Here is a 72,089-nt window from a genome sequence, read left to right as displayed (position 1 = left end):
GTCATTAGTGACATTTAAGCGACTGCTGGACATGCACATGGACAGCAGTGAATTGAGGGGAATGTAGGTTAGGTTATTTTACTTTTGGATTAGGGTTATTCCACGGCACAACATCATGGGCCGAAGGGCCTGTACTGAACTATAGTTTTTCTATCTACCTATCTAAAAACATGATACCAAATAGATACTGCGATTGTATCCAAGTTTAGTCATTTTCAACCTTAATAATAATACATTGCCTTTTGCTCCTCAATATTAATCATTTGTTGTAGTGATAGATCCAAGCTAAAGCATTGTAAACCTCATTAAATGTACCATTAACAGCACAAATGGATTACTCTAACTTGTAGTAGTGTCCAGTATCCTATCCAGAAGCAGAGGGTGTGTAAAGTGGGGAGAAAGTGAGAAATAATGGTTAAAATCAGAATACCTGACTGCTCAAGCAATTTGACAAGCCCCATCTCACCATCACAGTGCTCATCAGTTAATCATAGATTTAGTGGCAGCCCCAACAAATATCATTCACATATAGTGGACAACCAGTGATCTGTAATACACTTCTCAATTTGTTATAGCTAATTTCCAAATTTAACGACAGACTGCTTGCTGATAGTCAGCAAAATCATTCGTGATAAAAGATCATTGACCTGAAATATAAAATCTTCTTTTCTCTCTACTAATGCTTCCTAAACTTCTGAGTATTTCCAGAATTTTGTTTTTATTTGAGATAAAATCAGTTGGTTTAAGCCAATAGTCAGTGCTGATTTTTGATTGGTGGAGTTGGTTTTTTTCTGTTGTAGAGATCACGCTATTTGATTATTGACATTATTGATCATAAATTCATGCATCTTGCTTTCAACCTGGGGAATGAGGAAGACTTGCTGCTATTGGGCTGGTGTGGGAGAGGCGATGCCAGCGGCAAACTCACATCATGTTGTTGATGTGAATCTTTGTTATTTAAATGTTGGACTTCTTCATTCATGATGACAAGTTCCCATCTGAGCCCGCCAGAGATTACCGAGCGGCAAATGGGCGGCTGAAGGATGTTGTGCAGTCATATCAAGTGGCATGTCAGTGAATGATTAGTCAGGCTTTCAGTTAAAATCAGCCCTTGGCCCTTGATATGAAACAGTCTTATTGTACATGCAATGCTTCACTTGCACCTTACCACAGTATTAAGTCAAAATTGTGCTGTCTTAAATAATCTTTCCTGCACGTTAGCCCTCAGTGCCAAAAAAATCATCACGCAGAACATTCAAACAAAAATATAACCAATTCATTGCCATTCCCCACACTTGTATCTCTGCATTAATGTTTATTTCCCTTAGACACAGTGTAAAAAGTATGTCAATTAACTCAGATCGTGTGTTCCTCCCAAGTGTTTCTCAATAAAAGGAACAAGCGAGGTGATTAACTTCTACTCCACAGGGACTCTTGTTTCTTACCTGTGATTAATGCCTTCCTCATGCTGCTTGATGAGATAGCTCCCTGTTCCTTAACATTTGTATTGGCTAACTGCCTCAATCGGGTGTACGCAGGCTCACTTCAGTTGTCTAAGTGGCCTGGCTGACAGAGGCAATTAGGTTTCAAACTTTCATTCATCTCTCTTCATTCCATCCCTTAATGTGCAATCAGAGACCATGAGAGAATAAATCTTTCATGCTCCTAAAGAGCAAGAAACATGTTGTTCTGAAGCCAAGTTTCAAGAATTTCCTGAATTTCCTGAATCCTCAACAGTGGAGTAATGGAAAGCCAGAGAAATCAAACATTTACGAGGTTAACAATTGATAGCGAATGTATTGAACTCAACTCAGTCCAAAGGTCAATATGAGGGTCTTCCAGTAGGAGGCAACTTGGCAGATGATTTGAGGTCGTCTCATCTGAAGCCTACGAAATGCCACAGGATACTTGCAAACAAACTGAGGGCTTGCAAAATTTCTCCTTATTCAAAGAGCATGAGGTGGAATTTTCTTCCATTGTGTGGGAAAATAAATGACTAGTCTGGTGACAAAAGAGATTGGCATTGACATCAAGAAACATTTTCCTAATTTTCCACACAAGCCTTAAATGATGACTTCAGAATCTCACTGAAAGAACTGCAGATGCTGTAAATCAGGAACAAAAACAAAATTGCTGGAAAAGCTCAGCAGGTCTAGCAGCATCTGTGAAGTCAAACACAAAGTTTATGGTTCCAGATGTTCTGAGGAAGGGTCACGGGACCCGAAGCATTCACTCTGTTTTTCCTTCACAGATGCTGCCAGACCTGCTGAGCTTTTCCGGCAACTTTGTTTTTGTTCAGAATCTCACCTTTGGTGACTACATTAGTTTTATACATTTGCAAATATTAAAGCCACTAGTCACCCTATTCCCAGTCTGCTTCCCATTCTCTCATCACCAAGAAACCAGACAGCACAAATTCCTGATAGGTTGTCCCAGCCAACATGCAACTGCTTCTTCTGCATAATCTCCCTGCATGCTCCCCAGCCACCATCTTCATCGACACTTCATTGAGGCAGCACTGCTCCAGCAATCCATCAGCATCAACACAGGCCATCATGCCATTCTCAGACCCATGCAGATCCCACTTCAGGGATTCAAGCTGATAGATGCGAGCAGGCAGTATTGCGAGCAGGGCAGCTTGTATGTCATGCATCTGTTCTGGATGTATTTGTGCTGACATGAGCATGCATATCTTATGGTTTTTAGTTTACATTCTTAGTGCTCACTCACTACAGCACTTACTTGGTGACTGCCAGCTTCGGTTTGCTCCACGTTGTTTGCTTGGCACAAGTTGAAAGAGTTCCAGGCTATCAAGCTTTACAGTTTATCTTTGTATCAGTGGAACTGTGGAAGCAGACAGCTTGTGATAATAGGAAACAATGAAACGGTCAAACTTCCAGTCAGACAAAGAGTCAACCTGTCACTGTATGTCAGGGTGTTACATAAACATTACAGTTTTGGTTTAGGGTTAAAGTTGGGGTTAGGTTTAGAGTTAGGACTAGAGATAACCCTAGAGTTTACACAACAGACTCACTGCCATCTCTTTCATGCAGATGGCAAGTTATGAAAGTCAAAGGAGAGAGTCCTTAATGGGGTAACGGGGAACTATGATTCATCATGGGGTACTGCCACACTGAGTCCAGGGACTCAGCTGTTTACACTACAGCAGGTTGCTGACTGTCTGTTCCTGAAAGTCAAATGCAAGCTGTCAAGGGATTACAGGTCAGTCAATCTTAGTTCTGTTAAGGCATCATTCCAGAAGATTGACCAGTTTCTCCAGCAATGTATTGTAAGTAATGAAAAGGGTTGCAAGAGCAGTTAGTGGTGATGCATGCAGAGGACATGTTGTGAATTGTCCGCAGTGACTGAATGAAAAGCATAAAGAGCAGGATTAGTGGTTTGGGAGGTGAGTCAGAGACTTTGAGAGGATATGATGAATGTAATAATAAGGGTTAGAGTGAGGGTGTGTACCTTGGTCGGATGCATGTGCAGTGGCAGAATGAGACTGTATGCTGAGAGTGGGAGGTAGTGAACAGAAGATGATGGCACTTACCTTTAAAAAGTGCTAGAGATCATTGAAATTCTTGAGACATTTCATGGCATCAATTTCCATGTGAGACGCTGCACTGACATTTCCTGCAAATTCTGAGCAAGCTGGTTGTCTGGTGGCATGACCTCCTTTAACAATTTCAGGATAAAGAATCACAGTTTATGAGGTAGCTTCCAGCTTGCAGGTCTGAAGCCACCGGCAGCTGCACTTTAAATATGGCAAGAGGCAGGTAAGCAGGAAGATCCAAGCAATGGTGTGCACCTCAAACCCTCTGGTGGCCACACAGTTTCCTAGGAAAGGTATCCAACTGTTTGGTTTCATAATTAATAAAGTGGAAAGTTGCGTGATAAAATTAACCTTGGTGCATGGAAAACCAGATGCCATGAAATGGATCTGCGAATGGGAAATCATATTTGACATCATTTTTATGTTTTTATTTAAGACATTACTAACAAAAGAGATCTGATGGACATAGTTGATAAAGACTCTCACAGGAAGCTCGAACAGTTCATCCACTTCACCAACATCTTCCACCCCAACCTTCAGTTCACCTGGGCCATCTCCAGCACATCCCTCACCTTCTTGGACCTCTCAATCTCCATCTCAAGCAACCAGCTTGTAACTGATGTCCATTTCAAGCCCACCAACTCCCACAGCTACATAGAATACACCTCCTCCCACCCACCCTCCTGCAAAAATTCCATCCCCTATTCCCAATTCCTCCGCCTCCACCGCATCTGCTCCCACAACAAGACATTCCACTCCCGCACATCCCAGATGTCCAAGTTCTTCAAGGACCGCAACTTTCCCTCCACAGTGATCGAGAACGCCCTTGACCACGTCTCCCACATTTCCCGCAACACATCCCTCACACCCCGCCCCCACCACAACTGCCAAAAGAGGATCCCCCTCGTTCTCACACACCACCCCACCAACCTACGGATACAACGCATCATCTTCTGACACTTCCGCAATCTACAATCCGACCCCACCACCCAAGACATTTTTCCATCCCCACCCCTGTCTGCTTTCCGGAGAGACCAATCTCTCCGTGACTCCCTTGTTCGCTCCACACTGCCCTCCAACCCCACCACACCCGGCACCTTCCCCTGTAACCGCAGGAAATGCTACACTTGCCCCCACACCTCCTCCCTCACCCCTATCCCAGGCCCCAAGATGACATTCCACATTAAGCAGAGGTTCACCTGCACATCTGCCAATGTGGTATACTGCATCCACTGTACCCGGTGTGGCTCCCTCTACATTGGGGAAACCAAGCGGAGGCTTGGGGACCGCTTTGCAGAACACCCCCGCTCAGTTCACAACAAACAACTGCACCTCCCAGTCGCAAACCATTTCCACTCCCCCTCCCATTCTTTATATGACATGTCCTTCATGGGCCTCCTGCAGTGCCACAATGATGCCACCCAAAGGTTGCAGGAGCAGCAACTCATATTCCGCCTGGGAACCCTGCAGCCTAATGGTATCAATGTGGACTTCACCAGTTTCAAAATCTCCCCTTCCCCAACTGCATCCCTAAACCAGCCCAGTTCGTCCCCTCCCCCCACTGCACCACACAACCAGCCCAGCTCTTCCCCTCCACCAACTGCATCCCAAAACCAGTCCAACCTGTCTCTGCCTCCCTAACCTGTTCTTCCTCTCACCCATCCCTTCCTCCCACCCCAAGCCGCATCCCCATCTACCTACTAACCTCATCCCACCTCCTTGACCTGTCCGTCTTCCCTGGACTGACCTATCCCCTCCCTATCTCCCCACCTATACTCTCTCCACCTATCTTCTTTTCTCTCCACCTTCGGTCCACCTCCCCCTCTCTCCCTATTTATTCCAGAACCCTCACCCCATCCCCCTCTCTGATGAAGGGTCTAGGCCCGAAACGTCAGCTTTTGTGCTCCTGAGATGCTGCTTGGCCTGCTGTGTTCATCCAGCCTCACATTTTATTATCTTGGATTCTCCAGCATCTGCAGTTCCCATTATCTCTAGAAAAATTCATGCGCAAGGTTTAGGAAGTAAAGTATTGGAATGGATTAATGATTAGCTAACATACAGAAAATAAGAGTTGGGAGAAATTGGTCATTCTTCTGTTAGCAGACTGAGACTAGGAGAGTATTGGAAGGATCTGCCCTTGGAGCCCCAGCAGTTCAAAATATATATCATGTTTTGAAGGCTGGCTGTCTCTTGTGGCTTGTTTACCTCTGCACCAAGATATCTGGGTTCAAATCCCACCTGCTCCAAAAGTGTGTAATAACATCTCTGAGCATGTTGATTAGAAGGAGGGACCAAATCTAATATTTCCAAATTTGCAGATGATTCAGAGCTCAGTGGGAAGTGAATGAGGAAGCTTCAAAACTTCAGGAGAATTTGGACAGGCCAACTGAATGGGCAAGAGCATGGCAGAGGAATATAATGTGGAAAAACATGAGGATACCCACTTTAGTAAGGAGGAACAGATGGGCAGACCATTTCTTAAGTGGTAAGAGGTCGGAAAGCACAGATGTACAAAGAGACCTAGGTATCCTTGTCAATAGTTACAAAAGGCTTACATACAAGGGCAGCAAGCTATTAGCAAGGCTAACGAAATGTGAACTTTTGTTGCAAAAGGATTTGAGTACTGCTGTCGTGAGGTCTTGCTTCAGTTGTGTGTGAGTTTGATTAGACGTGGGAATAATGCACACAGCTTTGATCTTATTATCTCAGAAAATAGCCATAAACAGAGTGCAACAAAAGTCACCAGACATGGTCCTAGAATGGTGGAAGTATCCTCTGAAGATGAATTGGCCAACTGGGCCTGCATTCTCTTGAGTTTCAAAGAATGAGAAAGGATCTCATTGAAACTTACAAAATGCTTAAAGGAATAAACAGAGTAGATACTAGGAAGATCTTTCCCCTGGTCGGAGAGTCTAAAAACAAGAGAGCACAATTTAAAATAAGGGGATACCACTTAGATCCAAGATGAGGAGAATTTTCTTTATTCAGAGAATTGCTTATACAAAATTTTTGGAATTTTCTATTACAGAGGGTTTGAAGCTCAGTCTTTGAGTGTATTTAAAATCAAGAATGATGGGTTTCTGAAAACATGTGGTGTACATGGTCACAAAACACATTCAACACCACATTTAAACTGCAAGTGGGGAAATTCAGCCCAGGGTTGGGCTGTAACATATACATTGTTAAAAGGTGCCCTATCTTCACTCATTTATCATTTGGGGAGTATAGGTCTGAGGCATCTGCTGATTTTCATCATGGGAGAGCAGAACACTCTGCACTGCAACTACACCAGTTACTGATTTTCGACCAAGCTTTGGGAATATCACCAAACCCAGGGACCCCAAACACCCTTTTCATCACTCACTTGCATGGATGAGTACGTTGTGGCTAAAACATAGAAACTGGGAGCAGGAGTAGGCAATTCGACCCTTCAAGCTTGCTCTGCCATTCAACATGTTCACAGCCGATCCTCCAACTCAGTACCCTGTTTCCATTTCTGCCCCATACCCTTTATCTCTGTAACCCTAAGAGACATATTTATTTCTTGCTTGAAAATGTTCAATGTTTTGACCTCAACTACTTTCTGTGGTGATGAATTCCATCGGCACACTACTCTCTGGGTGAAGAAATTGTCTTTATCTCACACCTAATTGGCTCATTCCGTACACTTAAACTGTGACTGTTGGCTCTGGACTCCCCAGTCATTATGAACAATCTTCCTGTGTTTACCCACCTAGTCTTGTTAGAATTTTATAGGTTTCTGTGACAGCAACCACTCCCCCCCACTCCGCCACTTCCCTGATTCTTGTAAATTCTAGTGAATATAATCATAACCGAGCCAGTCTGTCTTCACACTTCAGGCCTGTCATCCTGGAGATTAGGCTGAGTTTGCAACCCATTCAGCCATTGCCCATTGGTTTTACTGGAGAGCTCAATGGGAATCCAGTCTATGCAGGGTGTGTCAGGAAAGAAAGTGTGTCAACATTTGCATTTCCTGTCCTTGTGATCCATTTCATGGTTATTCTACGATCAATAAGTAAATTAATGAAGAGTATCAGTTGTCAGTGAATAAAAGGAAATCTTTGGCAGTCACTTAGGAAGATGAAGATGTGAGAACGAGGATCAGTGCTTTCTAGACTGAATCACAGATGTAGTAACACACTGAATGTTTGTAGTCTACATGAACCAATCATCCTCTTTCTTTGAATAGAAACTACGTCAGGTTTCTTTACCTTACTCCTCTTCATTAATGTGGAGAATAATTTGCAGCAAGCTTCCAAAAGTGATGTATAGCTGAAATTTACTTATAATTGGCCACTGCACAGTAGCTCTGTTTAAAGGGATTCCCATTCCATTCTGCACCATTATGTGGTCACTTTACTGAACATCAGCTTCTTGAGCAGAGTTGTCATATACTTGTTTTTACAGCTTCTTTCAGAATCTTTACCCCACTGACAGACTTCAATGAAACAAGGCCTATTTAAGTAATATGATTTGGTCAAAGTTAGAAGCTTCTCAAGCTTCTCTGTACAAGCTAATTTTCTCAAACCACAGCCCATATATTAACAATAATATGGCCAGGCTACTAAAAAGGTCACAAAGTGTGGAGCTGGATGAACACAGCAGGCCAAGCAGCATCTCAAGAGCACAAAAGCTGATGTTTTGGGCCTAGACCCTTCATCAGAGAGGTCAATCATATTTGATGAAGATGAAGACAGTGTCAAAATGCAAACTATGTTTGGGATAAAACTTTCACTTCTAATCCTTTATTTAAATTCACAACATACTTTCTAATTTAGTTTAATTCATATAAGATGATAAAATATGATGACGGTTTAATGACATCAAAAAGTCTTCCAGGAACCTAAAGTAACATTTAGAAACTGATGAATTTGGCTACCCACCACATTTTTGGCACAACATCGTCAGAATTTTTTCTCAAATTGGAAGAGCTTTGCAATATGACACAGACATTGGAATGAATGACTGGAAGAATCATATTTTGAATTTGGATTTTGTGTTACCTGAAATTCAGACCATTCCAGATCAGAATCTGAGGTCTGCAGAAGTCTGGCAGGAAGACAAACTCCCCAGATGATTAGATTCCCACCCTGAGACTACAAGGGAAGTCAGCCACATCCTTCCATAGTGGCCACAAAGACAATAGAAGGTATCCCCACACTGTTTTATGAAGAAAGCTGGAGCTATTCTTTTCACCATTGCCATTATTACACAACATGGACCAGTCAACTTGGATTCCATTACCAGGAAACTGATTCATGCAAAAGCAAAGCTCGAATACATACTGCCTCTCATCAGCAACCAATGCATACACGTTAGACTGATTAGATAATCAGCAAACACAGATGGAAATTTTCAAATGGAATAGAAAGAATATAATAGAAAACAGCCTTTTTATATCCTGTTTACTATTACTGTCTTCCAAGCACCATTGATAACAGCCCACAAAAATTTGGTGGGACCTCCGAGTGAAGATGGGACACAGACAGTTTTCTGACATTGTGTGACTGAAGGTCTTTTGAAGAGTAAAAGACATTTCCAATCTAAATTCAGACAAAATTCAGACTTCTGTTGCTAGGTTTATTTTAGTCCTATTTCAGCCTATTTTAATTCAGTATTTATGATCAGAATTATTCCAAACCAGTCTTTTTTTTACATCTTAAATTACAGTTTGCGTATAGTTATACGTTTTAACCCATTTCTCTGAAAACTGCCCAAGTTGTCATTGGTATTTGGGTAGATGAGTGAAATAGGGCAAGAAATTTGTTACACCAGATTCCTGCACATTTTATCGTAATCTACTGTTTCTTCCAAGATTCCAAAGGACAACAGTAACACCCAGTCTGAAATGTTGAAATGACATGATAAACTTGAGTTTTTTTTTTAAGATTGATGCCCTTTAATACAATGCTGTAATCAGGCTCAATGCAATGGGTTTTGAAAGATTAACTATAAGTTAAGTTTTTAACTTTCTGAATGAATGCCTTTGGGCCCATTTTAAGATGTTGAATAGTTTGGCATCCTGATCTCCCTTCCCTTTGCCAGCAATATTTGTCCGAAGGTAAAAGAAAGAGAGATTAGGGTGGTTCTTCACAAATGTTGATCGGAAATTTTGTAGTGTACCGACAAAGGAGGCTGTAGAAGTAGGCAGAGAAGGAAGAAAATCAAAGGATACCTTAATTATTCAATACTCCAGAGAATCAATGTTCGATTTACTCAGTCTCTCATCATAGGGCAAGTCTTGCATTCCAGGAATCAATCCAGCTCATTTGGCTTTGCTGTAATGTCTCCAAAACACGCATATCCTTCCTTAAAGATGGGGACCAAAACATGATATATAGCTCCCAATACTTTCTCACAAAAGCCCTGTAAAAATTATAGCAAGACTTCCTTATTCCTCCTTTACACAAATTCCCTTGTAATTAAGCCTAATATACCATTGACCTTCCTAATTGCATGCTGTACTGGCATTCTACTTTTCCAAGACCATTCAACAAGCACACCCAAATCTCCCTGAACATCAACATTGGCAAGTTCCACACATTTTTAAAAATCTGATACTGTAATTTTTTGACTGATGTAAATAACCTCACTCTTCCGCAATAAACTCTATCCACCACCTTGGTGGCTACCCATTAAATTGGAATAAACCACTTTGCAGTAACCTATCATTCTCCTTCCATTTTACATTGTCACTTGGCCTTATATCTAAGCTTACTAATGATACCTCACTCACCCAAATCATTATAGATTGTAAATTGTTGAGTTCCCAGCAATGATCTTTAAAACATTCCACTCGCCATAACCTGAAAATTTGAGAATGTCCTATAAATTCCTAGTCTTTGCTCTCTATCTATTAGCCAACCCTTGAACTGTGCTAATGTATTAGCCCTTGGCTCCATATATTCCTACTTATGTATTAACCTTTTGCGTGGCAGCTTATCAAATGTCCTTTCAAAATCCAGCTATACTACATTTACTGGTTCCCCTTTATCCATCATACTAGTTACTTTAGCAAAATACACCAATTAACTTGTCAACAGGATTTTCTTTTTCCAAAGCAAGACCAAATTTCTGTGATTGTAATTTATCATAGAACACCCACAGTGCAGAAAGAGGCCATTCCAGCCATCATTAACCCTCAGAACAGTGTCACCCAGACCCAGACTCCTACCCTATTAACCCAACATTTCCCATGGCCAATCCACCTAGTCTGCATGTCCCTAAAGCCTACAAGCAATTTAGCATGGTCAATCCAGCTAACTTGCACAACTTTGGATTGCGGAAGCAAAGCAGAACACTCAGCGAAAACCCAGAAAGACATAGGGACAATGTGCAAACTCCATACAGATAACCACCCAAGGCTAGAATTGATCTTTGGTCTCTGGTGCTGTGAGATGCCAGTGCTATCCATCAAGCTACCATGCTACTGATGAATTATGCTTTTCTAAACGTACTGTTAAGACATCCTTGTAATAGATTCTTGAACCTACCCAGCTATTGAAGCAGATTGGCAATTCAGAACTCCCTGATTTCTCTCTTTCCCTTTATTAAATAGCAGACATACATTTAGTAATTGCCAATCTGCTTGAATATTTCTAAATCTAAGGAATTTTGGGGGAGAAAAGCCAGCATATCTATTATCTCCGTAACTGCTGCTAAAGAACCCTGAGATGAAGGCCATCTGTTCCAGGATATTTGTCTATGCTGGTTCCTTAATTTCTTCCAATATTTGGCTTTTTGCTGCTGTTAATAATCTAGATTTCTTCACTCATTTTAGCACCTGGGATGATCCTGTATTTCTGGTAATGCAGTTTGACTCTTCCATTGTGAAGAGAGACTGTTCAATGTTTCTGACACTTACTTATTCCTAAACATATTTCCTCAGTATACTTTTCAAAAGGATATATGATTATTTTAGTTCCTCTCTTCCCTTTTACATACATGTAAATATTGAATTATGTATTCCATTTTAAAAAAAAATGTATCAATGATTTTGTAACCCTTTGCTGGATTCCACAACATTTCCAATCTTTACACATGTTTCTGTTCTTTACAGTGCAATAAACCTTATCTTTTAATCTAATTTTACCTTTACCTACCTGAGAAAGCCATAGAGAATTTGTCCTTCAATGACATTTACTTTGCTGATCATTTTAAATTATTTCTTTGAATGTTTTCCATTGTTGCTTTACAGCCATATGTTTTAGCCTGTTTACTTATCAATCTCAATCAATTCTTCCCTCACATCTATTTAATTGGCTTTAAAAGTCATGTTTGCGATTGGAGCATGTTCCTTTTGAACTTTTCACTTGTATTATAAACCTTAGTGCTTTTTTTTACTGATCTATTACTCGTTAACCGTGTCTCATTGCATACTGTCACGGATATAAATTATGTTTTCCTTTTTGACTGATCTGTATTCTTGGATATGAACGGAATGTTTTCTTATCCTTTGGGAAATAGTCTCAATTAGAGCATTCCAGCAACAAGCATTGTGTGAATATTTTGTCATTTATTATCATATCCATACCCCAGATGTTTTAAACATGACATCTCACTCACTTACACAGACTAGCACACGCATACACATGCACAAAGATGAGACACAGATGAAGATAAAAAAAATTCTATTACTATTCACGATTATCTCAAATATAAGATAAAGAACTGTGGATGCTGATAGTCTGAAACAAAAACAGAAATTTCTGGGGAAACTTTAAACTAGTTTAGCAGGAGGATGGGAACCTAAGGGGAGGTTCTGAGTTAGCTCCAGTGTGTGAGGGGTTAAGGTAAAAGAGAATCAAGATAGTAAATAAAAAGGAAGAAACAGCTGAGCAGTGTAGCATTAAGAGAAGTGGAAACCAGCTAGTGACAGAAAAGATAGAATGTTTGAAAACAAAGATTCAACAAGTTATAAATACTAGGTGTAAGGGCACTTTGCCTGAATGCTCATAAAATGTGCTATTATTTAAATGATGAAAATTGCATCATGCTGCTGTGCAGAGGGAACTATGTGTCCTTGTGCATGAATCAAACAGTTGGTTTGCAGGTGCAGCAGGCAACTACGATGGCAAATGGAGTATTGCCTTTCACTGTGCAGCTGCTTAGAGTGCTGGTGAGGCCACACTTGGAGCACTGTGTACAGCTTTGTCTCCTTACTTGAGAAGGAATGTACTGGTTTACTAGGTTATTCCTGGAATTGAGGGAGTTGGCTTAGGAAGACCAATTGAGTAGACTAGGGCTGTACTTACTGGAATTTGGAACAACAAGAGGGATCTTACTGAAAGATATAAAATTATGAAGGGAGTAGATAAGATCAAAGCAGGGACTTTGCTTGCAGTGGCAGATAAAACTAGAATGAGGGAGCATAGCCTTAAAATAAGGGAGAGGAGATTTAGGTAAGTGGAACTAGGTCCACAAAAGATCAGCCGTGATCTTATTGAACAGCAGACCAGGTTTGAGGGGCCAGATGGCCTACTCATGCTCCTATTTCTTTTGTTTTTATGTTCTTAACCTAGCAAGTTTGGCTACACCTGTGGAGAAAAACAGTTAACATTTTGAGTCCTTTCTTCAGGACTCTGATGACGCTCTAAAACAAGCCCACTGCAGCCAAATGTGTGGAGTTTCTCCAGCATTTTCTGCTTATGGCCCATGATTATTTCAGTCTTTTCCATTACCAGCCTGCAGTTTCTTAGATGAGATGAAACATTGGTTGGAGAGAAGGCCTTGTAAAGTAAAAGATGCTCAGTAAGCAAATTGTCTTTCAACTGTCATCTATTAGATTGGTTCAGAGGTGAACTTGAAGTTTGAACAGGTAGAGGGAGATTCCTTCCCCAGCTTTCAAGGTATGGCAATTTATGGCTGTGTAGGGGGAGGCAATGACATTGTGTATTTTCCCTTGAACCTTAATTCAGAGACCCAGATAAAGTTCTGGGATCCCAGATTCAAATCACGCATTGAATGAAATGAAGATCTGGCATTAAAAATTTAAAGCTGGCTGTGAAAAAATTATTAATTGCTATAAAAAACTGCCCAGTTGGTTCACAAATGTCTACTGGATAAGAAAAACTACCTTCCTTAGTTGATATGGCCTACATCTAACTTCAAATGCTTAACAATAGGGTTGACTACCCACTGAAATGGCCCAGCAAACCATTCAGTTATATTAATCCCTAAAAACTCTCCAGAACAGAATTAAATCAGACTGACTATGATGCATCAACATGACCTGGAAATTACAACAGCAAATTTAGCACTACAGAGCCTGCAAATTCCTCCTACTAATGTCTCGTGTCTTGTGCATAGATTGGGAGGCTGTCTTAGGCAAGTCAAGTAACAACCTGAGGTAGTCATATTCATGGAATTATAACTTATCAACCATGACTCAGACTCCAGCATTACCATGTCTAGATATGCCCTGTCCCACTGGCAGGAAAGGACGAGGACAGGTCATGGCACAGTGAATACACCATCAAGATGAAGTGAGTCTTGAACATTGACTCCAGACCCCACAAAGTCTCATGCACCAGGTAAAACAGGAGCAAGAAAACTCCCTGCTGAGTACTAAGTACCCCATCTCTGTCAACAGATGAATCAGTACTCCTCCATATTGAACTTGGAGGGAGCACTGCGAATGGTAAGGACATAGAATTTATCTGTCGGGAGATCAAAGTCAACCACTAAGAGGAGCTCAGCAGCAGCACTACTGATTGAGTTTATTGGTTCCTAAAGAACACAACTGCTAGACTGGGTCCATGGCAAGTGGTGAGGGAACTAACAGGAAGGACAAACATACTTGACCTCATCCTCAACAATCTGCTAGCTGCAGATGCATCTGTCCGTGCTGGTATCAGTAAGGGTGACCAATGCACAGTTCTTGTGTAGACAAAGTTCTGACTTTGCATTGAGAATATCCTTCCATCAGCTTATGTAGAACCATCTCTATGCTCAAAGGAATTGACATAGAACAGATCTAGCAAAACTGGTAATCCACAAGGCATTGTGGCCATCTGCAGCAGTAGATTTGCACTCAAACACAATCTGCAAACCAGCATATTACCTACTCTACCATCATCATCTATCCAGTGGGTCAACCCTGCAAAAGTACAGGAGGACATTCCTGAAACAAAACCAGGCAGACTCAGAAATGAAGGGTCTAGTCCCAAAATGTCAGCTTTTGTGCTCCTGAGATGCTGCTTGGCTTGCTGTGTTCATCCAGCCTCACATTTTGTTATCTTGACTCAGAAATAAGGTGTCAACCTGGTGAAGCACAACACAGGATTATTTGTAAACCAACAGCATAAGCAGTGACGCAATGTTAAATGACCTCACAGCTTATAGATCAGATCTACAGTCCTGTCACAACCTAATATGAATTGTAGTGAACAATTAAATAACTCACTGGAGGAAAATGTTCCACAAATATTCCCATTCTCAATTATGGAGAGCCCAGCACATCAACCCAAAAGATAAGGCTGAAACATGCATAGAAATCTTCAGTGTGTCTTCAAATCTTCAAAGAAGTGTCAAGTGAATGATTCATCTTGGCCTCATCCAGAATCATAGACGCCATTGTCTAAGCAATTTTATTCACTCCACATGATATCAAGAGGCAATGGACAATGCAAAGGCTTTGGGCTCTGAAAACGTTCCAGTGATAATATGAAGATTTGTGCTCCAGAAATTGTTGCATCCCCAATCAAGCTATTCCAGTACAACTCCAATATTGGCATTTACCTCACATTGCAGAAAATGGCCTAGGCATGTCCAGTATGCAAAGCAGGACACATGCTACCAGGTCAATTATCCCTTTTGAGTCTACTCTCGACTGTCAGTAAAGTGATTGAAGAGGTCATTAACAATGTTCTTAAGCAGCACTTTCTTAGCAATAACCTGCTCATAAGTTCTGCAAGGGCCATTCATTTCCTGACTTCATTACTGTCTTGGTTTAAAGATCACCAAAACAGCAGAATTCCTGGGAGGTGAGGGTGACTCGTATTGATGCCAAGACCATATCTCACCAAGAATGGCATTGATGACCCTAGGTATTTTAGGGCTCCATGTGATTCAAATGGATAACTTCCTGTGCAGTGGCTTCATACCTGGCACAAAGGAAGATGTAATGTTGGAGGTCAGCTATCTCAGCTTCCGGACAGCTCTGCAGGAACTCCTCATGATAAAACAGGAGTTCATTCAAGAGTTACATTTTCTCTGTCAGGAGCTATTTTATTGACTGTTCCTAGGTTTCAGTTCTTAATAAATGTATCCATTTAGACTGAGTATTTTTCTTTGCTCCTGCAAATAATGTTAGGGACAGATGCATCAGAAACACACATGTTGGCGAAGACATGTCCAAGTAGATATTTCACTTTTGTTGACTCTCTTACCACCAGTCACAGCGCCAAGTTGGCAGAGGTATTCTTCAGAACTGAATCACTCGGGGTGCTCCTGAGCCACTCTTAGTGATGGGCAGTGCTGTCACCAACTCTGCCATCCCCAGTGCTTTTTCCAAGAGGTATTATATATGGAGGAGTACTGATCTATTACTTGGGTAGGGAGGAAGGCTGTATGTGGGTCATCAACAGGCGATTTTGTTTTATTCATTTCAATGGAATGTGGGTGTTGCAGCTAGACTGGCACATAGTTTCCATTCTTAATTGCCTTTGAGAAGCTCATGGTGACCTCCTTCTTGAACTGATGCAGTCCTTGAAGTATAGGAAGAGCTGAAGTGCTGTTAAAAATGGTGTTCCAAGATTGTGACTGCGCAACAATGAAGCAATGATAATGTAATTCCATATCAGGATGGTGGTCACTTTAGAGGTGAACTTGCAGGTGGTGGTCTTCCAATGCATCCATACCCTTGCTGTTCTTGAGTTAGAAGCTGTGGAATCCTTGGCAAGTTTCTGCAATAGAGTCTGGAGATGGTACACACTACTGTTGGTGCAGAAGGGAGTGAATGTTGAAAATGGTGGATGAGGTGCCAACCAATTACATTGCTTTGTATTCGATGGTGTCAAGCTTCTTGAGTGTTATTGGAGCTGTATCCTACCAAGCAAGTGGAATGTCAAAGGAAACGTTTAAGCTCTCTCTTCTTGTGATGGCCATTGGCTGAGACTGTGTGTCATGAATGTTATTTGACCTGGATAAGATGTGGGTCTTGCTGCACATGAACATGGGCTGCTTCAGTATCTGAGGAGTGGTGAATGGTGCTGAAAATTATGCAAACATAAGTAAACACCCCCACTTCAGATCTCATGATGGAGTACAGGTCATAGGTGAATCAGCTGCAGGTTGTTAGATGCTGGGTGCTCCCCAAGGAACTCCTGCAGAGATATCCTGAGGCTGAGGTAACTAAATTCCAACAACTACAGTCATCGTGCTTTATGCTGAGTTTGAACCTACCAGTGGAGAGTTCTCCCCAATTCCCATTGTTTCTAGTTTTGCCAGGGATAAAAGAACAAAGAACAATACAGCACAGGAACAGGCCCTTCAGCCCTCCAAATCTGTGCTATCACATTTTGCCCTTCCAAACTAAAACTGACTTCACTTACAGGATCTATGTCCCTCTATTCCCTTCCTATTCGTGTATTTATCCAGGTGTTTCTTGAACATTGCTATTGCGTCTTTTTCCACCACTTCCTCTGACAGAGTGTTCAAGGTACTCACTACACTTTCTGTGAAAAACCTGCCTTGCACATTTCTCTTAAATATCACCCCTCCACTGCATCTTGAACCTGTGTCTCCTGGTAATTGACCCCGCAACCCTGGGAAAAAGCCTCATACTTTCCACTCTATCCATGCCATTCACAATCTTATAGACTTCTGTCAGGTCACCTCTCAACATCCTACAGTCCAGTGAAAATAAACCCATTGTATCCAACCTTTCTTTCATAGCTAAGATCTCCCAAACCAGGCAACATCTTGGTAAACCTTTTCTGTACCAATCATCCAGTTCATTCAGTAGTGTGGCGACCAGAACTGTACAGTATTTCAAGTGTGGCCTAACTAATGTTCTATAAAGCTGCAGCATAACTTGTCTATCCTTATACACAATGTTCTGCCAATGAAGCCAAGCATGCCATAGGACCATTCTTTCAACCTTATCTACCTGTGCTGCCACCATCAGTGATGTGTGGACCTGTACACCCAGATCCCTCTGCCTATCAATGCTCCTAAGGGTTCTGCCATTCATTGTATAATTTCTACCTGTATTTGACCTTACAAAATGCATCACCGCACGTTTGTCTGGATTAAACTCCATCTGCTATTTTTCTGCCCATGCCTCTAACTGATTTTTATCCTGCTGTATCCTTTCTCAATCCACCTCACTATCCACAATTCTACCAAACTTTGTATTGTCCATACACTTACTAATGATACCAGCTACGCTTTACTGCAAAACACTTATGTAGACTATGAAAAGAAAAAGGCCCCAGCATTGATCCCTGTTGAACACAATTAGTCACAACCTCAATTCCAAAATGCATCATTCTATAATTACCCTCTGCCTCCTATGATTAAGTCAGTTCTGTATCCATTTGCCAGATCATCAGTGATACCATGTGACTTTATCTTTTGTACCAGTCTGTCATAAGGGTCCTTGTCAAAAGCTTTACTGAAGTCTATGTAGACAACATCGACCACTTTTCCCTCATCAATCAAATTCATCACATCTTCAAAAAAACTCAATCAAGCTGGTGAGGAATGACTTCTTCCACACAAAACCATGCTTCTGTCACTGATAAGCCCATTTGCTTCTAAATGTGTATAGATCTTGTCCCCGAGAATCTCTTCCAACAGTTTCCCTCCCACTAGTGATAGTCTCACAGGCTTGTAATTTCCTGGATTATCCCTGCTATCCTTCTTTAACAATGGGACAACATTGGCTATTTTACTGTCCTCTGGGACCTCATCTGTGGCCAAAGGGGATACAAAGGTGTCTATCAATTTGTTCTCTTGCCTCCCTCAATATTCTGTGACCAATCCCATCAGGACTCGGTGACTTATCTATCTTAATATTTTTAAAATGGACAATACTTCTTCCTTTTAATAGCAACTGACTTAGAAATTAGACTTCCCTTTCCTGAGATCATCTTCCATCAATTGCTTCTCTTTCATGTATGCCAACACAAAGTATTCATTTAGGAACTCACCAACCTCTTCTGGGTCCACATAGAGATCCCCTCCTTTGTCCTTGGATGGGCCAACCCTTTCACTGGCTACCCTTTTGTTTATTATATGTGTATAAAAAAACCACAGGATTCTCCTTATTCCTGGTTGCGAGCGACTGTTTATGATCTCTTTTAACCCTCTACTTGCTTGTTTAAATTCTTTCCTACTTTCCATCTTCTCGGGTTTTGTCAGTTCCCATCCTCTTAGACCATATGTATGCTTTCTGTCTCTTTTTGACAAAGTTCATAACATCCTTGGTCTTCGAAAGTTTACATAACATGCCATAGCTATCCTGCATTCTTGCAGAAACGTACTGCTCCTGTACTCTTTAATACTATACTCAATCAAATACAATCATTATATCATGAGCAGGCTCTCTCACCTCTGGAATTCACTTTTTTTCTTTATGTTTGGAAGAAGGCTTTAACAATATCAGGAACCAAGAAGCCCTGCCAGAAACTACTTGTATGTTTGACATTATGCGACGAGATTTCATCGGATCTGCAGTTATTGTAGAGGAATCCACAGCAACTCTCTCCTGAATATCAACCCTTGTGCTGCTCCATCTCTGATGGCACTGTTCTGTTGGTAGAAAAATGCTATGTTCCCTGGGATGGTGATTGAGGGCTGAGACGCTGGTTGTACCGTATCATTTGCTCAGTAAGATTTTGCAAGTCTGTGAGACCACTCTCTTAGCTCTGACAAATGTCGAGAAATTAGCAAAGCAGAATTTGCAAGTCAACTGAGAGAATGATGTGCTGTTGTCATTTCTGATGCCTAGGTTGATGCTTTATGGTCCGTCCAGTTCTAATCTGCATAGGCATCCAGTTGAGGTCACCAGCCCTAATGAAGATGGATTTATTTACAGTTCAGCCTTTTGTTTCTACATATAACTAATAGGTATTGTGAGAACAGGTTTGAGGAATTTCCTGGCTATTGTGTTGCTGACATAGTGCTTTCACTCTGTTAGCATATTGTGCTGTGATGTTCCATCCCACAAGGCTGTTGCATCTGTTTCTCTTTATCTTTCAGGCAACACAGGGATATGTGCATTGGGAAGGCCACTCCAACTGCTCAGACTTACTGAATGTTGGTGAAGGTGAGGTTTTGCAGAGAAACTGCTGAACTGACATTGTCAATTTTTGAGGTAGGTATAATATAGGTTACAGTCAGAAAATTCATAAAGATTATCACTATCCCAAACTGCAGAAGCTTTATTTTAGTCGAAATCAGGTAAGGCTGCTGCTATATTTTTTGATGTGGATATACGGCAGTATGTTATATGCCTAACTGCAGGAAACTCACACATGCTGGTCTTTTAGATGGGCAGTAAAATGGTACATCTGACAATTATATCTCAGAAGCAAGCAAATTGTTGAAGAAATTCATACAAACTGGTGCTTCAGTCAGTCACACACAATTTTCTTTGGGACACAATATCACTCTTACACTATAGTTTTCTTGAAACTTTCTTGGAAATTCCAAGCCATCATTACATAAAAAAAATTCTTAACTGCATGCAGAATTTAGTTTTATGTGATTGCCCCATTAAACTGCTACAGACCATTAAATCCTACAACAGTGCTCTATTTTTCAAGCCTCCCTTGGAATGGGCAAGATTCCAATTAAAAGCGTTTGCCATACCTGAAGCCTACGTATTTAAATTTAGTTGACCTCGAAATATATAAGCATCCATATGTGATTTATTCTTTTATGAGTACAATTGGTCTGGCATATATTACTTATCCTCAGTTGCTCTGAGAAGATGGTGAGCTGACTTTTTGAACCATAAGAAGTTTGATACAACCAGACAGTTTCTGGGATCACCACAGAAGGCTGTTGGCCATCTTGATGTGGGAGTAAAACACATTTCGAGGGAGACTGTAATTTTATTTTTGTGCAGATAAACTGGAGGGGAAGGATTTTTTTTCACAAATGAAGCTGTTTGGTGTGGACTAAAGACTAGTCATCAATGGCAATGTTCCTCTGCTGACCAAAAATAAGGTGGGTGGTTGTAAGGCCCTCGGACAGTTTGGGCTATAAGCCGGTCAGGGTGAAGCTAATTCAGCCAGAAAAGAAATCAGCAGAGCTGCAGTAGCTAAAACATTTCTCAATTTTCTTCAGTAGGCTAACTTAAAAGTGAAAAAAAGCCGCTTATCTTTCTTTCAGCAGTAGCTGCAAGTTATAACTTCAATTGGATAAAGTCAGAGACCTTGAGTAAGTGAACTAGCCACCCTGTGCCTCTTGCAAACCAGCTAAAACATTTGGACAAGGGAAGGTCAAGGAGAAATCCTCAGATCAACGAGAACCAACCGAACAGAGCTTGTGACCAAAGTTCATGGAGCTGTTTTTTTCCAATTTACCCTCAGCCCATATGATTCTTTGTTCTGAGGGCATAAGGGGCTGTTTATAAGGGGTACCATTTTAAGTTGTAGAGTTCATGTTATTTATTTTAACTGTTTATCTGTATTTAGAATCATATTACCTGTAATAAATAGGGAATCTTGATAAGTACAGTAACCTGGCTTGTGTTTTCTATCGGTCAGGGTCTGAAAATCAGGTAGTTTTCGACATTTGCACATTTCTCTAAAAATTTTCAGCAGCAGGCATAGCCTACTCAGTAACCCTGCTGACCAACAAGGAGCTGTCAGGATCCGACTGGCCAGCAGAACATTCCTTCCCAGGATCCTTGAGCCTGGAAAAAAGTCCACTGTTGCCGAGATAAATGCTTCGTTGAAAAGAAGCAATGCAGGGATCTTAACAAATTTCCTTCTGAACGACAAGTCCCATTACTGCCTGCACTAAATACTGCATAGGTTCTTCAAGAACATTTTTCTCAGCTTCTGGGTTTTTCTTTTTGTTCTTTCGTAGGATGAGGGCATCACTGGCTAGGCCAGCATTTATTGCCCATCTCTAATTGCTCAGAGGGCGCTTATGAGTCAACCACATTGCCGCGTGTCTGGATGTTTCATGTAGGCCCGAACAGGTAAGGATGGCATTTTCCTTCCCTAAAGGGCATTAGTGAACTGGATGGGTTTTTCCTGACAATCAACAGTGGACTCATGGTCATCATTAGACTCTTATTTCCAGATGTTTATTGAATTCACATTTCACCATCTGCCGTGGCAGGATTCAGACCCAAGTCCCCAGAACATCACCTGGGTCTCTGGATTAACAGTCCAGCGATAATACCAGTCGCCCATTGCCTCCTTGGATTATGGGTTAACTAGTCACCATGTTACAGCAACCGCTGTGTTGAGGTCAAGGCAAGGTCAATGTTCATAAAAATTCATCTCACATTTCAAAATGACAAGCTGTCATACTAGACCAAGAGTAGCCTTTTTACAAAGTGAGAATGTAGAACAGCACAGGTCTTCAGCTCACCACGTCTGGGCCGACCATGATACCATTCTAAATCCTGTCTGCATCCACACTGGCTGTTTCTTTCTATTCCTTGTCTGATCATGTGTCTGTCCAAATGGCTCTTAATCTGTTACTATCATATTTGTTTCTACCAACTGCCCTGGCAGCATATTCAAGGCATCTACCATACTCCGTGTAAAAACTTGACTCGCAGATCTCCTTTAAACTTTCACCTTCTCACCTTAAACTAATGTCCCCTTGTATTTGATATTTCTACCTTGGAAAAAAAGACTCCGACTATCCACCTATCCATCCCTGTCATAATTTATGCATTTTTATCAGGTTGCCTCCAGCACACTAGACAAAACATTCCCAAGTTTGTCCAATTTACCCTTACAGCTAACACACTCCAATCCAGACAAGATAGACAGCTCTGAGGAAGGGCCATTGAACCCGAAATGATAACTGATATTTTTCTCCACAGATGCTGCCAGACCTGCTGAGCTTTTCGAGCAACTTCTGGTTTTGTTCCTGATTTACAGCACCCACAGTTCTGTATTATTGCTGTAAAATTAAATCATGCAGAAGAAATGTTTCAATATTAATCCCACGCTCCAAAGTTGTTGTACTTCACATTTTGTTATTCCCATAGATTACAACTGTTGTTTAGTATCTGACTTGGTAGGAATTAAAGGATAATAAACTTAGTTATTAATGTCAATCATTGTTTATTACTTTCTATATTAATCATTGAAAAGATTAGTTTATTTTTCCTTATTTCAGAAATGCAATATTATCATGTTGGAAAATATGATTCCAAAATAACCGGTCCTTGCTTCTCTGTTAACAACAATTAAAAAAAAGTAAACGTGAAGGCAGTTTACAATTTAGCATTCAATTACTTAAATATAATACTCTATTGGCTAAGGTGACATTCCTTTAAACTATATCAAGAGTTATTGAACCTCTGTAGAGAAAGCAATAGTCTAACTGGAAGAATTTGTATCACTTTGCATCTGAGTCTTGCTGAAAAAAAGAAAAGTAAGTCTATGAAGTGGCTAATCAAGAGATGCCAGATGTTAATTCCAATGGATATTCTACACTATAGAATTGGTTGGTGCCATCCGACCTCAAGGAGTTAAATGATTTGTTAATCTTGTGATTGCAGAAGGAAAGCATCAGGTGAATTTGAAGAGTGAGGTGGGCATCAATGCTTCATGTAGTTTCACAAACCTGTGAGAAGTGCTTCAAGGTAATCACCCAAATATAAAGCCAGTAAAGACAGATTTGGGCCTTTATGATGAAACAGTATTCATTCAACAAGGACAAATGACACTGAGTATTCAACGCACTGTGAAAAACAATGATCCTCAGTTCCCGATGGTAGACATTAAGCAAAATCCACAATCTCAGGTGAGATAAGTCCAAAGCTTGAGTCCATGACATACAGAAGAGATGTGCAATGTTTCAAAGGGAAATCATGTCACTCTCTGTTGAACATCTTTTTGATGAAAAGCTTCTCAAAATTGATAAGCTTGTGTGATCAAGTTTGCATCAGTTGAGGAGAGTTCCAGATGACCTCAAGCTTAACTTGAAAGACAAGATAAAAGACGTATAAACAGGAAGTAATGAAGAAAGTGACAACTTCTACAGACTGGATTAGGAGCATTCCAGCAGAAGAAACCAAGAGAACCGAGAGGGTGCTTGGAAAGATCTCACTACAACATTGCCAACCATCGTAAAAATGTTGCCATAACTTTCCAAGACAGAAGTCCCTAGAAGCGAAGGATGGAAGGTGGCAGGTAAATTTAAAATTCTGAGCACCATTAGGAGGTACAGGTGGTGGTGCATGACGTTTGGCATTTCCCTAGCTCTGGAACAGTAACACTATAGAAGCCATAAGATTGTGTGTTCCGAGAGTGAAAGCTATTGTGTGTGCTCCGTTAGTCTACACATTTGAAAAGAAACCATCACAGAATACAACCAGAATCTAGTGTGAGTACTCAGAGACGTCATTTGATAAACCTGAAACTGAGCAAGAAAACTCTGCAATTGAAGACACTTAAGTTATGTACAGAAATTATGCTAAAGGAAAAGGTCTTATGCAAATCTTGATATTGTGAGTTCAGCATCAGAGATGCATTGACCAAAAGGTGTGAAAGTTTTGCAAAAGTTTGTTGGATCTGTGAACTAATTAGAAAAGCTCTCATCCAATTTGTCGCTGGACTTTGTGTCTCCACACAAGCTCATTGCCAAGGATGTGCAGTGCAATTGGGGCACAGAACAAGAAGTAGATTTCACGTGCATCAAGTAACAGGTGTTTGCCAAGCCAGTGCTGAGGTAATACAGTTTCAATGATAAATTCACACCTTAATGCTAGTGAGACAGTAGTTGGAGCAATCCTCAGGCAGTAACAACATCCAGTGGTACTGGTAATGCAAACTGAAAGGCCTGCCAGCAATGAGACCAGGAATGAGAAAACATCAGAGGAACAATAAACAACTTACATGTGTACTATTCAAAGTACTGAACATTTTAAAAATTATGTGTGAAATGTGTATGCAAAATCTTGTGAAAGTGGGACAGCCCAGTACGAACATAGTTTTTGTTCATGAGTGACAATTTCCTCATTGATCCTGTCTATTAAGCTGCAAACAATGGCACATGTAATTTTTGTTTGAAAATAGGGCAAGTCTTGAGGAATGCATTAGTAAGAATGTACACACTAGGAATTGCCACTGTCACGTGATAGCTGTTTGAAGTTCCTTCAGTTCAGAGTGAGAAGTTATTACAGCCTGAACATGGGACTACCAGGCTCAGGCACTTTCCAGTTTGGGGCCATGCAACTAGGATGTGAGTTTTATAATATTTTGGACTTCTTACCCGGTGGTGTGGGATGAGGATTGGGGTGGTAGTGGGAGAGGGATGTGAACAGTTTACTGCTCACATGTGAAAAGGTGAACGATAATGTAGTGCTTTGGATACAAAAATTGCTGTTCAGTTATAAACATATAAACACAGAGAAGAGCATAGAATTCCAAAAAGGATTGACAAAATCAATGAACAACAAACGAACTTTGGAAACCTCTATTAACCACTTGCAGAACTCTTGGGATCTAGTTTGAAAAGCAACGGTCTATATGGTACTTAAGTAGATAAAAAATGTTTTTGATTCTACAATCTAGCCATTTTACTCTGCTACATATATTTTCATGTTTTGATGATGTTGAATGAAGTGGTCACATAACTCGCATGGTCTTCAAAGTACATGATGGAATCTTTTACATGTTTAATGACCTATATTCAATTGTACCGCCAGGAGTACAGTGCTTCCTTAGTGCTTACATTGAAGTATCACTTCAGATATTGTTCTCAAGCCTCCACAATGGGACTAAAAAACCATAACTCCTGACCTGGGCAAAAGAATCTTTACATTAAGTCAAGGCTGATTCAAGAAAGTATACGAAATCTGATTAATCATTGACAGGAAGATAAGAGTAACTATGACAAAGGGAGGAATCAGAGGCTGACAATGAAAATTCAGCCACTTCACATCCTACAAGATTTCTTGTATGATATGGGGCAATTATTTATCCAGCATGGTTCATATGTGAAATGAACTTCCAGAGGAAGTAGTGGATGCAGGTTCAGTTACACTGTTTAAAAGACATTTGGTTAGGCACGTGAATGTTTGGAGGGATATGGACCAAGCACAGGCAGGTGGAACAAGTTTAGTTTGGATTATGGCCGGCATGGGTTAGTTAGACCAAAGGATCTGTTTCCTTGCTGTATGATTCTATGACTCTCTCTAGAGACCTAGGGGTTCAGCTACACAATTCTTTGAAGTTTGCTTCACATATAGGTTGGTTAAAAAGGCATTCCGCATGCATGCCTTCATTGCTCAGACCTTTGAATACAGGAGTTTAGATGTCATGTTGAGATTGTACAGAGTGTTGGTTAGGCCTTTTCTGCAATACAGTGCCCAGTGCTAGTTTCCCTGTTATAGGCAGGATCTTACTGAGCTGGAGGAGGGTTCAGAAGAGAGTTACCAGGATGTTGCCAGGAATGGAGGGTTTGCGTTATAAGGAGTGGCTGGAAAGGCTGGGGCTTTTTCACTAGAGCTTAGGAGTTTGAGAGGTGGCCTCACAAAGGTTTATAAGGTCATGAGGGGTGTTGATAAGGCTAATGGCAGGTAAGTTGTCCCTAATGTGGGGAATTTCAGGACTATTTGACTATTTTTAAGATGAGAGGAGAAAGATTTTAAAAAGACATGCGGGGCAACCTTTTTACACAGTGAGTGGTTCATGTGTGGAAAGAATTTCCAGAGGAAGTGATAGGTGCGGGTTTGGTTATAATGTTTAAAAGGCATTTAGATAGGTACATGAATAAGAAATGTTTAGAGGTATATGGGCCAAGCACAGGCAAGTGGGGCTAGTTTAGTTTGGGATTATGCTTGGCATGGACTGGTTGAACAGAAGGATCTGTTTCCATGCTGTATGACTTTCTGACCATGACCCAACGATTCTGTGACTATGACTCAATGACTCTATGATATCCTTAGCGCAAGTGTGAAAGAGAGAACATGCCCTTCCCTTGAGATGGAAGCTGCATTCAAATCTTTAGCAGCATAATAGAGCCAAAGGTTACTGAGGGAAAAGATGTGTTTGGCACCAAAGAAGAAGCTGCATTTTCTGGTTCTATGCCTTGCTAGATTGCCAGATATCACATTTTATATGACATGGCAAATGCTCATGTATTAAGTTCATATTCTTGTGTGGCCCCCTTTTATTCTAGGTCCAGACTTTGTCATTTTCACGTTAATGAAGCATCTGGTTTAAATTCTACAAATTCACAAGTGGGCCCACGTTTGTTATACGTATGTATTTTCACAAGTATACATTGCAGAGTTCCCCTTGCCACATAACAGTTGTAGAATAATCGGTTTAAGTCACAGAATGAGATTATTAGTCATTAGTTCAATTTCTGACTATATTATGTCATTGCATTGATATTCAGAGCAGGGGTTTAGTCAGAGGCACAGAACAATCAAGCTCTCAGTTGATCCGTAATGAGTAGCGAGTTTCATGTCCCGGCAGTAAACAGTTGTGTCGTGTTTGGGATGGGAGATGCAGCAACTTGGAGAAGCCCAAAGGGTACCTGTGCAATTTTCAGCTTTCTTTCAATGAGGTACAGTGTGAAGTGCACTTTCCAACAACTGCCAATTACATAGTCAGCATGCTGCACCTTCATACTCATTCATGCAGTTGCTTACTCCATTGTATATTGTTATCTGTTTGCAGAAGCCAGTGATATAAAAGCACATTCTCTGCTGGTGAAACTGAAGCACACAGAAACTCCATCCTTACAAGAACAGGGACTGGAGATTCTGAGCCGTAGACCAACAGAATTAAAGGAGGAGAGGGGTCTGCAAAACTCAATGCCCTTTGTTTTTAAAGTCTTATCTCTTTCCTTATTCACTCATTCACTCCCATTCTAGCTTTCTCAGTTTTGACCCAGCATTAGAGACTTTAGTGGAGATCACAGATAGTTGCAATTGCCTGTTAGAAATTTGTATTGTGCTGACCTTACCTGGTCTAGCCCCACAGCATTACAGGTGACTCTTAATTGTTGGCTGAAATGATCCATCAAGCCACATTGTTTCACGACAATTAGGAATAGTCAAGCTACATTCCATAACAGAAATTAAAAATGAACAATGATGTAGTACAAATTGGTAATAAGATGACATATTCTTTGGAAAGTATTTCCTGATGGAGCAAAGTCATGGTGTAGGGCATTGCGGGTTTATGGGAAGTATGTAGGATGGTGTGGGGCTGACGAGAAATTGGGATTTGCCATACAAAAGCAAAGAATCACTGTTATCAGAAGAATGTTGTTAAACCTGACAGTTTTCAGAAAAAATTTACAAGGATGTTGCCAAGCTTAGAGGGTTTGAGCTATAGGGAAAGCCTGAATAGGCTAGAGCTATTTTTTCTGAAGCAGTGGAAGCTGAGGGGAGACCTTACAGAAGTGTATGAAATCATGAGGGGCATAGATAGGCTGAATAGTCAAGATCTTTTCCCCAGGGTAGTGGAGTCCAAAACCAGAGGGCATAGATTTCAGGTGAGAAGGGGAAGATTTAAAAGGGACCTAAGGGGCAACATTTTTCACGCAGAAGGTGGTGCATGTCTGGAATGAGCTGCCAGAGGAAGTGGCGGAGGCTGGTACAAACATCACATTTAAAAGGTACCTGGGTGTGGATATGAATAGGAAGAGTTTGGAGGCATAGGGGCAAAATGCTGGCAAATGGAACTAGATTAACTTCGAGTATCTGGTTGGCATGGGCAAGTTGGATGGAAAGGTCTGTTTCCATGCTGTACATCTCTGTGACTCCATGACTCTATTAAGAATTACGGCTTTGGTTAATAAGTCTACTCAAAATGCGGAATTCATTTCTATAGAGGGATAGGTATATAATGGGGAGAAGCTACTGGATATACTCTGCTAATGGTTGATCTCATGTCAACGTCAACACTGACATATACCTTACATACAAGTTGATTCTGATTTACAGCAGCAAAGTCTAGACTATTTGCATGTATTACAGACTTCATATTGAAGTCAAAATAACTCTGATGCAATCCCAATTGGTAGAATCAGAGGGAGGCGTACCACTGAAGCTTCTGTTCAGCTCCTTATGGCCTCACACTATTATAGAATGCCAAAGCTACCACCTCACTGCGCATAGAGTTCAAACCAGCCCTCTGATTTGGCAACATAGTATCAAGAAGTAACAGTGAATACACAGATTACTTCAAACTTAGTTGTTGAGACTGCAGAGCAGAGGAATTGTGCAGCAGTGAGGAAATCCAATTAATTGGAAAACAACTTCAGAGATTGGAAGTAGCTTAGTAAACAGTTCAGGCAGTTTCCTAAGAATAAACATGCAAACTGGGGAAAGCCAAGCACGCAGCTGCTGTGGGAAGAGAAAGTTGTCAAATATGTGAATGAAAATCACTAGAACAGACTCGGAGTTTCTCCAATCTATTTTAATCTTTGTCCTGAAAATAACAAGTTAATCAGACATTGCAGATTTTAAAGCCAAGCCCAGATGACATACTAGGTTTATGGAAGAGAAACAACTTTATACTGCAGAAGATGAAGATATCACAGTGTCTCCTTCAGAATTTTGTAATGGGCTTTTTGTAACATCAACAAAAGAATGAATGCTGTTGGCCTGTATTGGGAACATGAGAGAGGCTCTCATTAATGCCAGACAGTCAAACAGTGAGAAAAGGTGGAGAGAAAAGAGTATTTATGACAACATACTGGCAATGAAAAGAGTGTATTCACAGTTGTTTATGTATGTCTAACAGGAAAATGTTTAAATCAATGGTGAGATTCAAGAGAAAATCCCTTCCAAAAACAACAATTCCCAAAAGGTTTTGTTGTCCCCATTCATGATAAAGGATGGATGGATGGATGAAGATGGCTTGTAAACATTTCTAAGGGAAACCTGGAGGTTCTAACCAGGATGATATCATAAAGGGAGATGTTTTCTCATCTGGGGCATGTTCAAATCATATCTTGTCACAAAAGTTAGATATCAAATCACTGATTACTGTTGATTGAAACAACCAGGTTCTATCATTTGATAGCTCTCTAAACAAGACGTCCAAAGAAAGCTTGGAAAAATAAGAGTGGAGTGACCAGTTAATCAAGGGAGCGACGACATGCACCAAAAGGCCTGGAGTACAAGCTCGGACACTAAAAAATCTTCCAGAGTTGGCAGTAGAGGTTTGGGAAGGAATTAACACAAAAATTTTCAAATCATTCCAGAAATGTAGAATATCAAATACACTCCATAACACAAAAGATTATTTTTTTGGAAGAATATGACTGAATACTGATGAAGCATTGTTATTGCAGATGATCCAGTGCCAATATTGTTATCATTCTAAAGCAGATTGGAATGGGTTTTTTGATTCTGAAGATGAAGAGTAGAATTTTATTTTGGGATTTTAATGTGTATTCAACACTAAATAGCAGCAGTTCCCTTCTAAATGCTGTGAAACTATTTTAAAGACCTTTGGTTAATGAATTTAGTGCACGGTAATCAATGCCTATTGTCACTCAAGTTATTATTTATTAACAAATGAAAATGTTATTAAAATAATGCTTTTGGTTCCTTTTACACTACTTCTAGGGACAGAGTTAGCAAGAACCGTTTCTGATGTGCCAAATGAGATAGCAAGGCGATGGGAAGAGGATGGATTTTAACCCCAAAATTATACTCATGGGAAAGCTAGCGCCTTACTTTCTGATGAAAGGTTTAGTCTTAGAAGCTTAAATTTTACACAGTGTTTAACTTCAATCAAAGACACAAGTAATATATTGAACATTCCTGGTCTCCATGTTATCAAAAGGATGTGTAGACTCTGGAGAAGGTGCAAACAAAAATCTCACTAGCATTATATGATAACTGAGAGGTGATACCAAACAATAAATAGTTTGAATAGATCAATCTATTTCTAGTGAAGAGAAGACAGAGGAGTGACTTGTGTTATGATCTAGCTAATGATACTACTGGAAAAGTCAGATCCCATAATGAAATATAGCCTGACTGGTAATATTTTGGGCTTTATTTATAAGTTGAATGTGGAAGCTTTTCACTGAAGCCGTAGCCACATAAGATGTAAACCACAAGACAAAGGTTTATTACACAAAAATAAATTAGGAAACAAGCTATCTAAACATAACAGTTTGCAAGATTTCACAACACACAGAAAAAGAAACTCCCATCTTTTCCCCAATAATATCACTTTACAGTAACTCAAAACTCCAAAGAAATTTCTTTGTGATCAAATCTGTAGGTTTGACTCAATTACTTCTTCTTATTTCCAGTTCTGTGAGTTGTGAAGCCTTTTCCTTTGATTACTCAGGCAAATGAGAACAAAGATATCCCTAAGATAACAAGGTGTAGAGCTGGCTGAACACAGCAGGCCAAGCAGCATCAGAGCAGCAGGAAAGCTAACGCTTCAGGTCAAGACCCTTCTTCACGAAGATTTCTCTAATCATTTAATAAGCAGTTATAACAAAAAAATTATGGAATTTTCATAAAATACACCCTGTCACTAAGGTAATTTACATTTTTTTAACTGTTCTGAACAACCTCATTTTTCTAGGAGAGACAATATTTCACTCTGACCCCAGTCAGGTTTCTTTTAAACTCCTCCAAATCTTTCAAACTATTGAAACAACTTGTGTATCTTGGCTTCTGCGAAGGTAAAAGGGTTTTCTTTCTCTGGTCATAAACCCTCATGGAATAACATACTTCCATTAACACTCCAGTAAACACATATGGGTCTAGAATCATGGTTCCAGAAATACTGACTAAGTTGATTTTAAACACTCCATCAAAAATAGTCCAAAATATACATGCGACTAGTTTAGAATCCATTATATAGAACAAGTTACACTACTATATATATATTTATAAATTACCCAACTTTCATCACACCTAATAGATGCCTTTAAAGGTATGAAATAAAGTATTTCCACTTTTGGTGAGGCCATAACTAAAGTTGATAAATTTACAACAGTTGCTAAAAAAAATCTAACAGAGATTCAGGAGGAACTTCATCGCCAACAGAGGGGTTGAATATGAAAATCATTACAACAGGATCTATTTGAAGTGAATAGCATCGAGATGTACTTGGAGGAAATCAGATAAACACCTGAAGAAAAAAGAATAATAGAATATGTTGATGGGAGTAGATGAAGAAAGGTGGCTTAGAGCAGCCATGCATAGAATATAAAGTACTGATAATGTATCTGCATTGCCAAATGGCCTGCTCCTGATCTAGCAATACAATGTAAAATACAAGCAAAGAAATGTAGAAGAACAAAAAATATCAATGAAAAATAAGCACCAAGTTACTAGCCTGAGATGAGTCATTTTTTCCATTGGTATCAGGTCCAGAAAACTGTAGGAACTGAAGTCTGCTGGACAATCAACTTCTGAATTTATGAACACAGCCACAAAAATGAGTCAGAAATTCTTACAAACAGTCTGACTTCTCGCCAGTGATAATGGGAACTGCAGATGCTGGAGAATCCAAGATAACAAAGTGTGGAGCTGGATGAACACAGCAGGCCAAGCAGCATCTCAGGAGCACAAAAGCTGACCTTTTGGGCCTAGACCCTTCATCACCCTCTTTGATGAAGGGTCTAGGCCCGAAAGGTCAGCTTTTGTGCTCCTGAGATGCTGCTTGGCCTGCTGTGTTCATCGAGCTCCACGCTTTGTTATCTTGACTTCTCGCCAGTTCTACATACTAATAAATAAAACTTTGCTAGAAATGGAAAGAGTAACAACCTCATAAGAGGCTGAATTATTGATCTTAACGTTAATTCTTCCCACCACAAGGTATCAAGGGACTTTTTACTTAATAAGGTGAAGACATTTGCATTTAATTTTTATAGTAGCAGGTTCCATGGCTTGTAATTCTAAGGCTGTCAAGAGGCAGAACACATCATTAACAAATTTAAATTAGACCCTTGGGATATGGGTTCAAATTCCACCATGGCAGTTCATGGAATTTAAATTCAATTAATACATAAAAAATCTGGAATTGAAAACTCTTCTCAGTGATGGTGTCACAGAACTATCATCATTTATCGTAAAACCCCATCTAATTCACTCATATCCTATTGGAAGGGAAATCTCCACTCCTTACATAGTCTGGCCTACATGTGACTCAAGACTCACAGCAAAGGTCGTTAACCTTTAGCTACTCCCTGAAATGGTCTGATTAGTCACTCGGTGTTGACTAACTATTTCAGAAAAGCCATAAAAGAAAGGCGTACTGAGCACCCGGAATGGACTCAGACACTGGAGACAACTATGGCAGCTCAGCACTGCTGGTCTTGCAAAATCCTCCTCACTAACAACTGGGAACTCTTATGTTAACATTACCCCACAAGGCAGATAGGCAACAATCTGACATGTTCATCCTCGCTGAATCATACACGCCAGCCAATGCTGACATCCCATCGTCATCAGCTCCAGGTGTTCTGTCCCATTGACAGGGCAAATTCACTAGAGACAGTGGCACAATGACATAGAGATCGGAACGTGGCTCCAAACCATGCTGTCTCATGGCATCATGTCAAACTTGGGCAAGGAAAACTACTGATTACCTACTACCACCTTTCTTCAGTTGATGAATCAGTACTCCTCCATGTTGAACACCATTAGAAGGAAGCGATGGAAGCAAGGAGACAGGATGTCTGTAGCTTAGGGACTTCATGCCCATTGCTAGGTGTGACTCAGTGACATCACTACTGAATGAGCTGGCCATGCTTTGAAAGACATATCTGACAGACTAGATTGTTGCTGGTGGTAGGAAAAAAGCAAGGGGGAGAAAATTATTCAAGCTCATTCTCATGAATCTACCAGTCTTAGGCATATCTTTCCATGACAATACAGGCAGAACTGACCCCCATATAGTCCTCGTGAAAGTAACCTTCAGACAGAATATACCATCCATTATTGTGTGTGGCACTAAGGACATGCCAAAAGAGAAAAATTCAGAACCAACCTAGCAGCTCAGAAGTGGGCATCCACGAGCATCTGTGGGCTATCAGAGACACCAAAACTGTATTCAACCACAAACTGTAACGTCATGGCTCAGAACCAGGGTTGGTGATGATGAGATGTGAGCCATTGCCTATTGGGTATGATTCTGTGAGGATGACTGCATCAGATTGTTGTTTATCTGCCTTCTAGAATAATGTTGACAGACAAATATACAAATATTAGTGACAAGGATTTTGCAGGCCTGCAGAGGTGGGTCCAGTGCCTGAGTCAATACCAACTGATCAGTATGCCCTTATTCCTTAGCAGTTAAAAGTTAACCAACTTGGTACCATTGAAACAATAATATCAGCATCAAAAACAACAAGCAATTGACAGAGCTAGGAAATGCATCAGATCAAAGCTACACGGTCCTACCCATTTCAGCTGTGACTAGTGGTGAACAATTAAGTAACTAACAGGAAGAAGAAGTCTCCACCAATATCACTTGGTCTCAATGATGAGAGACCCCAGCACATCAGTGCTAATAGACTAGGTCGAAGCAGTTTTAAGCAGATTCAACCAGAACTGGATGATTCATCTCAATATCCTCCTGTGGTCCCCAGCATCAGAGATGTCAATCTTCAGCTAAGTTAATTCACTCCATGCAATATCAAGAGGTGGTTGAAGGCATTGGATATTGGAAATCTGAATCACATTCTGGTAATAATCCAAAAGCCTTGCACACCAGAACACAACTGTGCGACTAACCAAGGAGCTCAAATACAGCCACAATATTGATCAAATGTTTGAAAATATGATTGAAAGTTTCCAGGAGCAAGAATCCAACTCAACAATTCCAAACTGATTAGCATCCTCATGACCATCAACAAAATAATGGAAGTTGTCATCAAAAATACTATTAAGCAATACTTAGGCAGCAGTAACGTGCTAACTGAGTTCAGGTTGTCTTCCACAAGAGTCATTCAATGTCTGACCTCAGTACAGCCGTAACCCAACTGTGCAAAATAGGACTGAATTCCAGAGGTGAGATGAGAGTGTTCGCCTTTGACATCAGTCACATTTGAGCGTGGTATCAAGGAATGCTGGAAAAATTGAAGCCCGGGGAATCTGGGGGAAATCTCTCTTGTGGCTGGAGTCAAACCTGACATATAGGAATATTGTTTTAGTTTTTGAAGGTCAGTCACCTCAGTCCAAGGATATTGCTGCAGAAGTTCTTTAGGATATTGTGTGAGACCCAGTTGTTTTTACCTGGCTCATCTATGACCTTCTCTGCATTGCTAGGTCAGAAGTGGTCGTGTTCAGTGGTCTTTGCATAATATTTAGTGCCTTTCACAGCTGTTCAGCTGCTGAAGCAATCGATGTCTATGTACAACAAAACTTGAACAACATTCGGCCTTGGACTTGTACGTGTAAGTAACATTTATGCCCACAAATACCAAGAAATGACGGTTTCCGACAAGAGACAACCCAACTATCTCCTCTTGACAATCTCCTTGAGCGGTGAGTCTCTGACACAATTAGACCCTCTTGGTAACCCCAAAAAACATAAATATTCCCTCCAATAGCCCTCCCCATCAACATCATTAGCTTTACACTTCTCCACGTCCTCATTCATTTATCTAAATCATTATCTGCCCACTTTAACAGCCCCAGCCCCAGGCACACGAAGTAAACATGCCAGTTCTGGTATTGCACTGCCACCCCATAGAAACCAGGTTGCCACCCGTGCTCTACAATTCCCCCAACTCAGCCATACATCGAGTAGTGCCCTCTTCAGTATTGTAAATTCCTCTTCATCCCAGCTTTCTGAGCCTAGTGTTCATAACTGAGCTTCTCAGCCTCCCTCCTGCAGCAGTGGTCTCCAGACAAACATTTCAATTTGTAATGGGCAGACCGCCAGGTCTGACCATGTGACATCACTTTCAATTGATTTATCTGGAAAGTGCCAAGCAGTGAGTGGCCAGGCCCCTGACTGAAATCTGCCTAGCTCCCTGTCTGTGTTCCTGCAACCCTCCAGATAGCTGCACTGGTCTCACAGGACCGACCATGGCCCATTCTCTGGCTGCAAGTATCCAGCAGTTACAAAATGACTGAGAGCTAAGAGAGTGAGCAAGCAGCCCTGAGGCTTAGCTTACTCCAAACCATAGGCTATATGGCTGCACACACATTGTCCCGGCAGCAACATTGCAATGGGAGAAGACAGTGCATTCCAAACTGCAGTATTAAACTACAGAGGTGTACTCTGACTGGAGTGGAGATGTGTCATGATGACATGGAGAGGCTACCAGTTTTGGATTCATGGTTATAGGATGCGAGTGTCCCAATACATTGCTGCCGGCTGTCCATGTGGAGGTTTGGAGGAGCAAGTGGCAAGCTAGAGCCGCCAGGTACCCACTCTGAATTTCATGTTGGGAATTGCTGGCGTCTAGTTTCTAGCTGTCAGGTGAAAGACAGTGGGACTGTGTATTAGCCAAGAGGGTGGTTTGTGGGTAGAATAAACTGACTGAGAGTGGTGGACATGGGCACGATTACAATATTTAAAAAGACATTTGGATAAGTGCATGAATAGGAAAGCTTTGGAAGGATATAGACCAGAAGCAGGCAGGTGGGAGTAGTTTAGTTTGGGATTATGTTCAGCATGGACTCATTGGATCAAAGGTTCTGTTTCCATGCTGTATGACTCTTTGTCTCTCTGGCTTTATGCTCAAATGCAACAAGATCTGGGCAATATTCAGGCTTGGGCTATCAAGTGATAGCACCACTGTATAATAGCATGTGGCCCAATGGGTAAAAGATCTCAAACTCCATCTTAACTCAGATCTCTTGAAGTGAGGCAGACTACAAGTAGCATACTGCTCTGTGTAATCAAATAATTGCGTGTTACCCATTGCTGATGTGCGTAAGTATTTAATGTTTGTATATAAAAGCTCATTTTAATACTTACCTGCGGGATTCTTCAATATCATGTTATCTAAATTTCTTATGTAAAAAGGGATATCATAGGCATTGTTGCAACAAAGGTAATATCCTGTTGGAAGCAACAATCAGATTGTGGTGAGCAAAAATTGTTGTCTACAAAAAACCTTCCAAGCTCTCAGTGGCAAATATTTGGGAAAATAATTAAAAACAACCTGACAATAGCTCTGTACAGTAGAGAATTCAGACCATTAGCAGCATCCAGTTCTGTGAGTATAGAAAGCCATACTGATCTGATATTTACCAGCTAGAAGATAGAACTCTTTTAATTTTGAATAAAATTTAAATTCTTTCATGATACAATAAATTTCTATGAATTTCTATGAGTGTCCTTAGTTAAAAATAAAAATGGTAAAGGTTACAAATACAAGCAAGACTAAAGGTTACAGTCTCGTATTCAAAAGAACAGTGAAAGAATCTATCTCTCCCTCCCTATCTTTAAAGATCCCCAGAGCATGCTGACCTGACCTTGAGAAAACTTTACAATCGAATGATCTTGACAGATCTGGAACGCTGCTCAAAAAAAATTCTGCTCCAACACTAAAAAATGTTTAACTATGTCCGAACCTCATTTTTGTTCCACCATTTTCTTTGCTTAAATTGGTGTCAAACTAAACAAAAGCCCTTCTGCCAGATGATATCTTCATTGGCATGAACACTACCCAGAGGCAGGAAACTGCAACTGCCAGACAACAATTTTTAAACAGCAACCCTGTATGGCTCCCAAAGCAACAGTTTTAAAGTGGCCAGATCCAGTAAAGAAGCAGCGGCAGGAAAAATAAAAGTTAAAAGAAGCAAAATTGGGAACAATAAAAGAAAATGGATTCAAATGAAATAAGCAAACACTACAGTGAACTCTAATTTTTAAAAAAATTGTGAAAGCCTACAAAGGAAAGTGGAAGGCAAACATTTACTAATGGACATGGCATCCGGGTACACATGTGCTGAATTACAACTGTGCAAATAGATTAGATTCCCTACAATCTGGAAACAGGACCTTTGGCCCAACAAGTCCACACCACCCCTTGAAGCATCCCACCCAGACCCATCCCCCTATAACTCACACACCCCTGAACACTATGGGCAATTTAGCATGGCCGATCCACCTAGCCTGAACATTTTTGGACTGTGGGAGGAAACCGGAGCACCTAGAGGAAACCCACGCAGACACGGTGAGAATGTGCAAACTCCACACAGACAGTCGCCCGAGGCTGGAATCGAACCCGGGTCCCTGGCCCTGTGAGGCTGCAGTGCTAACCACTGAGCCGCCGTGCCGCCATTCAACATAGGCCATTCAATTCTATAGGCCAAGCAATTGATCTGGATTTTTTTTAGGGTCACATGTACTCAAGTACAAAAGTTCAGGAGTATAGTAAGAAGTGTATAATGTCAACACAAAAGGTGCCAACCTTCGTACAAGTGCCTAGGTACAGGTAGGAACAAGTAGAAAGAAAGAACAGAGTTAAAAGTTAAACATTTCTGTAATCCTTAGTATGAGAGGAAAAATAAAGAAATAAAGCTAAACATCAAACATGTCAGTCTTTCAAAAGTGCTTAGACATGTTGGGACTGCGCTTCCTACAGGGGCTTGATCTCCTCCTCTTTGCCAAGCTTCCCCACACAGTCCATTCCAGGATTCCCCACACTGGGCCTACCATGAAGAAACTGCCACTCCTGTCGATCCACCTGGAGTATCGATTCAGCTCACCGCATTGCCAGAACTGACTGTACAGGCCTCCCTGCCATTGAAAGCCTGAGCTGCTGCCACCAGCTCAAGTGCTGTGCTGGGCCCAGGAATATCGAGGATTCCCCGCTCCAGTGCCATCACTCGCTGCTCACCCTACAATCATTTCCATCACAAGCTCCCCAAAGACTCATTCTCTCTGTGCTGGGCTCACTCTCCCCATGGAGCAGCCTCCAGCTGCTGCTGCCTCATGATGCTCAGGAGGCTGGGCCCATTCTCACCCTGTTGAGGGCACCGAAAGACCAAATCTTCAGACTGGCTGGATCCACTCAGCTGCTTCAGGTCCCAAGAAAATAGCTCTGAGAATCTTGATTGCCATTGTCTTGGAAAGTCTTTGCATCAATGTTCTGACAGATCCAGAAGAGATATGAAAAATTTTTGAAGATCAGCCCAAAACAAGCATTAACTTCAGGGTTAGCAAAGTCCAACTCATGTCATACAGACATCAACCTCAAGGCCAATATGTCACAAGGTGCCACAGCAAAAACGAATGAGTGCGCCTTTACAGGAAAGAAACAGCCAGATTGGCTCTCAGAATTAGTCCTCACATGTACACCAGTTAAAACCTATAGGAAGAATCTTATAGGAAAGGTAAAGACAGGGCACCATGATGCATGTCATGAAGTTAGATGGTAGTGTGAAGCCACAATGGCGAGTCAACAGCAATTACATTTAGCCAACATGTCTGCTACAGTCAGCAAAGTGCACTAAACCAACAGAACTGCCAACGGATGCAGTTTGTCATTTGAAATGGAAGGGTGCCCAGCTTTCCTTGCTCCCTGTAAAGCATGTGTCACCATGTGATATCGGTTATTTTGTACAGAAAATCTGAGTCTAAAGGCCAAGCCAGACCCAAGTTAAAATGCCATTATGGAAGCAAAAATCACATCATTGTTGACAGGAATCCCATCCATTCTTACCAGTTGCCATCAGTGTGTGTTGTGAGGGCTTGCAGGTTGATGTTCAACCTGCTTGACTGCACTCTGAGAGCACCTTCCTACGCCATAAAGTCCTGGGGTTTGTCTCAAACCTGGAGTTTCTGTCTCAGAGCCAGTGTAGTTACCTATGCAACAAAATCTCATCTTCATTGCATTCGTCTCATTGAATAATTCACAGCGTTCTCCTGAACAGCAGTGTTTGCATCAGCCCTTGCTTTTGTGAAGTTAAATACAAAATATACACTAAGTGCCAGACCCACAATTTCAGCCTTCATATACATGCTACCTTTCTGGATTTAATTGCTCCTTATTCTTTCTTCAGTTACCCTTTTACCAGTTATGTATTTACAAAACATCTCTGTGTTTTCCTCAAGTTAATTTGCCAATAGTTTCCATACCATCTCTGTTTTCTGAGTTGTTTTTTTAGTTCCATTCCTACAATATCTATCCACCTCTAAGTTTTCTGTAGCTTTGAGTTCCCCATATTTGATATATTTCCCAATTTAGCATTATGCGCCCTGCCACCAGGGGAGTCCAGATTTGTGATCCTCAGCAGTTTCCTTCATGGGAAGATACTGGCTTGAAACATCTCAGTTTCCTGCTTGAATACCTCCCACTGTTCATACACCGATTTACCTTCAAGTAGCTGTTCCCAATTCACCTTTGCCAAGTCACAGCTCATCTCAGTAAAATTAGCCTTTTCCCCATTTAAAACTTTTCCTCTCAGTCTTTTTTTGTTCCATTACTACATTAAAGCCAATTGATCAATTCAATTGTTTGGTTTGGTGAGACCTCTGTCCAGATGTGACTTCACCTTTTTTTAGCTAAAGCATACCTTCTGATGTTACACAATACAAATATCTGAGATTCAACCTTTGGATTTCATAACAAAATGCATTAAAAGGTTTAGGTTTAAAATTGCAGTATTTCAGTTCAGTCACCATGGGGGAGAAAATGTTTGTGCCTGCAAATGGTTTGTCAAATATTGGTACCCCAGGCTTCAACATCATTGAACCAAAGAGCTGCAGATACTTAAATGATGTCCACCAGGAGAGTACCCAAAAAATAGTTTCAAAGAATTATTGATAGTGTTTATTGCTGATAGCATGGTGCTATTTTCCCTGGAGTGTTTGGGATTGAACAATGACCTTACAGAGGTTTACAAAATCATGAGGTGCATAGACAGGGTGAATAGCCAAGGTCTTTGTCCCAGGGTAGGGGAGTCAAAAACAACAGGGCATAGATTTAAAGTGAGAGGGCAAGGATATAAAGGGGACTTAATGGGCAACTTTTTGATGCAGATTGGTCGATTACTATGACCCAAAGTTTCCATGTGGATCAGTTCCACACATGCAGAGAAGTGTAAAACAACTTTTTTTTTCACAGCACCTTGCTGTGGTCCCTTCAAGAATTACCTATTTGGCCATTCATTGATTCATTTTTTCAAGATTGTAGCATTGCCTAGCTTAGAGTAAACCAATTTTGCAGAGAGAACCTCAATCAATTTTAGGCATCAATTTTGATCTGTTCCAATGAGGAAACATTAACATTTAACAAGAAATTCATATCCCTCATTTTAACTTTCATAACTGTGCCATAAGATTTGACATGCATTAACACAGCAAATTTATTGCATATAACAGAATAAAAGAAGCACTATTGACTCAATAATGTAATTTATATGTTATGAATGCAAGTTTACCTCTTACTTTCAGAAGAATTTTCTTAAGACACATTTATCTTAAAAATTATTCACTTCCATTTAGACCACCCACAAGGGTGCTGCAGTTCTTTGGAGAATTCTTCTCAGCCCCAACTATTCTTGGAGTTAAAATTTGGATTTGTCATCCCTTGACTATGGATGATCCAGTTCTTGTTCTAGTCATTTTTGAATACTTCCAAGCCAATTCAGCTGACTATTTTCTTGTGAAATAGGACACTATGAGGTCCATTGCAGATTCTCCCAGAAACTCCAAATTAGGCAATCTTCCATTTTCTGTTCCCTCACAAGATTCAAGCTGAGAATAAGCCTCACCTGCCTCCTACAACAGCTAACAATGAAGTCAGTTCTATTACTCTGCTTACAGTGCAGATCTATCAAGTAGTTATTTAAATAGACAACTTTTCATAGTAAGCTGCAAATAGTTTCAGACCCAAACTGTAATAACTCCTCCAGTAAAAAGATCCAGATAAATAGAAACCAGAAATTTTCCTGAAAATCCAGCCCCTCTATGATTGTATAATTTAATCTGACATTTATCTTAATTATCTATAACTTCCAATTTCTTCTTGCATTTGATGAAATAGGTGGGGTTTACAATTTTCATACTTTACTGAATATTTGTATATACTGAACTAACAATCCTAACTCCCAAAATAAAAACACCTTTTGGAATAAGCATAACAGATATCATTTCTCCAGATCTTCAGCTAGGCAGGCTGTTATAATAATTCATGATCTTACCTCTCTAGCTGTTAACCTTTTCAGTGAATAAGGCTTTAATTGTTTAGAATTCATTCAGGATCTAATAAGCAGAGGTGATAAAAGGAAAATGGTAGATATAATCTGATATAACAAAATGTGAGGCTGGATGAACACAACAGGCCCAGCAGCATCTCAGGAGCACAAAAGCTGACGTTTCGGGCCTAGACCCTTCATCAGATGAAGGGTCTAGGCCCGAAACATCAGCTTTTGTGCTCCTGAGATGCTGCTGGGCCTGCTGTGTTCATCCAGCCTCACATTTTATTATCTTGGATTCTCCAGCATCTGCAGTTCCCATTATCACTGGTAGATATAATCTATTTGGATTTCCAGAAAGCATTCAATAAGCTGTCAAATAAAAGGTTATTGCATAAGGTAAGAGATCACAGTATTGAAAGTAATGTATTAACATAGAATGTGGATTGGTTGAAACATAGAAGACAGAGAGTTGTGATTGATGTGTCCTTTTTCAGGTTGAAAAACATCTAGTGGAGCACCTCAAGTGTCAGTCCAATGGCCTCAATTACTTATTGCCTGTATTACTGACTTGGAAGAAGGGCAGAGTGTAATGTATCCAAATTTACTGGTGTTGCAAAATAGGTGAGAGGGCATATAGTGACCAGGACATCAAATATCTGCAAGGAACTATTGATAGGTTGGGTGAGTGGGCAAAATACTCAGTGATAGGAATTCAATGTAGGAAAGTGTGAAGTCATGCATTTTAGCGGGAAGAATCAAAAGGGAGGCTATTATTTAAATGGAGACTAGAAAAAGAAACCAGTGCAGATGGATCTGGGTGAGAAGGTGGCATTGATCCAGACATTCCTTGTTGCTACATCCTGAGGGTTGGGGGGGCAAGGGCCACCGCGGTTCCTTCAATTGGGCTGCTTTGGTGGCAGCTTTGAAGATGACCTGGGTCTGGGCCTGGCACTCCATTGACCAGCCTCGCGCTCCTCTCATCAGTGTCAGACTGGGTCTCCTTGTGCCAACTTCGGTAAAGGTATGTGACTCCATGCAGATTTTCTTCAGCATCAAGATGTTCTGGCCCAGGGTTCCAATGGAAGGTGTTGTGTCCTTGAGTCCAGAGCCGTGAAACAGACAAATTACTCTTTTTTTAAAAATTTCTTCTTTTTTTCATTATACTCTTATGAAAGGACTGTTATTCTGGACATTTTATTTCTTTATTTTTCTAATTTATTTCTGTGGTTTTGTACTTTTGAAGGTCTGTAATGTAGACTTTATATTTCTTTATTTTTCTTTTCTTTTTCTTAAGAATTATACTCAAGAATCTGTACCTAGGTACCTTTGTACCTTAGATGGCAACTTGTAAACTTTTTGCTGTAGTCGTGGGAGTACATGTGACAATAAAACTAAATCATTAATTAGGAAAGTAGAATGTGCTGCATGAAGTCAGAAACATTCCTCGAGTTAGCAGCTTATAAATCTTAGCAATGTGTTGGACGAACGCATTGGCTCTGGATGTGAGTTTGCTCGCTGAGCTGGAAGGTTAGTTTTCAGACGTTTCGTCACCATTCTAGGTAACATCATCAGTGAGTCTCTGACGAAGCGCTGGTGTTATGTCCCACTTTCTATTTATCTGGTTAGGTTTCCTTGGGTTGGTGATGTCATTTCCTGTGTTGGTGATGTCATTTCCTGTTTACATCCATCAACATCAACCTGGCCAAAGAAACACGGACGACACTATTAGAAGAACCAAAGACACATACACCAGACACCACCAACCTCATCAGCAAGGACAACATCATCAAGCTAGTGGACCTATGCCTCACCACCCACTTCACTTTCAATAACAAAACCTACAGACAAACCAACGGTACACCCATGGGATCTCCAATATCAGGGTTCTTAGCAGAGGCAGTAATGCAGAGACTCAAACAGACAGCTCTGCCAATCATCCAACCCAAACTTTAGGTCTGCTACGTGGATGACACCTTTGTCATCACTAAACAAAACAAATTAGAGGAAACATTCAAGACCATCAATAATACCCTTACTGGCATAACATTCATAAAAGAGGAGGAAAACAACAACAAACTGCCATTCCCAGATGTCACAGTAGAGCGAACAGTCAATGGGGAACTTCAAACCAGCGTCTACAGGAAAACAACACATACGGACCAAATACTGAACTACAGGAGCAACCATCCCAACACCCACAAACAAAGCTGCATTAGGACATTATTCCAATGAGCCACCACACACTGCAGCACAGAGGAACTATGAAGAGCAGAAGAAAACCTCCTATACAGCGTATTCAAAAAGAATGGGTACCCAATGAACACAGTCCGCCGATTTCTCAGCAATAAACCCAAACAAACAGACAAAACGGGCTCAGAAAACATAACCACTCTCCCCTACATCAAAGACATTTCCGAAATGACTGCCAGACTACTCGGACCCCTTGGCATCAGGGTAGCCCACGAACCCACCAACACACTAAAACAGCAGCTAATGAACTTAAAAGACCCTATACAGACAACAAGCAAAACAAACGTCATCTACAAAATACCTTGCAAGAACTGTGACAAACACTACATTGGACAAACACGCAGAAAGCTAGCCACCAGGATACATGAACATCAACTAGCCACAAAACGACATGACCCACTATCACTAGTATCCTTACATACAGGTGTGGAAGGACACCACTTTGATTGGGACAACACATCCATCCTAGGACAAGCCAAACAGAGACATGCACGAGAATTCCTAGAAGCATGGCATTCCAACCGGAACTCCATCAACAAACACATTGATTTGGAGCCAATCTACCATGGCCTGAGAAAAAGAACAGGAAATGACATCACCAACACAGGAAATGACATCACCAACCCAAGGAAACCTAACCAGATATATAGAAAGCGGGACATAACATCAGCGCTTCGTCGGAGGCTCACTGATGATGTTACCTAGAATGGTGACGAAACATCTGAAAACGAACCTTCCAGCTCAGCGAGCAAACTCACATCCAGAACCTCAATCTGAGCTACAAATCTTCTCAAAACTCGCGAACACACTGGCATATTGCAAGGCTCTTTGCTCTCTGCAAAGCACATTCATGATTGCAGCTGACTGAGATTGTATGGTAATAAGTTAACATTACATATCCACAACCTGAGCTTCCACTGCAGCCAGCAGACATTGAGAAACTGGCACTTGTGTTGCAATGAAGCTGTGATACTATCACAAACTGCAGTAGGTCAGGGTTACACATGTGTTTATGGGGATGGCCACTATTCCCACATTGGAAAGAACAAGCTCTCTAGATTCAAAGCAACATGCTGTACCAAGTTGGTATCAGCTTCCTCCAACACCTCAACATTAACTGGAAGCTTTCCTGGATGGCTTCTCAATGAAGCAAGCATGCTTTTATGTGCTCCATCAACATTGTTTGAGAGGCAACTCAATTAAAGTTTCATCTGAGTTCTCTGCAGGGAAACCTGTGTGCAATTTTGCCCTCTGACAAGGGGGCAATTGTACTTTACTGCGCAGGCCCTGACTAGAGCCGAATAATGCCATTTATCTCATCATGTGGAAATCTGCTTTTCATCCACCCTCCAAGATAAGCACATTACTAATATCTGAACTGGTGGCTGTATCAAGTCGAGTGACAGCATTGTGACTATATCACTCCCTGTTTGGTGTTCCTTCACAGGCTGAAGGAGAGTGGTAGATGGGTAAGGTTGCATTGTGTGGAGGAGATAGAGGAAATAGGGGGCACATACTTAAATCAGAACATAGTATCAAATAAGGAACAAGTGAATATGGGACAGAGAATTAGGACGGAAAAAGGTTGCCAGATCAAGTCTTATCAGGACATAGGGCTGCTCTCCTGATGGAGATTCATCCTGAGGCAAGGGGAAAAGATATTCAGGAGAGACCTCCATGGTAACCTCAACCTGTCTGGGGAAATGAGCCTACAATGCTTCACAAACCAACTGTCGAGCCAAGTGAGCCAAACTGACCCTCAGAAAGACTGCAGACAGCTATCGAACAAAGAGATTTGGGAGTAGACATGCATAAATCACAAAGACTAGCATCCAAGTGCAGTTAGTATTAGGGAAGGCATATGGAACTTTGACCTTTATTTGAAAGAGAATAGCAGATAAAAGTAGAAATGTACTTCTAAAACTATACAAGACAATAGTCAGATACAACTGGAACACTGTGAACAGTTTTCGTCCTCTTACCTTACTAGCTATGTACCGACAATACTGGTATATACAGGCTATTCTGGCATTGAAGGTAGTCCAGAGAAGGTTCACTGCATGATACTGGATACGGGGGGAATGCCTTGTGAGGACAGCTTAAGTAGGTTGGGTTTGTAGTTATTGGAATTTAGAAGAATGAGACATACAAGATCCTTACAGGATTTGACAGAGTTGATGCAGGAAGGCCGTTTCCCCTGATGAGAGATTCCAGGAGCAAAGGACATAATCTCAGAATAAGAAGTTGCATATTGAAAACAGAAATGAGGAAGAATTCCGTTTCTTAGAGTCTAGTGAATCTGTGGAATACTTTACCACATAGTACTGTCAAGGCTGAGTATATTCAATGCTCAGATAGACAACTTTTAATTAATAAGGGAATCAAATGAAGTGGTAAAGGCAGGAAAGAGAAATTGAAAATTATCAGATTAGCCACGGTCTTGTTGAATGGTGGAGCAGATTCAATGTGCTGATGGTCTACTAATGGGCAGATGGTCATCTTTGATAGCACGGTCCCACTGCTGGCCAAGGCACCAACAATAAACATCACAATATGGGAAACAGCGATTCCCCCATGTAGGTTAGAACAGTCAGGTCTACATCTCTCCTCCAGTTGACTTCTACCAGGTCCAATTGGCACCAGATTCTCCTGTAATTAAGAGGAACCTAGTAAATAAGTTTCATGCAATATATTTTATGTGATTTGGCTGAGTTTGGTGAATAGCTTGAGGTTGCGCAAATTTGAAATGACGGTATAGGGTTTGCGGCAGTGCTAATTATTGTAAGGGTGAGGTGAAGCAGGCACACGTCAAATATGAGTCCTGATTGGTAGATTCTGTTGTAAAGTGGGCAATTGGACTGTAGTGCATTGAGCAGTAGTATAAGGCAAGTGGCATGTTTGGCAGAACATAGAATTTTGAGACGTACGCATTGACCTTGAACACTCATGTGAAGCAATTATACTACTTGCAACACAGCATCCAAGCCCTTAAGGGCTTTCTGCCTAGCACTTATCTCTGTGGCTATCTGCTCCCGTTTCATTCTGAGCATGTACCTGGAACTTGACAAGCCCTCTAAAGATGTAGAACACCTCTTTCACTTTTTATCCTCTCTGCCGAGTCTGCCAATTCAAGTATGGAAAATATTGGAGCCTGCTCCTTCCACATTTCTGTCATTCTCCTATTTCACAGATCAGGTTCACATCCTACACTCCTGCCACCACTTGCTCCAGCCACAATCCACCTCCCCATTAACAAGAACAAGCTTGCTTTAAGTGGGGTCAGCAATTTGTGATTTTGCGCACCACCGTTATTATGTGCAGCAGATGAACAGTGAGATTAGCACAAGTTAGACACAGCAATCATCCAAATGAACAAGTATTTTGCAGCCAACATGCTGCCTGCACAGTAGTCATTGAGTGCAGACGTCATATTGCCCATTATTAATGTCATCCATTTTAGCCCCAAATATATTCTAAATTGCACAGACACATGTTCTAACTGTTGACATTGTTTTTGCACAATGGCATATAAACAAACACTCAAAGAAGTTGTCTTTTTTTTATCTTTTAGAGCCAAACACTCACACTATATTGAAGGAAAGGCACATACATTTAATGGACTTAGTGACAGATTAACCATCTTTGTTTCAACCAAATATTTAAAGAGCAACTAACTCTCGATCTGGGAACACTTTGTGGTAACCTTCTCTCAGAGGCCTTGTGCTATCTTTGTAATCTTCTTTACATCAGCAAAACATTTACAGACCACCTGGAAGATTTTCTGATTGAAGAAAATCATCTTGCTATTTCCTTTCAGAACAACCCAGGTAAGTGGGTTCAGCGAGCAGAGGTCTGTTGTAGATTTCCACCCAATGCTTCTAACTTGGTAGTTGAAGGTCCTATGTTTTCAGTATCATCGCATCACATTTTATATGTTTCCATGTATTAAGGCTCTACATAAATGCAGGAACCTGTAAATTAACAACTTTTGAAAGAGAACATTAAGATTATTGTCTATATTGTTTATTTGCAGACGTGAATACTAAGTGGCTTGGCTGGGATGATAATTGTTGAGCTCTGATTCATAAACACTCTAATACCAAGTGGAATACAGCACTCCCTTTGTATGGTAATCTGCAGAGTTAGAAGAAACAGGCTTGTTAAGCTATAGGAACAATTGAAGCTCCTAAAATGTCCTGATATCCCACATGAGGGGAAATTATTCCTGTTAAAGAGTCATCAATCTGTGGAGTTTAATACCCCACAGTGCAGTGGATGCTAGAACATTGAGTAAATATAGGAGGAGATTTTTAATTAATTATGGGTTGAAGGTTTACAGAGAGCAAGCAGGAACATGGAGTTAATCCAAAATTCTTCCAAATGTGTTTATTGTTCAACAGACAGAAAATCAGAAATTACCTTCATGAAGTTCAATGATAGGAAAATAAAAATTGCCATGCTGTGAGAGAGCAATTAACCTGTGGTTCATGAACTTCGACCTGAAACTCCAGCTAACTAATGTACTGGATTTGTGAACAATTTTGTACAATTTGTCTTCATTTGAATGCCCAACTTCACATTAACAATGTTGAAATACACTTTTTTTTACAAAATCATTTCTATAATCACCGGGTTTAGACAGTGTTAAAAATAAATATTCCACATTGGACTCAATTAACAACCAAAATTCCACCTGGTTTTAAGTTTTTTTTCTGTGTAAACACATTTAAATGCTAGTGCAATCAGGCTCTGTGTGATATTTATTTTAAAAGTTTGTTTTAAAACATTGTCCTTGAATCATAAAACACTAGGCTGCGGGCGTGGTAAATGATGATGGAGCCAAATGAAAAGTCTGTGTTAACTGCAAGGGCAATGGAATATAAAAGGAGCCTTAATTGCAGCTGGCTAGGTCCTTGGTGTCATCACATCTGGATTAATATGGAAAAAGATATAATTATGATTGAATCAAAAATTTGTGAATGCTGGGAAATTGGAAGAAAAAGAACAGAAATAACTGGAGAAACTCTGAAGGCCTGGCAACATCTGTGGAGAGAAAGCAGAGTTAATATGACCCTTCCAGGGTAATATTCTTCCTGGTACATAATTGCCCAGATCTGCACACTCCAAGAAGGGTCTGCTCAGGGTGTTGTATAGCTGGAGCGTAACTTCTGTGTCCTTATACTTCAGTTCTCTAGATAAAAAGGCCAGCATTCTATTCCTCTTCTTGATCATTTGTTGGACCTGTTTGCAACATTTCAAAGATCTATGCACTTTGACCCCCATGTTTCTTTGGGCAGCCACTAAATTTAACTTCATACCATCTAGAAAATACCCTGCTCTATAATTTTAAGATGGAGATGAGAATTCCTTTTTTCTGTCAGACAGTCCTAGCTATGTGGAAATCCCCTCCCCAGAAAGCAGTGGAGTGTGGGTTATTAAATTTATTCAAGGTTGAGTTTGACAATCATTGGTATAGAAGGGTTATTTGGGGAAGACAGAAAGGTGGTGAGGCCACAACAAGTCAGCCATAATATTGTGAATGACAGAGCAGACTCAATGGGCCAAAAAGCCTCTTCTGCTGCAAGTAGGATGCTCCTACATTTAACAGCGTTAACATTTATCAATAGGGGGTCAGTAAGGCCAGTTGGCAGGATAGCTGGCTTGCAATGTAGAGTGATGCCAACCATGTGAGGTTAATTCCCACACTTATTGATGTTATTTTGAACTTAAAAACATGAAGGAACATCTTTCTCAACCTTAACTGATGCGGTGTCTCTCGTATCATTAATGAGTAACCCAGTTTTAAACAAACTGGATTTTTTAAAAAATTGTATGGAAAATGAACAGGGATCCTATTCACCCCAGCATAGTCAGTGGACAATTTCTCAGTAAATTGAAAGAAAAATGTATTTAAATGTTTTCGATTTGGGACCATTGGTGTGCTCAAAGGCTTGCAAATAAGGGTGTTAATCAAAATTGCAATATTTTCTTCTGGGGTAGTTGAGGGCTGTGGGAGGGGGTGGTGTGGTGGTGTGACAGGGCCAGCTTTTTAGATAGGGCCAGATCTTAACATTTTTTTAAACTCAAGATCAGTGGAACTCAATTTACATTGAATGTAAGTTATTTTTGGAAATTCAGCGACCTTCAATGCTGCTTTCAGGGGAACTGTGCTGAGAAAGAAAAGCACAACAGAGGGAAAACCTTTTACTGGACAAATCAAGCATTGACGTAAGGTACTCAACCAACAAAAGGAACATCTGTTTCAGCATATTGTCCATGCAGAAATGAATGCAGCCATATGCTATGCTCCTGAATGAAGTTAAAGCTTCAAAGTACCAGTCCAACCTTTCAAAAGTGACTCTTGACTGGAACATTAAAGGCATTTTCTGTCTGCATGATCGTAGGCTTTGTTATTGCAAAGACAAGAAAATACAAGCAACGATTTGGTTTGATGGACTGTGGTGAGAAATAAAGGGCAACTGTCTGTTATCTGCAAATTAGTATTAGGAATTGTGTCCAACGGATCTCCATAAGGCCATAAGACCATAAGACATAGGAGTGGAAGTAAGGCCATTCGGCCCATCAAGTCCACTCTGCCATTTAAATCAAGGCTGATGGGCATTTCAACACCACTTCCCTGCACTCTCCCTGTAGCCCTTGATTCCTTCTGAGATCAAGAATTTGTCGATCTCTGCCTTGAAGGCATCCAATGTCCCGGCCTCCACTGCACTCCGTGGCAATGAATTCCACAAGCCCACCACTCTCTGACTAAAGAAATGTCGTCTCATTTCAGTTTTAAATTTACCCCCTCTAATTTTAAAGCTGTGCCCACGGGTCCTAGTCTCCCCGCCTAACGGAAACAACTTCCTAGTATCCACCCCTTCTAAACCATACATTATCTTGTAAGTTTCTATTAGATCTCCCCTCAACCTTCTAAACTCTAATGAGTACAATGCCAGGATCCTTAGCCGTTCATCATACGTTAAACCTACCATTCCAGGGATCATCCGTGTGAATCTCAGCTGGACATGCTCCAGGGCTAGTATGTCCTTCCTAAGGTGTGGGGCCCAAAATTGGACACAGTATTCTAAATGGGGCCTAACTAGAGCCTTATAAAGCCTCAGAAGCACATCGCTGCTTTTATGTTCCAACTCTCTTGAGGTAAACGACAACATTACATTCGCTTTCTTAATTACGGACTCTACCTGCAAGTTAACGTTTAGAGAATCCTGGACCAACACTCCCAGATCCCTTTGCACTTCCAATTTGCGAATTTTCTCGCCATTTAAAAAATAGTCCATGCCTGTATTCTTTTTTCCAAAAGTGCAAAACCTCACATTTACTCACATTGAATTTCATCAGCCATTTCCTGGACCACTCTCCTAAACTGTCTAAATCTTTCTGCAGCTTCCCCACCTCCTCAGTACGACCTGCCTGTCCACCTATCTTCGTATGATCAGCAAACTTCGTCAGTACGCCCCCAGTCCCTTCATCCAGATCATTAATATATAAGGTGAACAGCTGTGGCCCCAACTGAACCCTGCGGGACACTGCTCGTCACCGGTTGCCATTCCAAAAAAGAGCCTTTCATCCCAACTCTCTGCCTTCTGTCAGACAGCCAATCCTCAATCCAAGCCAGTAGCTCACCTTGAACACTATGGGCCCTCACCTTGCTCAGCAGCCTCCCGTGAGGCACCTTATCAAAGGCCTTTTGGAAGTCTAGATAGATAACATCTACTGGGTTTCCCTGGTCTAACATACTTGTTACCTCTTCAAAAAATTCTAACAGGTTTGTCAGGCATGACCTCCCCTTACTAAAACCATGCTGACTTGTTTTAATCTGACCCTGCACTTCCAGGAATTTAGAAATCTCATCCTTGACAATGGATTCTAGAATTTTACCAACTACCGAGTTTGGGCTAATCGGCCTATAATTTTCCATCTTTTGCCTTGATCCTTTCTTAAACAAGGGAGTTACAACAGCAATTTTCCAATCATCTGGGACTTTCCCTGACTCCAGTGACTCTTGAAAGATCACGACCAAAGCCTCCGCTATTTCCTCAGCAACCTCCCTCAGAACTCTAGGATGTAGCCCATCGGGGCCAGGATATTTATCAATTTTTAGACCCTTTAGCTTTTCTAGCACTTTCTCTTTTGTAATGCCTACCATACTCAACTCTGCCCACTGGCTCTCCCTAATTGTTGGCATACTACTCATGTCTTCCACTGTGAAGATTGACGCAAAGTACTTATTAAGTTCTTCAGCTATTTCCTTATCTCCTATCACTAGCCTTCCAGCATCAATTTGGAGTGGTCCAATATCTACTTTTGCCTCTCATTTGTTTCTCATGCATTGAAAGAAGCTTTTACTATCATTTCTAATATTACTAGTGAGCCTACCTTCATATTTGATCTTGTCCTTCCTTATTGCTCTCTTTGTTATCCTCTGTCTGTTTTTGTAGCCTTCTCAATCTTTTGATTTCCCAGTGCTCTTGGCCACTTTATAGGCTGTCTCCTTTTCTTTGATATATTTCCTGACTTCCTTTGTCAGCCATGGCTGTCTAATCCCACCCCGGATAATCTCCAGTTGAGAGGATGCTTTGTGAGAATGGACACAGATCAGCGTATTCAGAAGTATTCAAGATAGTTAACCACCATTTCACCATAATGTAATATTGGGGAATTAAAATCATCGGAATGTGTGGCTATGTCGACAATTTATGCTACAGATTAAGGTTGACAGTTTTTCTTGTAAGTGCTGATAAGGAAATGCCCCTTTCAATCGACTCTCATACAGAAGTAGATGGCAAACAAAGTGCAAACATTTCTGTAAAATTATGTTTGGCCCATCTTGAGCCAATTAAGTCACTAATGTCCCATGTGGTAGTTTATGAAGAAAATCTGAAGAGAGCTGGAGAAGACAAGCATAGCTTAGGATAAATTGGGACACTGGTGAAATCTGGAAAATCTCTTATCCAAATTGAAATATTTCAATCGTAATGGTATGGTTTATTCTTTCCATTTATACCTTCCATTATTCAGCATCTTCTATCATTTAGTTACTTGCTAATGTGCATTCATTTGTTTTCAATCCAAAAAATATCAATAACAAAACTATCCATTTGGGTGGTCTCAGTCTTTCCAGCTCACTGTTTCCATCATAAGCTCGATTACATTTGCAACAAATTTAAATAATTTGACAGTTAGAGTTTGTTTTCTTTCTGTTGAACATATTATTATGTCATTGTTGCAGTGCAACATCTCTTTGGGCAATTAGTATACCATTTATAGAATATTTGGGTTCACCACCGTAAAAAAACTGCAAATCATTTTCAATATCAGCTGGGCAACAATCTGTGCCATACCATGCACCTGCATTTTTCATATTGCAGTTCACTGAGCTGTGACTGGATCTTTATCTTGAACTCCCAATATGTTGAGTGAATGTTATGCTCGTACAGTCTGAATTGTTCACCGTATTTGAAAAGAGCTACAGCACTGATCTGACTGTCAAGTTCAAAAAATGACAAATAACTTGCAGGGTAGCTAAGTTATATTATTGTTGCCGTATGCTGCAGAAGGGGAAAAAAAACCTTCCATGGAACAAGCGTCATCATTTTGAAGAATTGAGTTATACAAAGAACTGCTTGGCTTGGGGATGGTGTTTACTTTCAAGTTATTGAGTGCAAACAGAAAAAACTTCTACAAAGATCTCCTGAAATTTTCTTCTATACCCTTTTATTTATACCTCTATAAACCTTCTATACCTCTATATTAATAAGAGGAAATTTGTTGATGTGACTGTTCAGCAATCTGCTACATACCATTGTATATGGTGCAGTTCCACCTCAAACACTGATACAAAAAAGGCAGTTGTTTCGTAGTAGATTGGTGATGGAATCTCAGTTATGCCTAACATATATTTATCCATTGTTGGTCAGGAAACAAAAATTGTTACGATGCGTATAATAATGCACAAATCATGACTAACCACTCATTGCTATTCGCACAAGGTTCTTCAGATGTTTCCATCCATCAGTCTGCTTGCTGATATCAGCCCACTAAGAGGTTAATTAGTCTGGCCTACATTTTCTTTCTTAACTAGCCGATGGGCACAATGTGCCTTTTCATTAAATATGGATTTGAGGAGCTACAAAAGAATGAAGAGTATTCCCTAGGCATTCCACCCAAGCCAGTACAATCCATTATAAACCGAAGCATTGTGAAAGACCTTTATTTGAGCTAGCATTTATATATCATTAAACAAAAATGGAAAGACTAGCCAATCTATCATATGACTGATCAGAATTTGTCATCCATAGCAGTTCAAATTCACTATTTGTGCCCATACTGATGTAAAACTTAACTCTTGAAGATGGGTGGGAAAGGAAATAAGATAAATAATGTTTAACTATACAGCTTCCTGTTTTTTAAGATTTGTTAGGTGCACTTTTACTTCTTTTGTACAGGGTAAAAAATGCTCTCTAACTTGTGCAGACACAAACTTCTGACTATAATTTTCTAACTGCATTCTGATTTGAGCCACCATGACCTCAAGCAATAAGAAAACATGTTAATGAGATTGTCAACTTAAAGGACGCCATCTGAAGTAGCCTGGTGTCCTAGAGGTGATAGTAAGCAGGAATCTATACCCAAATAGCATTCACATTGTTGCATCAACATGTATTGAATGGAAGTATTTGAAGGGGCGTAGCAGTAAAATCAGTGGTTTAGTAATCTACTACAGTGAGAGAAAGACAGGTTCAATCTTACCAGGTTTGTTGGTAGAATTGGGTAACTTGCGTGGACATAAAGGGCTTCCTTCTGTGTTGCATGACTCGAAACCTAAAAAGAGCTCCACAGGTTTTTGAGAGGAAATTGGAGATCCCTTTTTCCCTTGGAAGATAAGGTTGGCTGTTGTATCATATCCTAGAATCTCTATCTAAATATGGCGATCTGATTAGGTTTACCCAGGCTCATTAATATTATTATGATTAATAAGAAAAAATATCATCAATGACTGTTGTTGTGACGTAAGCACTATAGTTTTGATATGTGGTTTTCACTGAGGTACACTTTGAACTTACACTTTTTGACCTTTTTTATTAGTATTATATTGCAAACAAAACATTACAGAGGTGAGGGTAACAAAGTGTGAAGCTGGATGAACACAGCAGGCCAAGCAGCATCTCAGGAGCACAAAAGCTGACATTTCGGGCCTAGACCCTTCAATCAGCATCTCAGGAGCACAAAAGCTGACCTTTCAGGCCTAGACCCTTCATCCTCTGATGAAGGGTCTAGGCCCGAAATGTCAGCTTTTGTGCTCCTGAGATGCTGCTTGGCCTGCTGTGTTCATCCAGCTTCACACTTTGTTATCTTGGATTCTCCAGCATCTGCAGTTCCCATTATCACAGAGGTGAGGGTGATACCTTTCAATCAATTCACTGTTGATCTTGGTGATTTTAAATCATCATCTTCACCTTCAGCGGCTCAGGCACCTCTAAGTAGGTAGGCAGGAGCAGTGGGTTGAGCCAATGGAAATAAATAAGAGGTGAGGTAATAGGGGGCTGAACACCTGGCCGATAGAGACGAATCCAAAACAAAAGACAGGTCTGTATTTAGAGAGAGCATTTCATAATCTCGGGATATTCCAAAGCACCATATCACCAATTTCGTGCTTATAAATGTTAGGCCCGAAAATTAGCTCAAAGACTAGGGGCAGCATGGTGGCTCAGTGATAGGCATTGCTGCTTCATGGTGTTAGGGAGCAGGGTTCAATCCTAACCTTGGGTGACTATCTATGTGAAATTTATACATTCTCTCTGTGTCAAAGTAGGTGCATGTTCCGAGATCTGGCATATTTATGAATTCAGTTCCTTTCTTGCCATTTGAGACAACTTTAACAGAAAAAAAGCAGACTAAATGAAAAAAAGACCATACAAAACTAGAAAAAAGACACAGATCATGGTGACTAGGTGAAATTTAAAGAGTAGCAAAGGCAGAGAAAGCAGGTAGTAAGAGCCATTGGAAATAAAGAGGAAAATATCAAAGACTACAGTTATTCCGTTTAATTGCATTAAGAAATACAAGGGGTCAGCAGCAATGTGGCCCCTTGAAAAGATTTTAATGGTCGTATTTTCAGTTAAAATGAGTAAATAGCATACATGCTGAACAATTGCTTTGTAACAGTAACCAAAAAAGAGGTACACATCAATTAGCTGCACATCCTAAAGAAGCAAATATTAAATTGGGGCAGAGACACATAAAAATTCATATAAGTAAAACAACAGTGAAGAACAAAATAATGGCACTAAGGAGTGACAGATCTTAAGGGCTAAATGTTTTCTATCAAGGGATTTAAAAACAAGAAGTCAGAACATTCCCTAATGATAATCACTGAAATCACTCAATTCAGGGACTGTTTGTTTTGAATGAAAAATTTCACATCGTTCTGCCATTCAGAAAAGAGAAGAGAGGGATGCCAGTGACTTATAAACTAATTAGGCTGACAACTAAAAATTAAAATAAATTAACTGAAACTGTTGAGAATGTTCAGCTTGCCAGAGAAACTTAGAGTCACGATCATAGAATTGTACAGTGTGCAGAGGGTGGTGTGTGTATGAAATGAAGAAGTGGTGGAATCTGGTGCAATTGCACCATTTAAAAGGCGTCTGGGTGGCTATAAGAATAGGAAGGGTTTAGAGGGATAGGGGCCAAATGCTGGCAAATGGGACGAGATTTATTTAGGCTATCTGATAGGCATGGACACGTTTGAACCCAACGGTGTACTTGTGTGTTATACATCTCTGACTTCATGATTATATTCAGTCTCTCCTTGTAGCTCAAACCCTCCAAACACAACAACATCCTTGTAAATCATTTCTGATCCCTTTCAAATTTAACAACATCTTTCCCTAAAGCAGGGAGACAGGAACTAAATGCAATATTCCAAAGGTGACCTGATCAATGCCCTGTAAAGCCGCAACTCCTGTACTCATTGCACTGAACAATAAAGGCAAGTTTAAAGTTTTGGCACAGATCTGTAGCTCGGGTTGTGGGTGAGGTTGTTGACTTGCTCACTGAGCTGGCTTACTCTCATTTAAAAGTTTTGTCACTGTGCTAGGTGACACCATCTGTGGAGGCTCCGATGAAGCGATGTTATTCTACTCCGCTTGGAATTTATACTGTCCAGTCCGTTATGGTAGATAGTGTCATTTCCGGTTTTGATCTGTATGTGTTTGTATATGGACCCATTCAGATTGAAACCGGAAATGACACAACTCACCACAACAGATTGGTCAGTATAAATTCCAAACAGAGTAGAATAACATCGCTTCATTGGAAGCTGCACTGATGGTGTCACCTAGCATGTTGACGAAATGTCTGAGCAAGAACAAGCCAGCTCAGCGAGCAAGTCAACAACATCAATAATGGCAAGTGTACCAAATACCTTCTTCACTATCCTGTCTACCCACAACAATTATGGATTTGTAAAGTATAGGCCAAGTCAGACAAGCCCGATTGAATTTTGTTGAAGACCTAATTGAAGTAATGGACGGGGTGTATCTACGATATTATCTAAATGGATCTCCATTTCTCAGATGACCATAATTACTTTGTGTTGTTCCCACTGATACGAATCTGCAGTACTGGGTAAGGATTGTCTGAAATAGTTTGCTGCCAGCGACCCTGCTTTGTCTTTGTTTTGTTTAGGATCAATTTAATAGTTAGCGTCATTGGATATCGTTGGGTATCATCACAGGACCATAGGAGCTGGTACTTATCCATCTGCTCGTTCTGAAAGCTGGAGAACATAGACCATGTGTAATACCAGTAGAATGCACACAAACCTGTTCAGAACATTTACCTTATAGGGTAATATTTAAAGATGAAATGCATGGAATTAGAATCAAAGATTCATTGAGTCAAACGACACAGAAACAGGCCCCACAGTCCAAACAGTCCATACTGGCCATAAACTAGTCCCAGCTGCCTGTTCCTGGCCCATATTCCTCCATATCCTTCTTATTCATGTACTAATCAACATGTCTTTTAAACATTGTAACTGTACCCACATCTACCACTTCCTCTGGAAGTTCATTCCACACTTGAACCACACTCATGTCTTTTTAAACCTTTCTCGTCTCACCTTAAAAATATGTCCCCTTGTCTTGAAATCCTACACCCGATGGAAAAGACACCTGCTATTCACCTTATCTATACCCTCATTATTATATAGATCTCTATAAGCTCACCTCTCAACCTCCTACACTCCAGTGAAAAAGATCCTAGCATATCTAGCCTTATTCTATCCAGAATTGAAGTAATTGATCAAACTGGGTTGAAGATCAGTTGCATTTCAAGAGGACAGATTAGGAATAATTGAAGATAGTAAGAACTGCTGATTCTGGAGTCAGAGATAACACAGTGTGAAGCTGGAGGAACATAGCAGGCCAGGCAGCATCAGTGGAGCAAGGGAGTTGATGTTTTGGGTTGTGACCCTTCTTCAGAAAATAATTGAAAGTCCTTTAGTTGACAGGCTGTGACTCACAGTGCCCCACAGGGATCAATATTGTGCACTATATATGTTAACAACTCAGACAACGGGGTAATAAGTCACACATGTTAGCTTGCTGCCAACACAAAGATAAGCAGTACTTTAAACAGTACAGATAGGTCATAGATCTTGAATCATTGAATCCCTACAGCGTGGAAACAGGTCCTTCTGCCCAACAGAACCACAAAAATGCCAGGAGAAACTAATAGACCACGTGAGGAGTGTCAAATGGATTTCAATGCAAGGAAGTGTGATTTCACCAATTTTGGACTAAACGTTATATGCCTGAGCACTTTTGAAATCGTGAAAATTTAGAAACAATGAAGCTCAGGTGTCCGTGTACATATTCAGTAAAAATGTCATAGAGAACAATAGAAAATAACCACAAAGATTAATGGATTATTTGCCTTTGTTTCCAGAGGACAAGAATGCAAATGGATAGAAGTTATACTAAACCCTGATAGACCATATATATTGATATATACTGTGAGCCTTTCTGGACACCATACATTATATATACTAACCATAAACGAAGTGTGGCATAATTTCATGAAATGTTACTTGTACTCCAAGGGCTAAATTACAAATAAAGATTAGGCAAACTGAGATTATACTCCCTGCATGCTAGAAGGGTGATTTTCTTTCTTATTCATTTGTGGGATATGGGCATCGCTGGCTGGCCAGCATTTATTGCCCATCTCTAGCTGCCCTTGAGAAGGTACTGGTGAACTGCCTTCCCGAACTCTTCCTAAATTTGTGCTGCCATTGTCTTTTGAGATGGAAGTGGTCATGGGTTTTGAAGATGCTATCTGAGGATTTTTGGTGAATTTCTGCAGTGCATCTTGTAGTTAGTACACACTGCTGCTACTGAGCATTGATGGTAGAGGGAGTTGATACTTGTGGATGCAATGCAAATCACGTGGGCTGCTTTGTCCTGGATGATGCCAAGTTTATTGAGTGTTGTTGAAGCTGCATTCGTCCAGTTAGGTGGGGAGTATTCCTGACTTCTGCCTTGTAGATGGTGGACAGGCTTTGGGGAGTCAGAAGATGAGTTACTCGCCACAGTATTCCTTGCCTCAGTGATGGTAACCCTATTGAGTGTCAAAGGAGCGGTGATTAGATTGTCCCTTGTTGGTGAAGGTCATAACGTAATGTGTGTTTGGCATGAATGTTACGTGCCACTTGTTAGCCCAAGCTCGGATATTGTCAAGATTCTGTTGCATTTGAACATGGATTGCTTCAGTGTCTGAGGAGTTGCGAATGGTGCTGATCATTTTGCAGCTATCAGTGAACATTCCCATTTCTGACCTTAAGATGGAAAGGAAATCATTGATGAAGCATCTGAAGATGGTTGGGTCTAGGACACTACCACGAGGAAATCCTGCAGAGATGTCTTGGAGCTGAAATGACTGACTTTCAACAACGATGACCATCTTCCTATGTGTCGGATATGACTCCAACTACTGGAGAGTTTACCCCCGATACCCATTGATTCCAGTTTTGCTACTGATGCGACACTTGGTCAAATGCAGACTTAATATCAAAGACTGTCTCTCTCACTTCACCTCTGGAATTCAGTTCTTTTGTCCATGTTTCAACCAAGGCTGTAATGAGGCCAGGAACTGAGTGAACCTGGCAGAAGCTAAACTGGGCATCACTGAGCAGGTTATTGCCGAGCAGTTGCTGCTTGTTAGCGCTGTTGATGACACCTTCAATCACTTTACTGATGATCAAAAGTAGACTGATGGGGCAATAATTATTCAGGTTGGATTTGTCCTTCTTTTTCTGTACAGGGCTTACCTGGGCAATTTTCCACAATGTCAAAATACTGAGGCGAACTGGTGCTTAGATGGAATCTATGTCTTTTGGGCTTCTTCAGTCTAGGTTACTGAGTCTAAAAACTAGACCCAGGCTTTTCAAGAGTTAAGTTAGAAAACTATCTTGCATTCAAAGAGGGGTAGAAGATTGGAGATGTCTGCTACTATTGTCACTTGACGTGCAGGAAATCATTAACTTAAGTCTGTGATTCGTAGATTTTAGTTGACCCATTATATGAGGGTGTTTGGAGCAATGATGGAGCTTGGTCATTGATCACCCATAATCCCACTGAATGGCTGAATAAATGGCAAATGGGTTAAATAGCATGCTTCCTTTCCTATGTTACAAAGTGTTCAATTATCTCTGTTATATTTTAGTATTTTCTCCATCTTGTCTAAGCTATCATTCATTTTTCTGAGCATATTTCCTCACCAAATTTGTAATTCAAGGCCTTCTTAAATACACATGCCCTACAGTCATTCTGCACACTCTTAGTTTCTTGTCACCATCCACCTACCAGATCACAATTACTGTGTGAGAAGACAAAACATTTGCTCTCAGAATTCTAATCTCTCATATTTCACAATAGTAAGAACCATGTTCTTTGAGTTTCCCTCCTTTTGATGCCATAATCATGCAAGAACTAACTCTGCTTTAAAAAATCATTTTGAATTTAATTAGTTGTGCCACATCAAGCTATGGTCTTGAGTGATTGCTCAAAACGATTTTAAATGTTGATAAGCAAAAAGAAAAGATAAATCAGGGGCTGAATCTTGCCAGAAATTGACTAAACATCACTTTCTCCAAATTTCACGAAGGGTATCTCTCTGTGAGGCCTAGCAGGTTTTCTCACAGGATCATCCCTAATTTATAACTAGATGTCATTAACTAAATGTCGCATTCTTATCGTGGAACCCACTCGTCTGTTACTAGTTAGATTCTCCCATTTGCCATCCTCGGAAATATTCGCCACCTCTGGCACATCCTTGGATTCCTGACAATGACACCATATTTAAAAGGCCCTAGTGCATTCAGTCAAGAGCTGCCAGTCAGTTCAGGCAGAACCCCTGCATAGGTCATAACATTTGCCCAGGATATGGAAGATAAGGGGAACTTTGTGCCCCACTTTGGGGACAGGGACCTAGAGGCAACATTCCCTCTAAGCTGCACATGGAAACAGCTTCTCTCTGTCTAGCTCTGCCTAGGCCATTCTTGATTTTGAAAACCTCTATCAAATTTCCTCTCAGCCTTTTTCACATCAAGGACAACAGTCCCAATGGATCTTGTTTGGAAAATAAGGATTTTTGGTCTCAATGTCAAAAGATTTACTGGTCATCTCAGCCTATTTTCCCAAATTTCTTTTCATGGCCCATCCTATTCAGGGGCTGAGTTAACAAGGTGTAGAGATGGATGAACACAGCAGGCCAAACAGCATCAGAGGAGCAGGATGGCTGACGTTTTGGGTCTAGACCCTTCTTCAGAAAGGCTGAAAAAGTCAGCTTTCCTGCTCCTCTGAAGCTGCTTGGCCTGCTGTGTTCATCCAGCTCTACACCTTGTTATCACAGATTCTCCAGCATCTGCAGTTCCTACTATTTCTCATTCAGGGGCTGGCAAGTTCTTTTCAAGCTGTGACAGCAATAGAGTTTCACTAGCGAGGCTACATAGCCGTATAGTTAACCTCCTTCCTTAGAATATGATAAGCGTTGGCTTGGCCCACTCAATTGAAAGATTAATTTAACACAATGTTGTACATCTGTGAATATGTCATCTTATGGTTCATCAGCAGGAAACTGAATTTTTGGCATCACAAAAACAAAGGCCATATTAATGGGGAGACAGGGAGGGACCGTACATTCTCAGTGGCAGCTGAGAAACCCAAAAATACATCACTGTCAAATTTATAGAGTGGATCTTATTATCAGTTTTTATTCCTTTTGCCTTCTGGCAGTCAAGCAGGTTAAGAAGCTGAGATAACAAGGTGTGGAGCTGGATGAACACAACAGACCAAGCAACATCTTCGGAGCAGGAAAGCTGATGTTTCAGACCTAGACCCTTCATCAAAAATGGGGGAGGAGAAGAGGGTACTGAAATAAATAGGGAGAGAGGGGAAGGCGGATCGAAGATGAATAGAGGGGAAGATAGTGGAGAGGAGACAGACAAGTTAAAGAGGCAGGGATGGAGCCAGTAAAGGGGAGTGTAGGTGGGGAGGTAGGGAGGAGATAGGTCAGTCCAAGGAGGACGGACAGGTCAAGGGTTTGGGATGAGTTTAGTAGTTAGGAGATGGGGGTGTGCCTTGAGGTGGGAGGAGGGAATAGGTGAGAGGAAGAACAGGTTTCTGTTTGCTGGATGGGAAAACAGAATTAGGATGTCAATGCTGGTGATCAATAGGGATAATTCTTTCAAATGGAAGTCATAGACACATGATGGGAGATACGAAGGAGTTGCTCAGAGTACAGTGACGGGCAAATTTTGATTGCAGGTTGTTAACAAATCTCAGAAGTAAGAATCGCTACAGGTGTGGAATGAGATTGTCAGACTGTGGGAGGAAGCCCTTGCCCTCCTCAATGGAAGTCGTTTTGGGTTCATAACATGCTGTCTAAAGATCTTTGGCAAATTTCTGCAGGACACTGTCGATGATACACATTGCTGCTGCTGAGTGTTGGCAGTAGAGGGAGTGGATGTTTGAGCTGAAAGGGTGGTTAACAGGTCGTGGTGCAGGTCTGGAGGCCAAAATTCAAAAGATCAATGAGACAAAGAAAAATTCCAAAAGGGCAGGTGTGTGAGAAGATTGGAGATAGTGGTCAAGATTATCCTGTAGTTTCAGGCTCCGAATGTCAGGAATAAGTAAAGATCTCAATCCTGACGGATCCAGACAAGGAGAGCGATTTCACAAAAGCAGTCACTTAATTTGTTGACTTGGAGTTTGCTGTCCAAAGTGTCAGTGAGGGAGGTCCCCTGGCATCTGCTGCATTCCGAGCAGGAAGCCCAAGGTTTCCCAGAGAGAGGGCCAAAGCAGAGGACACCAAGCCTCTTAAGAAAGACTGCAGAACTTTTACCTTTATTCCTTTCATTTCTATCTAATACTGGGAAAAACTATAATGTTAACTATTAATTTTATTTCTTTATTTTTTACTTATGCTAAGAACAACAGCCATGGCCTACTTTTAACTTTGTTTCTGTATGTTACTACATTATACATCAGACTTGTACCTGGGTACCTTCGTAACTAAGATGGCACAATGTGTGGCAACATTTTACAGTTTTCGCTGTTCTCCTGTACTTCTGTACTTGAGTACACACAACAATAAAGGTTGAATCAAATCAAATCAAATTAAAGATAGCGGGCCAATTCTTGATTCTGCTGGCCCACCCAGAGGGGCTGAGAACCTCAGAGAACCCACTAGGAGGGACGAGATATCGGATCCTGATAGTGCCTGAAAATGGAGGTGCACATGATAGTATAAAATTAATTTATTATTTTGGACGATCTGAGCTGAAGGATTGTAACATCTGGAATGCACGACCTTACCAAATGTGCCCTTGCTAATTTCGTGGCTGCCTTTTCTCTCTCTATTCCTGCCACCTTGGAGCTGAGAAAATGGGGCCCCTTGAATTAGGCAGAGTCCAGAAGGACTGAGGCAGAGAACAGAGATGGAAAGCAGGAGTTCTGTACCAGGGACAAAGAGTGAGTCAAAGAAGGGGAGCTGATTAGTTTGGTGGGTTGAAGAGAGAAGCAATCCTGATTGTCCTGGATCACAAGGAGTGCTGGAAGGGTGGGTTCAATCATATACACCCATAACCATACATTTAAAGTGAAAATTGTCAGGAACATTTTATTTGTTATCAAATTTGAATGATGGACTTATCTTTGTAGGGTTAATCAGTCACTTCCCAAACTGACTCCACTAAAACTACAAGGAGGTACATTGTGTAAAGTAATGATTTGGTTTTCAATATTTGAAACTTTAATCCTTGCACCCTTCTCTTGCCTGACCTGAGGATTAAAATTGCTTGCATTGTACTTATTGGCCCACATGATTATCCCACCCATTGAAGCTCAATAGGGCCATCAAAATAAGATATAACAAGGTGTAGAGCTGGATGAACTCAGCAGGCCAAGCAGCATCAGAGGAGCAGGAACGCTGAAGTTTTGGGCCTGGACCCTTCTTCAGAAATAGGGGAGGAGAAGGGCATTCTGAAATAAATAGTGAGAGAGAGGGAGGCGGATAGAAGGTGGATAGAGGAGAAGATAGGTAGAGAGGAGACAGTCAGGTCAATGAGGCGGGAATGGGGCCAGTAAAGGTGAGCTTAGGTGGGGAGACAGGGAGGGGATAGGTCAGTCTGAGGAGGACGGGCAGGTCAAGAGGGCAGGATGAGGTTAGTAGGTAGGAAATGGAGGTGCAGCTTGAAGTGGAGTGGAGCTTGAGGAGGGGATAGGTGAGAGGAAGAACAGGTTAGGGAGGTGGGAATGATCTGGGCTGGTTTTGGGATACAGTGGGGGGAGGGGAGATTTTGAAGCTTGCGAAATCCACATTGATACCATTGGGCTGCAGGGTTCCCAAGCGGAATATGAGTTGCTGTTCCTGCAACCTTCGGGTGGCATCATTATGGCACTGCAGGAGGCCCAGGATGGACATGATGTCTGAGGAATGGGACAGGGAGTTGAAATAGTTTGCGACTGGGCGGTGCAGTTGTTTATTGTGAACCGAGCGTAGGTGTTCTGCAAAGCGGTCCCCAAGCCTCCACTTGGTTTCCCCAATGTAGAGGATGCCGCAACAGGTACAGCAGGTGCAGTATACCACATTGGCAGATGTGCAGGTGAACATCTGGTTGATGTGGCAAGTTATCTTGGGGCCTGGGATGGGGGTGAGGAGGAGGTATGGGGGCAAGTGTAGCACTTCCTGCGGTTGCAGGGGAAAGTGCTGGATGCGGTGGGGTTGGAGGGGAGTGTGGAGCGGACAAAGGAGTCCCAGAGAGAGTGGTCTCTCTAGAAGGCTGACAAGGGTGGGGATGGAAAAATGTCTTTGGTGGTGGGGTCGGATTGTAGATGGCGGAAGTATAGGAGGATGATGCATTGTATCCAGTGGTTGATGGCGTGGTATGTGAGGACGAGGGGGATTCTCTTTGGGTGGTTATTGCGTGGGTGGGGTGTGAGGGATGTGTTGCGGGAAATGCGGGAGACACAGTCGAGGGCTTTCTCGACAACTGCGGGGGGGGACGTTGTGGTCCTTGAAGAAGGAGGACAACTGGGATGTACGGGAGTGGAATGCCTCAACCTGGGAGCAGATGTGGTGGAGGAGAAGGAATTGGGAATAGGGAATGGAATTTTTGCAGGAAGGTGGGTGGGAGGAGGTGTATTCTAGGTAGCTGTGGGAATCGGTGGGTTTGAAATGGACATCGGTTGACCATTTGCAAACAGTTTTCAGATCCTCTTCTGAGTTTGTCAAGAAAGTAGCAGTTTAAATACGATGCATTCATTAGTTAGACAAAGAAATGAAATGTATGACCTGTGATAGGTGAGTATATTTGACTGCCCCCTAAATCATGGAGAAAGAGAGACAGTTGGACCCCCTACAGTTTGGAATGGTGTGGCGATCACCCCTGATGTTTTACAGATTTTTGTGGTAACAGTCTTTGCTCTTCCCTCAAACTTCCAAGAAGGAGATGGCTTGTTCCCTTCTAAACTTTCCTCACTCTTACTTACCACGTACCCTAATTGATACATATTATTTGCAACTGGAAATTTCTCCTCTCTCAATCACTTATCTGAACCTTTTGACCAAGAATCGTGGGCAGTCAGTCATGATGTCAGGATGACCCATGTTCTCTTGCCCATTTCTATTTGAAAGTCATTCTTTTTAAGACCAGAATGTCCTATTCTTCCAAACACTATTTTAATAATAAGGTGGTATTGGCCCCTATAAACCTTTAAATCAGTTCAATGGAGTGTCAGGATTTTGGCTGTTCTTGTGACCTTTTCTTTATTTTCATTTGCTACAGATTTATTTATGCTTGTAGAAGGTTTGTTATTACAGTAACACAGTTAAGTGAGGTCCTATGTTATGCAGGACATACTAAATATGGAAAACTAAAAGAATACAGTTTAAAAGAGGACCCCAATTTCCAACACATACTGTTTATTTGCTCAGATACTCGCAGCATCTATTCACTTGCTGCGCAGTCCCTTTTTGTATTAACGGATTGCACTGCGTTTCAGTTCACTGAATGTCCACTGGGGACTGCAGGCTGCTTCCAGGACTGTAGTGCTGTGGAACCCCTAATCCTGACTGCTCCAAGTGGCTATTAACCGTGTCCAAGCCCCGGACTGAGGATCAGGTACCACTCTTGAGTGTCGGTGGCGGGACCTCCTGTCTGATGACACTCTTGCTGAATCTGATGGAGGGCTATTCTCATTAGACTTTGAGACATGCCATTTAGGTTGAAGTGCATGTAGTTGCTGCATAGGCTATAGGAATGAAATTGATGTAGCGCAGTGCTGTACAGCTATATGTTCACTACTTTGACTGATCATTGCAGACAACCATGACAAATTATCTTACTTTAAAGTATCGTGAGCCTGCAAGTTCTGAATGAAGCAGAAAAGCACAAAAAAAGGCAATGCACAGCAAGTCAAGAGATGCTGTTACAGTACAAGTAGGTGTAAAGTGAGTAAGCATTAAGCGAGCAGGTGAAAATACTTGAAATGCATTTCATGTCTTGTCTCTGTGGACACTTGTCTCTGAGGACAAAGTTCCCTGGCAACATGATCACAACAAGAGATGTCAGGGCACTCCAAATATGCAGTATTGGAGCGAAGATCTCCACTCTAAGCAAATTGAAGAAATGTGATGAGTGTGATGAGACTGGTGTGTTTCTGATGCCAACCTCCATGGATGAAGAATGCAGGCGCATGTGACTCACTAAGCGTGTCCTGGGATGTTGAGGGTTACTGGGCAGGAGGAACAAATGGCGATCTGGAGTTGTCAGGTACCCACTCTGACTTTCATGTCGGGATTGACACTGTTTCATTTCCCACCACTTCATGAGGGAATAGCAAACTGCATTTTAACAAGGGTAAGAAGAGGTAAAATGAAATGTTAATTCATGACAAAAGAGCTCTCAAGACTCATGAGCAGCATTCCCATCTTTTGTTCAAAGCTTGAATGGAAAATTCAATATTTTTCTCTCATTGTCAAGAATGTCACTTTTTCCACTACTGCCATATTTACCATAGAAATTCCCCATGGACAATTCCATGCCCTAAAATTAAATACAATAAGAACTCCTACCAATATTTCCATTCTTAAGAGTAATTCTTTTATAGGATTTGGGCATCACCCCCAACATGGCATCTGACCTAGAACACAGTGACTTGTTTAACCACTTCAGAGAGCAGCCGATAGTTGAACAGATTTGTACTTGTTTTGGAGTTACAAATAGACCAGACCAGGTAAGGAATGCAATTTCATTTTCTGACAGTATATTCATGGAAGCAGATTTATGTTTAATTTTTGATCACCATCATTGAGAAAACTTTCATTTACAGAACTATTAATTAAATGTAATTCTCACTAGCTGCCAGAATGGGAGTTGAACCTTTGTGACATTAACACAACCATTCTAATTAACACCACAGCGCCCCAAGCGACGTCTTTTCAAATGTGTGGAATTGGAATTGTGTAGAGTCATCGTGCTTAGTTTCCATCAATAATTCTGATCTTACATCTAATAATTGCATGAAGAATTTCACAGTCTGAAGACAAGATAACAAGCTCACATTTCCCCATTGTACTTGTCCTGGCAGGGGAATGGGCATCCAGGGCTGAAGAATAACTGCCTGGATAGTGAGAACCAGTAATGCACCTCTATCCAAAAAGTGAGTATCCATGAACGTTGACATAAGCCAAGTAGGAGCAGCCCCACCACCACAGTATGAAATATCCCCAATGATGCATTAGTTTCAGGTATAAAAATAAATGTTACTTCACCACAAATTGCAGCTTTAATCTGGCATGCAGGTAATATATTAACTGTACACAGCAATTCATCAATGTAACAAACGAAGGTGTATATTTTTAGGTATTTATTGAACATTCCCCTTCTTCCCCTACAGTGTCACCAAACAAAAGTTGGATTTGTGGTTTAGTAGAAATTGGTGTTTATTTGCTTTCACTCTTGCAAATTAGTTTTCTAAAGCAGTGGTTTGGTCTCAGTCTTCTCTGGATCAAAACATCTTTTTAATTCCTGAAACCAGCTGCAGTTATATTTAGGTTTATTAACATTTAGCTCAGCATCTCGTTTACAATGGATGCTTTATTAAATAAGTTTATAACTTTGGCAGAATGGAACACACTCATTTTTCTAAGTCTCAAGACTTACTCACATATCGAATACAGCTGGGAGTCAGGGGACTGTGCTCTTGAAAAAGAGAGAGCTACCTTTAGCATACTGTCTAACTATTTTATTGATCACAGGCACTGCACTAGCCCTGGAGCGTGTCCAGCGGAGATTCACACGGATGATCGCTGGAATGGTAGGTTTAACATATGATGAATGGCTAAGGATTCTGGGATTGTGCTCATTAGAGTTTAGAAGGTTGAGGGGAGATCTAATAGAAACTTACAAGATAATGTATGGTTTAGAAGGGGTGGATGCTAGGAAGTTGTTTCCATTAGGTGGGGAGACTAAGACCCGTGGGCACAGCCTTAAAATTAGAGGGGGTAAATTTAAAACTAAAATGAGACGGCATTTCTTCAGCCAGAGAGTGGTGGGCTTGTGGAATTCATTGCCACGGAGTGCAGTGGAGGCCAGGACATTGGATGCCTTCAAGGCAGAGATCGACAAATTCTTGATCTCAGAAGGAATCAAGGGCTACGGGGAGAGTGCAGGGAAGTGGAATTGAAATGCCCATCAGCCATGATTTAAATGGCGGAGTGGACTTGATGGGCCGAATGGCCTTACTTCCACTCCTATGTCTTATGGTCTTACATCAGCATCTCCAACAGACTCCCAAATTTGACAGAATAGATAATGCTAATATGTGATACAAAATAACATTTGCCAAGTCCAAATGCACTTACAGCAGGATAATGGACAGAAGTGGGCAAGAATTACATTGGCTTTTTGTTTTGATACTGGGTTTTTTTTCTGAGGTAAAGTCACAAAAATCTTAATTATTAATGGTTCTGTATCATGTGACATAGGAGCAAGTGAAAAAAATTGATTTTATTTTCAAAGTCAGACTCTTGGTGTGGGCAACATTTGGAAGTGTGGATTAGAGAAGTTCACTGACAAGAAAACAATAGACCAAAACTGTTTGAATTTGTAGGTGCTGACAATGCAATTGTTGCATTCAAAAGAATTCCCAGCCAATATGTTGAGACCATCCATTTCTTCTCTTTGCTCATTTCAAAGTGTTATGATTTGGCATAAGCCTCTATAATTTAAACTCTCTGCCTTGCACAAGAAGTAATTAATTCTTCAAAAGCAACATAGAAGCTCATAGCACATAAATTAACATAAAAAGCAGACTTCACAAAATGATCCCGTAAACAAAATGAGAACCTGGGAAAATACAAATACCCATCTATAAAAGCAATGTTTCTTAACTACCAGGAATACATCCCAGTTAAAATTTTACAACCAAGCCTCTGGAAAAAATGCAACTGGTTAACAGTGCCTGGCTCAGTGGAACTTTTATTTCTATAGTACTTAGTGAGTTAATTATTCTTTCAAAAATAATATTATTTACAATGAATTAAATTGAACATTTTTGAACATTTTGTGCTGAAATTGGACAAGCAATTCAACTGTGACACATTCATTTTCCTTGGCCTGCAAAATGACAGGTAGAAAGCTTGTTCTTCTTTCCAGCTGGAAGTTGATCAGCAGCCGTTTTGGAATGGCATGATGTCCAAAACGCACGCCAGAACTATGAAAACAAAATCAGCAAATTATTTAGGTTAACGTTCTATGCTTTTCACTGGCCCCTTTTCCAACTTTGGCATATCCCAGTTTCTCACCTGCCCAGCAGCAGGCACTGAAGGACCTCTAACCATTAATTTAAAAAGTATGCAGAACTTACATGCTAGATGCTGGTTTGGTGTCAAGTCTTTTGAGTGCTATTGAAGTGGAGAATATTCCATCACACGTCTTAAGTCTGTAAAGCAGATTGTGGACTGTTGTCTGAGGTAATGGCTCTGAAGGGGTTAACATTCATGTTACATTGCATGAGGAGAATAAATTCAGAAAACCTACAAGAAAAGAAAAGGATCAATCAAGCAAGTCATTATACTATCTAAAGAGAAGTACCACTTTAAAACATAGGCATTCAGTCAGTGGCTGAAATGACATTACCAACAGAAAAAACATCTGCAAAGGGTGGAGAGGTTCTGCGGATGGGAGGGAGGTGACACCAAGGGGCGAAAACAGTTTTAAACATTCTAACATAGGGATACTCACCTAACTGGGAACAGACCAACTGAGGTAATGAATTGTTTACATATATGGTGGAATTATTGGATTGAAGCTGCAGGGATTCAGGAGCTACTATGCAAGAGGGTAATGTAGTGGCTGCGACTGTAATGAAAGCTGTGTCAATTAATAATTTGAAGTTGAAGATTTACTTCATAAAGATTTGCATTTATGTGTTATTACAGCCTAAAGTGTCTTTCTATGAATCACTGAAAGGGCAATGGCTGTATTAGAGACAAACATACAACAGCTAGGCTGCGACCTTCGCAGATCATGGAAAACATGCGTAGGGTCATTATTTTATGTATATGTTTTCTTCAAAAATGTATTTGTTGCTAACTATAAAAAATGACACAAAAGTGCTGGACAAGCCCTGCATTCCTGGCAGCATCTGAGGAGAGAAAAACAGAGTTGACATTTCTAGTCCGATATGAGTCATCTTCATAACTGAAAGGAACTGAGAAATAGTGAGCTCTATGCTGTTGATGAAGGATTGCCTGTAACAAAAGACAGAGACAGTACTAATGATGGTAAGGTAGAAGCAGAGATCTACAAATAGATACAAAAGTAGGTATGGAAAGGAAAGAAAGTGGGTCTGCTCTGCCGAGAGCAAAGTCAACAAACCACCAATAATGCACTCCTGTGCAAAGGTGATGGAGGTTGATATGTAAGTAAATTGAAGGACGTGCTCTGAGGTTGTGGAACTCATTATTAAATCTGAGGGGCTGTCAAAAGCCTAAGCAGAAAATACAGTTCATTCCTTATGTTTACATTGAGTTTCTTTGAAGTACTGTGGCAAGCCACAGGTAGAAATGGCCACATGAGTGCAAGGTGGTTTATAACATGGGAAGCAACTGGAAGGTTGGGTGATTCCAAAGGACAGAGCAAAATTCCTCAAAAGGGTCACCCTGCATTTTGTCTTGTCGGTGTAAAGGAGACCACAGTGTGAGCAGCAAATACAGTAGAGTGGATTGAAAGAAGTACAAGTAAAATGTTGCTTCCGCTAAGAAATGTTTTTGTGACCTTGGACATTGAGGAGGAAAAGAAGATGGGTGGACAAGTGTCCCACCTTCTGCAATGGCGTGGACAAGGGGAGTCAGTAAGTGCTAGAATGTGATGAAGGAATGAACTAGGATGTCGCTAAGAGAGTAGTCCTGTGG

The sequence above is a fragment of the Stegostoma tigrinum genome, chromosome 1 (genome assembly GCF_030684315.1).
Source record: "Stegostoma tigrinum isolate sSteTig4 chromosome 1, sSteTig4.hap1, whole genome shotgun sequence".
Classification (NCBI taxonomy): Eukaryota; Metazoa; Chordata; class Chondrichthyes; order Orectolobiformes; family Stegostomatidae; genus Stegostoma; species Stegostoma tigrinum.
The sequence above is the reverse complement of the archived record's forward strand: the minus strand, read 5'-3'. Positions refer to the sequence as shown.